The sequence below is a fragment of the Phyllobates terribilis genome, unplaced genomic scaffold (assembly GCF_046119375.1).
Source record: "Phyllobates terribilis strain yellow unplaced genomic scaffold, ASM4611937v1 Scaffold_12__6_contigs__length_324123572, whole genome shotgun sequence".
Lineage (NCBI taxonomy): Eukaryota > Metazoa > Chordata > Amphibia > Anura > Dendrobatidae > Phyllobates > Phyllobates terribilis.
The window spans coordinates 292,721,744-292,793,832 of record NW_027362772.1 but is presented as its reverse complement, the minus strand read 5'-3'; the positions used below and the strand labels follow the sequence as shown (position 1 = coordinate 292,793,832).

Here is a 72,089-nt window from a genome sequence, read left to right as displayed (position 1 = left end):
TTTTGTAAGGGCCATTGCAAGTTCCTCCGTCCTAATGTTTGGCAGCTTTTGCTTGGAAAGCATAAGCAAAGACTATGGGAGACCCACTCCCCAATAATGGGAATAATGTTTGCAATATGCTGTACTGCATGGCTCTTGTAAGGGGCCTTGCAAGTTCCTCCATCCTAATTTTTGGCAGCTTTTGCTAGGAAGGCATAAGCAAAGACTATGGGAGACCCACTCCCCAATAATGGGAATAATGTTTGTAAATTGCTGTACTGCATGGCTCTTGTAAAGGGCATTGCAAGTTCCTCCGTCCTAATTTTTGGCAGCTTTTGCTTGGAAGGTATAAGCAAAGACTATGGGAGACACACTCCCCAATAATGGGAATAATGTTTGTAATATGCTGTACTGCATGGCTCTTGTAAGGGGCATTGCACGTTCCTCCGTCCTAAATTTTGGCAGCTTTTGCTTGGAAGGCATGAGCAAAGACTATGGGAGACACACTCCCCAATAATGGGAATAATGTTTGTAATATGCTGTACTGCATGGCTCTTGTAAGGGGCATTGCAAGTTCCTCCGTCCTAATTTTTGGCAGCTTTTGCTTGGAAGGCATAAGCAAAGACTATGGGAGACACACTCCCCAATAATGGGAATAATGTTTGTAATATGCTGTACTGCATGGCTCTTGTAAAGGGCATTACAAGTTCCTCCGCCCTAATTTTTGACAGCTTTTGCTTGGAAGGCATAAGCAAAGACTATGGGAGACACATTCCCAAAAATGGAATAATGTTTTTAAATTGCTGTACTGCATGGCTCTTGTAAGGGGCATTAAAACCGTCTTATTAAGCTACTGCGACCTCCACCACTTTTCCGAGGGGCATTAAAACCATCTTGTTAAGCTACTATGACCTCCACGTCTCTTCCAAGGGGCATTCAAACCGTCTTGGTAAGCTACTGGGAAATCCACATCTTTTCTGAGGGGCATTAAAACCATCTTGTAAAGCTACTGTGACCTCCACGTCTCTTCAAAGGGGCTTTAAAAGTGTCTTCTTAAGCCACTCTGAACTCCACAGCTCTTCCAAGGGGCATTGAAATGTAGTTTTTAATTACCTCTAACCAGAACGACTCTTCCAATGGGCATTGCATTTCCTCCTAATTTTAGTCAGCTTTTGCTTTTCAATGCAAAGGTGAAAACTAAGGGTGACCCACTCCCCAATAATGGGTAGAAGGTTTTTAGTACGCTGTAATCCACGTCTGTTTCAAGGCACATTGCAGTTCCTCATCATTTTTGGAAAGCCTTCCAATAACTGCTTAGGCCAACAGTGTACAGGAGACCCAGTTGCTATAAATGGAAAAAATTGTTTAGTTAAGGCCCTCTGACCTCCATGTCATTTCCAAGGGGCATTGGAGTGCCTCAAAATTTTTGGTTAGGCATTGCACTCACTGTATGCCCTATAACTGTGTAGCCAAACTGCTCCTTTTGTTACAGAAACATATCCTACAAGACATATGTGGTTGACTGGCCAGATATTGATGTGAATGGTCCCTGTTCCTCCTGCTCTTTCTCCTTTGCCACTACCTCATCCATCATTTATCACCTGAAGCTTTGTTTTGATGAGAGTCATAGAACTAGGATAGTAGCAGGAAAACATCCAGCAATCCTCGGAGGAGGTAGGATATGCGCCAAAATGCTGACCATCTCAGGCCTAGCCGCTACTACATACATGTGCTTGCATTCCAAGAAAACAAAGCAGATGCTAACTTTTATCATCATCATCATGCTCCTCACCTTGGCACTCTCAACTCCCCTAATGGAGAAGCCAGGGCCCACCGGAGGAGTCTGGTTCTCTGGTGGGCTCGTCCAATGCTGTCCTAAAGCAGGCCGGGCTAAGAAAAGTGTGTGGGGGGAAGTTGACAGGAGAAATCGGGGCGGCTGGGGACCGAGTATGGACACAGGGCCGCCCCCTGGCGGCTGGGGACCGAGTGTGGACACCCGGCCGCCAGACGGCTGGGGACTGAGTATGGATACCACACCGCCAACGCAGCCATGACGTGGTGGCCAGATTCCGCCTCCACATGCCTAAAAGGCCCAATTTCAAGTGCAAGCAGTATGGTATTGCAGCCTGGGGGTGGGTGGGTGGCAGGCTGCATACTTGCGCTTGCATTGCAAGGAATGGGAGAGGTACAATTGAACACTGCCCTGGGACATGGACTTGAACGGGGATAGTTGCAAGTCTGCAACGACATGTGCAGGGTGGGAGGCATCTTCGCATGTATCATGAACAGGGGTTTGGCATGCACACACTACAGCGGAATAGGCTGTCCTTCCCACTAAATGCACTGGGGAGGGCACAGGTAATGTTTTGGTATGCGCGCTTAATCTTATGTATAAGGCACACAGGGACAAATAGGGAAGGCTGGGGACTGAGTATGGATACCTCGCTGCCGAAGCAGCCATGAGGTAGTAGCCAGCTTCCGCCTCCTCGAAACTAAAAGGCCCCATTTCAAGGGCAAGCTAGCAGTATGGCATTGAAGCCTGGGGGTGGGTGGGTGGCAGGCTGCACACTTACGCTTGCATTAAAAGAAAACAAAGCAGATGCTAACTTCTATCATCATCATCATGCTCCTCACCTTGGCACTCTCAACTCCCCTGATGGAGAAGCCCGGGCCCACCGGAGGAGTCTGGTTCTCTGGTGGGCTTGTCCAATGCTGCCCTAAAGCAGGCTAGGTTAAGAAAAGTGTGTGGGGGGAAGTTGACAGGAGAAATAGGGGCGGCTGGGGACCGTGTGTGGACACCCGGCCGCCAGACGGCTGGGGACTGAGTATGGATACCAGGCCGCCAACGCAGCCATGACGTGGTGGCCAGATTCCACCTCCACATGCCTAAAAGGCCCAATTTCAAGTGCAAGCAAGCATTATGGTATTGCAGCCTGGGGGTGGGTGGGTGGTTGGCTGCATATTTGCGCTTGAACTGCAAGGAATGGGGGAAGTACAATTGAACACTCCCATGGGACAAGAACTTGCACGGGGATAGTTGCAAGTCTGCATCTTCTGATGCGGCAAGGATCACTTATGATGTACACACTTTTAGGCAGTGACCTGGGTGTCAGAGATGCTTCCAGGGGTCTTCCCCATGCTGTTCCCATGTCTTTTCAGCACTGTATGCATGTGTCACACAGCACATGGCCAGATAAGGTTGTAAAATGTTAAAATGACATTTCCCGGTGAATGCATTTGTCACGGTTGAAAGCAATACAAAAGTGCAAAAACACATAAAAAATGCTACTTGTGAACATAGCCCAAGGTGTGGAGGAGTATTTTTTTCTTTGGTTATTTATTTTACCTTATACACAAATCTTTACCCTGGAAAGGAACTTCCTTAACATATTTCTCAGGAAAGCAGTTTCAGTTTAGTTTTTGAACGTTTTATTGTGAGCCCTTAAAAGTGGCTTAATACCTCTGACCACGTTGTTGACAGCAGTGACCTGGGGGTCAGAAATGCTTCCTGGGGCGATCCCCATGCTATCCCCATGTCATTTGAGCAGTGTCACTATCGTTTTGGGCACTTGTTAGACTTTCTACAGACTGCCGGGGGTGCCACCGCAAAAATGCTCGGGTCTCCCATAGACTAACATTGGGCTCGTTGCTCGGGTCGAGCACCCGAGTATTACGGCGAGCTCGGCCCGAGCTTCAAGCACCCGAGCATTTTAGTGCTCGCTCAACACTATTCTACAATAGCTCAGAAACCAGTGAATCCTTGCAGCGCACAGTGCAGAGCAGACAGTATAGTCCTCCATACAGTATTATGGGCACCACATAGTCCTCCATACACTATTGTGGGCACTACATAGTCTTATATATAATATTATGGGTACCACATACTCCTCTATACAGTATTATGGGCCCCATATAAAGCTCCTTACAGAATCATGGCCCCATATAACGCTCCACACAGAATACTGGCCCCCATTAGTAAAGAGCGAGCATGCTCGCTACTGCTCGGTGCTCGAATAAGAAGGACGACTTGCCTAGGGACAGGTGCGGAGCTCCGGCGCCGGAACTGCCAGGGTCCTGCCCAGTGTTGCCAGGGGACGGGATTAAGAGTGCATGGGGGATTTCCTGGACAGTGCTGGGGGACAGAGGAGAGGGACAGAAGAGAGGAAGTCAGGTGTCTGGGCTCGCGCGAAAGAGACAGTTGGTTGTGGAGAGGGTCTCCCAAAGTGTTGGCCTATGCAGTGAATGCAAGCACTGTCAAAATTGGGAGGCATTCCAATGCGCCTTGGAAGAGACTTAGAGGGCCTCATAAAAAATGGGGGGTATACATGAACATACTGTATAAAAATTTTTTTTTACGGGCATCATCAACACCCTTTAAAAAACTATGCCGGTGTTGCATCACAGACTACGGTCACCCTGGTGATATGGTGGTGGAGGATGAGGATGAGGAGAAGAACAAGAGCTAATAGCCAAAATCAGGAAGTGTATACCCATGTGTGGGTGTGAAGAGGTGCATGGGAATACACCTTTTAAAAAAAGACACTCGATTTGAGTTTATGTTAAGCTGCTATCATTCGGTGGTGTTGAGAAGTCTGGCCCAATCCAGCCCTTGTTCATTTTTATAAGAGTCAGCCTGTCAGCATTTTCAGTTGACAGACGGATGCGCTTTTCAGTTATAATTCCACCAGCGGCAATAAAACCCCGCTCTGATAAAACGTTCCAAGGACTGGGGTATGGACAACTGAACTCGGCGCTGGGACAAGGACGTAGACATGCTTCCTGATGCTGCTACTTGAGAGTGTGCAATGACAGGTGCAGGGCAGGAGGCATCTTTGCATGCACCATGGACAGAGATTGGCTTGCATGCACAACAGCAGAAGAAGCAGTGTTGCCACCCGCAGACACTGCTCCTTGACCCTGGGGTTTGGCCCACAAAGTCGGGTGCTTTACTGCCTTGTGTCTGGTCATGCTGGTGGTGGTCAGGCTGGTCGTTTTGCCACCCCTGCTAATGCTGGCCTGGCAGGTGGTGCAAATGGCCTTTTTGCAGTTATCGGCAGAGTCTTTAAAAAAAAAACAGACTCGGGAATACCTAACAGTTGTACTGGAAACTTCCTTCATATTGGTGTTACGGGGAACGGTTGCCTGCGGTCTTTCTGCGGCCACCACACTGCTTCTTCCTGCCTGTTGGGGTGCTCTATCGCTCTCCCTCTATGTGCTGCTGTCCTCGCTCTGTGTGTCCTCCTGCCAGGTTGGGTCAGTTACTATGTCATCCACCAGCTCATATTCCACTTCCGCACTCTGGTCCTCCTCCTGACTTTCTGGCAATTGAGTCTCATCATCGTCCACCTCTTGTGACACTTTCCCACCGTCGCCTTCGTGTGACCGTGGCTGCTCATATATTTGGGCATTGCTACATGCGATCTCCTCTTGCCCCGCTTCAAGTGGACCAGGCGAGAGGCCCGAATCTATACATGGAAAAGTGAACAGCTCTTCAGAGTGTCCAAGTGTTGGAGCAGTTGTCTCCGGGCACTCGGCATGGTGGGAGGATGGAGGTTCAGGGTGAAGAATATGCGGTCCAGACTCACAGCTACTGAGATGTGACCGTGTGGAAGACAAGGTGGTGGTAATGGTGGCTAAGTGACTGGAACTTCTCTGTGTTCAACAGTGGTGTTCTGCGGTCCCCTATTAATTGGGACTGGAAGGTCGAGTGAGAAGATGTGGGTGTTTGTTGTGGCACAATTTCAGCATGCCCACGGCCTCGGTCTCTGCATGCACCATCACCATCAAGTCCAGTTTCCCGTCCCTTGCCACATGCCTTGCCCATTTTAAATGGAGGACAATATCTTCCACGCTCACTACAAATGAATGAATTTGGAGCGAACCTATATGTGATCCGTGTGACGGACAAACCACAATTTTAAATACCTGGCCTGTAGGTAACTATTTTGAACAACAAACTGGTGCCAAATGCTTCTCTGACACACTGAAACTTATTTTTAATGGAGGCCAGAAATGGCAGCATTTTCTGAAAATGTATATGTGATCCGTGTGACGGAGAAAACACAATTTTAAATATCTGGCCTGTAGGTAACTATTTTGAACAGCAAACTGGTGTGAATAGCTTCACTGACACACTGAAACAAACTTTTAATGGAGGCCAGAAATGGCAGTATTTTCTGAAAACGTATATGTGATCCGTATGATGGAAAAAAACACAGTTTTAAATACCTGGCCTGTAGGAAACTATTTTGAGCAGCAAACTTGTGTCAATAGCTTTACTGACACACTGAAATTTTTTTTTAATAGAGGTCAGAAATGGCAGTATTTTCAGTGCAATTATATGTGATCCATGTGATGGACAAACCACAGTTTTAAATAGCTGGATTTTTAGCGCTGTAATATGGAAAGGACCTGGCTGTATTCTGCAGTGCCAACAAACAAATGGCGCAGAAAAACGATGTTCTCTGGATTGCTTTTTAAGCAAATAGTGAGGATTAAGATAAAAAAAATATTATTCCTGGCCCCTGAGACCTGGGCCTATTTCTAGAAATATCTAACAGCAGCAGCAGACAAAACTGAAATGGAGTCTCTTGTGCTATGTGCACTGCAGTCTGCTATATACCCTGCCTGCCTATATACACTGCCTGCCTGATATTTCTGCAGATGGATTAGTCCTCAGAAGGACTGTTTGTTTAGATGGATATGTATCTCTAATATAGTTTGGTACACCTACACTAACTAGAAACAAGCAAATATCTCCCTAGCTTAGCATCAACTCTCCATACACTGTCTGATTCCTAAGTGACTGTGACAAGCACGGCAGCGCCAGGTCTAATATAGACATGATGACACTGTGCGGCCAGTCAATCACTGTAATGCCACAACCAACATTGCTGTGGCATTACAGTGAGTGGCAGGCAATCCCTGCATGTTCATTGGCTCTGTAAAGTGTGCCAAACATGCAGGGAGGGGACCTGAGCACCTGCAGAGCAATCCAGGAACTAGTCGGTGAGCGCCGAGCATCTCGAGCAGTGAGATGCTCTGGCGAGTGTTAAAAGGCTCGGATGCAACACACAGCATGCAGAGAGTATGGCAGAGCTTTAATTAAAGATTGGGTTTCTCCACGCAGGGAGTGTAAATTTAAGTAACACAACAATAAAACAGTAAAATCGGACAATAAACGATTGTGGTTTAACTATAACACGGAAAGGATGAACAATACGGCGCAGTCCCAAAAGTTCAGGCTAAATAAGAGAAGGTAGATTACTGGAGGCTTGCACTTATCTGTCCTTTAGCGATAACTAAGTCCGTCTTCAGACACTGACTCCGGAGGGTGTCCGTCTTCTGGCGGCAGTGGGCGGTCTCGGGTCTCACCCACTGGGACCCCAGTCCTTTTGACCACACGACAGCGGTCACGACTCCTTTAAGAACCGTAGCAAGCTCCTCCGGTGTACAACAAACTGCATTAGGATCACAAATCTCGGGTGCGTCCTCACCCGTAGGTCACCGTCAGATATCTGGAAAACTGTGGTGATGCAGGTAACTGAACGATCACTTCTGTAGGCCCGGTACAGACCGCAAGCTGTGTCACCCATTTGTCCGTCACCGCAGACAGGTCAGCACGTCCCTATTTCACCGAGGACAGGGCAGCATGTCTCTCTCGTTGTCGGCAGGTCAGACTGTTTCTCCCCAACTGCCGGTCTGCTCTCCATAACCAACTGTCTCTTTCGCGCGAGCCCAGACACCTGTCTTCCTCTCTTCCATCCCTCTTCTCTGTCCCCCAGCACTGTCCAGGAAGTTCCCTGTGCACTCTTAATCCCATCCCCTGGCAACACTGGGCAGGACCCTGGCAGTTCTGGTGCCGGAGCTCCACACCTGTCCCTAGGCAAGTCTTCCTTCTTACACTCCCGCTCCCTTTGAGCTCGCCATTCCCCGGTTAATAGTTTTTTCACCAGGCGCTCACACTCTCTGACCTCTTGGATGATACGTTGCCAGATGAACTGATCCTGATTGTAGCGGATAGGCGGCACACCAGCCGTGGATCGTTCGGACCGGCGTAACGCAGTTGGAGCGCAGGGTACTTGAGAGTCGCTGGGGTTCCCAACTTCGCCCGGCCCAGCCTGACGGAGTTGTTGGCCCTCCTATCTCATGTGGGAAGCTGTGGGCGATGTGAGACTGTGGATCGCAGCCACTATCATCTCTTCCTCCTCATCATCGTAGACGGGCACACTGAGTGTGGGATCTCTTGTCCTTGTGCTGAGTTCTTCCTTCTTTTCCTCATCGCTAAACAAACAGGGTCGTAACATGCTTTGATGAACGATTCTAGTTGGAGCCACTTCTTCCCCCTCAGGCTGAACCTCATACACCGGTCCTTCAGGACTAACTCTCCATTTCACTCGATTCGGGGTCGACTCCCACCGTCTACTCAGCTTGCCCTGGGGTCTCTTCTCCCGTACCAACACCCGTTCTCCCGATTTAAGGGCTGTCCCCCGAAGAGGTGGTGTTTCATGGTGCCTATGTTCCTTTAACTTCTGCTGCACCAACCTCCGAAGAGTCTGCAACCGTTGCCGATGCTCCCGGACCCAAGTAGATGGGCCCATCCAGGGCCAGTCCTCCACGGGATGTAGTTCGAGCTCGGTGATCTCCCTACCCTTTTGTCTGAACAGCAGGGTGTAGGTGGTGAACCCTGTGCCACTATGTACCTGGTTATTATAGACCCACACCAGCTCGGCTACAAACTCCGGCCAGCGTACCTTCCGATCTTCTTCCAAGGTTTGAAGCATCTGGATCAAAGTTCTGTTGAAGCATTCACAGGACCCATTCCCTTGTGGATGGTAAGGGGTGGTCCTAGACTTCTCAATCTTGTATAGCCGGTGCAGCTCCTCCATCACCGTCCTTGGAAACAAGCTCCTGGATCGGAGTGAATTCTCTTCGGACAGCCATAGACCCTGATGAAGTCCCGACAGATAGCCTGGGCAGCAGATTCAGCTGTCTGATCCCTGGTCGGAGTTACCACCGCGAATTTCGTGAACTGGTCGGTCATGACCAGGCAATGTCCATACCCGAGATGCGCTGGCCCGATGGTCAGGTAGTCGATCATCAACACCTATAAGGGCGCAGCCGTCACAATGGTCTGGGGGTTTTCACCAACTCACATCTCCAGCACTTCTGGCAGACGTTCTCCACTGCAATTCTTAGCTGGGAGTGGTACACTAGTCTCTGCAGCCACTGGAAAGTATTTTCGGGTCCAAAGTGTGCTCCCCGCTCATGTGCTTTCTTGGCCAGTGTCCTGATCACACTCTCTGGAACCACTACTTGCCAAGTGGGGCCGAACTCCTGTACCAACTGGACCCGTCTGTACAACAAGCCGTCCTGCAGGCTCAGTCTCTCCCACTGCCGCAGCATCTTCAGCTCCTCTGGCATCAGGGTCCCCCTTTCTTCGCGGTTAGGGACTTGTTTCAAAGCCACCCACTGTCACAACCGCGCAATCTCTCCATCCATTTGCTGTATCTGTACCCACTCGTCCCTGGGCCGCCCCAACATGTGTCCTTCTTTCACTTGCCAGATCTGTCCTTGCGTAGCGGACAACAGGCTGCCAACCCTCCGGAGGCTGGGCACCTCTTTGGCCTCCAGTTCTTCGTCTCGGTCACGGTCGGGGTGCTCATGGGTCACCCTGGAAAGGGCATCAGCATGCGTGTTTTCAGCCCTAGGTCGGTAGGTGATCTTATACCGGTACCGAGCCATGCGAGCCACCCATCGTTGTTCCAAGGCTCCTAACTTCGCGTTCTCCAGATGAGCCAACGGGTTGTTGTGTGTCTTCACTAAAACATCTGACCCCGAAAAGTACTCTGCAAACTTTTCTGTCATTGCCCACACTAGGGCCAACAATTCCAGTTTAAAGGAGCTGTAATTGTCTGGGTTCTTCTCCGAGTTTCGGAGGGAGCGACTCGCATATGCTATCACCCGATCTCTCCCCTCCTGCTCCTGCGACAGCACGGCCCCTAGACCAAGGAAACTTCCATCGGTGTGAAGAACGAAGGGCTGAGAAAAGTCCGCGTAGGCCAGTATGGGAGCTTCCGTCAGGGCCATCTTCAAGGCCCTGAAGGCCTCCTCCTGTTCTCTTCCCCATTTCACTGTTACGATTTTTCGAGCCCGCAGGTATCCCTTGAAGGAGCTCAAGTAGCGGATTAGCGATGCGCGTGAAATTTTTCACAAATCTGCGGTAATACCCTGCGAGTCCTAGGAAGGCCTGCACGTCCTTTACAGTCTTCGGGTTGGGCCACTCTTGCACGGCGGCCACTTTCTCCCGAGTGGGCCTGACTCCATCACCGGACACCGTGTGCCCGAGGTACTCAACCTGCTTGCGGAATATATGACATTTTTGTGGCTTCACCTTCTGGCCGTGATTTCGAAGGCGACTCAAGACTTACTCCAGTCTTCGTAGATGTTCCTGGAAGGTAGACACATAGACGATGATGTCATCAAGGTAGATCAGTGTGGCCTCAAAGTTCAGATCGCCTAAACATCTCTCCATCAAGCGTTGAAAGGTCCCGGGAGCATTGGTTAGGCCAAAAGGCATCCGATTAAACTCGAAGAGTCCCATGGCCAACACGAATGCTGTCTTGGCGCGGTCGTGTTCAGCCACTGGCACTTGCCAGTATCCGCTGGCCAGATCCAGGGAGGAGAAGTATTTCGCCTTGCCTAGGGCGCATAGAGACTCCTCGATCCTGGGTAAAGGGTACGAGTCTCTTACGGTGCAAGCATTTAGCCACTTGTAGTCCACACAGATTGGAGCCGCCCACGGGCTCTGGTTTTCCCGAATCACCCCGTTCTGTATCATATGGGCCAGCATTTCCTTCACCTCCTGGTACATTTGCGGGGGTATCTGTCTATACCATTCCCGTACCGGAGCAGCATTTCCCGTAGGGATCTCATGGGTGATGGCCTTGGTACATGCAAAGTCGTCCTCATGTCGGGCAAAGACGTCTTTTTACTGTCCCAGCATCTCTTCGACCTGGTACACCTGTTCCATCGTGAGCCCTGTCAAATCAGCACGCATCTGTTCTTGGATCCTTCGACTGTCATTAGTCTGAGGTCGAGGAGACGCGATCGTACGGTGACCCCCAGGGTCCAGGGATCCCCCCTTATGGCTGACAATTGCATCGCATCTGGCGGTTCCAACTGTTCTGGCATCCCCAGGATCTGGGCTATTTTGGTCCTGGTGGGAAGAATGAGCTCACTCGGATTCAGGTTCACGCATCGTACCACCACGTTTCCCTTATGGACGGTAGCCAAGGTCCACGCTACCAATAGACCCAGAGGCACCTTGTCCATGGTGGTTGACTCGATCTGAATCTCTACCCCTTCTAGTGGGGTGCAGGCTCGGACGGGCAAAGTGAGGACTGTCTGTCCTGGTGGTAAGGCGAGGGTGTCGGTGGCGGGTATTATCACCTTTCCCAGAACTTTTCCCCCACTCGAGGTCTCTTGTGCCTGGGCAAACCTGATCAACTGCTGGAGGGACTTCCTTTGAGGGGCTCTAGAGTTCCACCGCCCTAGCGTGAGCTCTCGTGGTTCCCTAATCAGGAAATGCCCGATTTCCTTCAGCACGTTCATACCTAGGGTCACTGGTGGTCCTGGGCCGGCATCTCTGCCTGTCAGGACGACTCCTTTTCTTCCCACATCTTGTCCGCACACCCGGATGCATAACCACACTACTCCTGTGACCGGAATGGGCAGTTGGCTAGCGGCTGTGAGCTTTATCAAGGGACCCCCTTCATTTCGTGTCATCTCTGGGTACCGCTGACGGAAATAAGTTTCTCCCATGGTGGTCACTTGAGATCCCGTGTCGATCAAGCAGTGAACCCCCGTCCGCCAAGCTCGGCCCACACTGTCGGGCTCATGGATATTAAGTCTTCGGGACTTACTGCCTTCCTCTGCTCCAGGTTGCATCCCTCACACCCGGAGCCCATCCGTTTAACGGCTGCCGGGACAGAAGCCTTCCTCGACTGGAAGAGCTCCTGGCGTAATGCCCCATGCCCCCACAATTCCAATACGTTGGTCCCCTGTCTGCAGGGGGTCATCGGACCACCCAATTGGGCTCTGTTCCAACCCGGGGTCTGGGCTCGTCCTTTACTTCGCCCGGGGGTCTCGGGTCAACTGTTCCGGCTCTCACTGATTGAGCCATGCCAATATTGTACCACTCTTCTCGCATTTCTTGGATCTTCCGCACATCTCTCTGGCCAATTCTGGTTCAGCCGTGGGCGACGGGGGCACAGCACTGCCCAGGACCATCCCTGCCAGGGTCACTACCCCCATCTCCTGTTCGCTCTCGCAAGGCCTGTCTCAGCTGCGCATCTCTGAGGCCAGCTACAAATTGGCCACTAAGTACTAGGTCCGGGGGCCCCACTCCCACGTCTTCTAGGTTTGTTTTCCTATTAATGTAAGTGTACACACTCTGTAGGGCGTTGACATATTGGGTCACAGTCTCCCCCTCCCTTTGTACCTGTTGGAACAGTCGCATCCTTAACTCTGCCACATTAGTAGGGTCCACATGCATTTCTTTTAGGATCCGTACCACCTTTTCCACCGTATTTCGGTCACTGTGGTAACGAAACATTACTGACTGTCGAGCTTCTCCTTCTAAAGCCAGCAAAGCTATCTCTGCTTGCATATAGGGGGTCATTGGGTGCATCCGTAACATACTCTTAAATCATTCTACCCTAATCCACAGCATCATGTTGTCTCCGGTAAACTTTGGGAGATTATTCAACATGGCGCCCAGGGGTAGGCTAGCTGTAGGGGTTCTCGCACAGGCCTGGTCTGCCATGCCTGCAACTGCATCTGGGGACGACATCCTGCCGACTACGCCAAAAGTTAAAAGGCTCGGATGCCGCACACAGCACGCAGAGAGTATGGCAGAGCTTTAATTCAAGATTTGGTTTCTCCACGCAGGGAGAGTAAATTTAAGTAACACAACAATAAAATAGTAAAATCGGCAATAAACAATTGTAGTTTAACTATAACACGGAAAGGATGAACAATACGGCGCAGTCCCAAAAGTTCAAGCTGAATAAGAGAAGGTAGATTACTGGAGGCTTGCACTTATCTGTCCTTTAGCGATAACTATGTCCGTCTTCAGACACTCACTCCGGAGGGTGTCCGTCTTCTGGCGGCAGTGGGCGGTCTCGGGTCTCACCCACTGGGACCCCAGTCCTTTTGACCACACGACAGCGGTCACGACTCCTTTAAGAACCGTAGCAAGCTCCTCCGGTGTACAACAGACTGCATTAGGATCACAAATCTCGGGTGCGTCATCACCCGTAGGTCACCGTCAGATGTCTATAAAACTGTGGTGATGCAGGTAATTGAACGATCACTTTCTGTAGGCCCGGTACAGACTGCACGCCCCTTGTTTTGTGGCAAGCTGTGTCACCCATTCGTCCGTCACCGAAGACTGGTCAGCACGTCCCTATTTCACCGAGGACAGGGCAGCACGTCTCTCTCTCGTTGTCGGCAGGTCAGACTGTTTCTCCCCAACTGCCGGTCTGCTCTCCACAACCAACTGTCTATTTCGCGCGAGCCCAGACACCTGACTTCCTCTCTTCCGTCCCTCTCCTCTGTCCACCAGCGCTGTCCAGGAAGTCCCCCATGCACTCTTAATCCCGTCCCCTGGCAACACTGGGCAGGACCCTGGCAGTTCCGGCGCCGGAGCTCCACGCCTGTCTCTAGGCAAGTCTTCCTTCTTAAACGAGCACCGAGCAGTAGCGAGCATGCTCGCTCTTCACTAATTGGGGCCAGTATTCTGTGTGGAGTGTAATATGGGGCCATTATTCTGTATGGAGCATTTTATGGGGCCCATAATGCTGTATAGAGGACTATGTGGTACACATAATATTGTATAGAACACTATGTAGTGCCCATAATACTGTATAGAGGACTATGTGGTGCTCATAATACTGTATGGAGGACTATACTGTCCGCTTTGCACTGTGCGCTGCGAGGATTCACTGGTTTCTGAGCTATTGTAGAATTTACAATAGATATCGCTCATGTAATATAAAAAGTGAAATCTTTGGCACTGTACTATATATATATATATATATATTTCTCTGTGGTATCTGTGCATCATGAATCGTGGTATGTGTTTAAAGTGGTCCACTGAGACTCTTTCGCCCAGGGCCCACAAAAACCTGGAGCTGGCCTTGCAAGCAGATCTGACAGATGCACCATCCCTGCCCACAAGCACTTGTCCAGGTGTCCCTGGTTGGGTGAATTTTCCCAGCAACTACATTGTTGAGGGCATGTCTAATGTTGTGGAACACATGCTTGTGTAATGCGGGGACAGCACACCTGGAGAATTAGTGGCGACTGGGAACCGAGTACCGAGGGACAGCCGCCACCATCAGGTTGTGGAAAGCTTCTGTATGCACAAGCCTTAAAGGCAACGTTTCGAGCGTAAGCATTCGCTAAATGTGTGAATTTAGTAGTGTGGCCTGTGGTGAATTGGCTGCGCATTTGCAATTGCGTTCCAAGGTATGGGGTAGGGACTACTGAACGCTCCACTGGAACAAGGACTTGGACGTGCTTGCTGATGGTGCTAGTTAAGAGTGTTCAACAACAGGTGCAGGGCGGGAGGCATCTTGGCCTGCGTCATGGACAGGGGATTGGCGTGCATGCACAACAGCGGAACAAACAGTGGTGTCACCCACAGACACTGTTGCTGGAATCTGGGGTTCGGCCCACTTAGTCGGGTGCTTTCCTGCCATGTGCCTGATCATGCTGGTGGTGGTCAGGCTGGTAGGTTTTGCTACCCCTGCTGATGCTGGCCTGGCAGGTGGTGCAAATGGCCTCTTTGGGGTTATCTGCAGAGTCTTTAAAGAATAACCATACTCGGGAAGACCTAATAGTTGTACTGGCAACTTCCTTTGTGTTGGCGTTAGAAGGAACGCTTTCCCGCTTTCTGTCTGAGGCCACCACACTGCTTCTTCCTGCCTATTGTGGTGCAATGCCTACCTCCCCCTGTGTGCTGCTGTCCTCGCTCTGTATGTCCCCCTGCCTGATTGGGTCATTTACTATATCATCCACCACCTCATCTTCCACTTCCGCACCCTAGTCATCCTCCTGACTTTCTGGCAATTGTGTCTCATCATCATCATCATCATCCACCTCTTGTGACAGTTATTGGACTTTCCCACTGTCGCCTTCATGTGACCATGGCTGCTCAAATATTTGGGCATCACTACACGCGTTCTCCTCTTGACTCACTTGAAGCTGGCCGGGCGAGAGGCCCAAATCTACAAATGGAAAAGTGAACAGCTCTTCTGAGTGTTCAAGTATGGGATCAGTTGTCTCCGGGCACTCAGCATTGTGGGAGGAAGGAGGATCAGAGTGAGGAATATGCCGTCCAGACTCACGGCTACTGAGACTTGGCCATGTTAAAGACAGGGTGGTGGTAGTGGTGGCAAAGTGACTGGCAGCTTTATCTGCTGTCCAACCAACAACCTTTTGACATTGCTCTGTGTTCAATAGTGGTGTTCTGCGGTCCCCTTGCAATTGGGACAGGAAGGTCAAGTGACAAGATGTGGGTGTTTGTTGTGTCACAATTTCAGCTTGCCCACGGCCATGTCCTCGGCCTCAGCATGCACGATCACCATCACATTTACTTCCCCGTTCTTTCCACGCACTTTACCTATTTTTAATGGTGGACAATATTTTCCACGTTCACGTGAAATGGCTGACTTTGGAACGCAGTTATATGTGATATGTCTGACAGAAAACCACAATTTTAAATAGCATGCCTATAATTTAGTTATATTATTCTACACAGAGACCTAGTGTGAATAGCTTGACCGACACACTGCAATGAAATGAAAATGGAAGAAATGGCTGATTTTGGAACATTCTTATAGGTGTTATGTCTGACAGAGAACCACGGTTTTAAATAGCAGGCCTGTAATTTGCTAATACTATCGTTCACAGACAGCTAGTGTAAATAGCTTGACCGACACATTGCAACTGAATGAAAATGGAAGAAATGACTGATTTTGGAACAGTCTTATAGGTGATATATCTGACAGAGAACCAGGGTTTTAAATTGCAGGCCTGTAATTTACTAACACTATTCATCACAGACACCTAGTGTTAATAGCTTGACCGACAAACTGCAATGAAATGAAAATGGAAGAAATGGCTGATTTTGGAACACTCTTATAGGTATTATGTCTGACAGAGAACCACGGTTTGAAATAGCAGGCCTGTAATTTGCTAATACTATCGTTCACAGACAGCTAGTGTGAATAGCTTGACCGACACATTGCAACTGAATGAAAATAGATGAAATGGCTGGTTTTGGAACAGTCTTATAGGTGATATGTCTGACAGAGAACCAGGGTTTTAAATTGCAGGCCTGTAATTTACTAACACTATTCATCACAGACACCTAGTGTTAATAGCTTGACCGACAAACTGCAATGAAATGAAAATGGAAGAAATGGCTGATTTTGGAACACTCTTATAGGTGTTATGTCTGACAGAGAACCACGGTTTGAAATAGCAGGCCTGTAATTTGCTAATACTATCCTTCACAGACACCTAGTGTGAATAGCTGGACACTTTGGATATTTTTCTTATAATTAATTGTCTACCTTAGCCAATGGTGTAGTCCAAGCAGAAAGCACCAATTTTGTATGGGTGTGTGTCAATGCTCAAATTTTTCTTTCTTTTTTTTGCCAGATAAGCCTAATACCTCACTCCACAGAACTTATTTCAAGCACAGTCGATGTTAATACTAGATCTGATATTGAGCTCTGTAGTTACAGAGTCAGCAGACTGTTGGGGACTTATCAGCAAATCACTGGAATACTATTATCAAAATCCCAAAATTGAACACTTTACTGAATTAGGGATTATTCCCATAAAACTTAGCTCTTATAATACTCATAAAAAATTCTACATATATTGCACTTCTGTAATTATATCTTGATAAAGTATCTCATAGTACTTAGGATATGACCAACATATAAAAACACACTCTTCATTTAAAGAAACACACATTGGTCTCCTTATATAGAATATTAGGAATTATTTCACTTCTACATTGTCTGTCCATCTTTTATTGCCTCTGTACCTGGTTACTCTTTGTGAGACACACACCTTGCACACCACTCCTTAAGTGCCACCTAGGAGACTCATACTAAAATATGCCAATTAGAGATATCATGTATAGTTTTATATCCTTTTAAGTTACTTATTGGGCCTTACTATATTGCATTGCCAAATCCCTCAAGCTAATTGTTGGTGCAATCACAGAGAATATAGTATCACTAATGTAGATATAATTCTATAGGCCTCATCAGTTGGCCAATATGCTATGTAGCTTTGCATAGTCTGTTTCTGAGATACTGTGGCACCTAAATGCTTCCATTTTTTATAACATCATGATAACAGCATATGCTGAAATATATATACTGGAAGAAATTTCATGAACTAACTTGTTGCAATGGTAGTATCTTATTACAGAACCATGCTTGAATTCAGCAAGCACTTTAGGAGGAAAACATGAGCTGAATTAAGAGTTGTGTCCCAATACTTTTGTCCATATAATGCATCCATAGAAGGAAAACTATTACATTATTTCAATAAGATAAAAATGACTAGAATTTATTTGAAAACTATCATTTTAAACCATAGCCATTTTCTTCATTGTTATGTTTGTGAACTGCTAAACATGTGGTACCGCAATGGGTACCATAGTCATGCTTATTTTTCACAGCCTCTTCATACTATACACATGTGAGAAGTGAGCAATGTAAGGTATAAAATGTGGGTAAGAACATGTTTTATACACTGTGGTAGATATGTTGTCGACTAATTTTACATTTGGTTAGGAAAAAAATCAGTGGAAAAGTTTACAAATTAAAATAATATATATTCCATAGCTTTTTTTCTTTTGAGGTTTTTCATTAAATAATTTTGAAAGTTATTTTTTGCAATATAGAAATAAGATTATCTTTGGATTTTTTTAAAAATATATCAATGTCAACAGTTACTGTGTATGCTATTAAACAGTTGAAAGATCATCATTACCAATGGCTATAATTGATGCTCTGTAGGTACTGTTTGGAGTTTGATATACATTTAATATTTAATGAAAGTGGATTTTGAAAAATATACATTTTAAACTGTCTTCTATACAGGATTGTCCCATCCTATGGCATGAAAAGTTTGTGTCAAATATCGATCAGAAGCAGATATTTATTAACAATCTGATCTGGTATGTAGTTCTTGACAAATGATAGTTCCCACTCATTTTGATTATTTCTCATAAAGGTTTGTAATACCTACAGTAAGTGAGTGAAAACTAGTAGGACATTAAAATATGGCATGCTTCACTTTATTTCATTACTCATACAAAGCAAGTAAAGAACAGAATAACAATTAAAAGGCAACTGATCCGTAAACGTCAAGCTCCCATGATGTTCCTGGATGCTCAAGATAATTCTCAGCAGAAATATAAATCTACAGCAAGTTCCTATAAATCCTGGATAAATTCTTATCTTAAAAGAAGAAACATTGGAAGGATTCATATATAATATATTTCTTAGGATACCTGACGCACAACACATTTTCTGGTGAAGGCAGAATTATTATATTTCTATTCACTTATATATTGTACTAGAAACAAATTAAGCAAAATTAATATAATTGTCTATGAATCCTCTTAGTAAAAATTATCATAGAGGATGTCCTATTACACATGTCTTATCCTGTTTGATAGCTTTACATAAAATTTTTGATTGATATGCAGACTCAAAATGTAATTTTTTATTCCGACTTCTTGCGAGCTGCAATATATATGATACCCTTATAATCGATAAGATCACTCTCAGCTGTTCTTTTCTTAACCTTACAGCAATCAATGACAAAATCCTCATCGGCTAGAGCTTTCCTGGCAAAATCCTCATTGTATTTGAAATGATGAACCTTGTCTTTCCCAACTGTGATATATGTTGTGTCTAAACACCCAATTATTATGAAGTGCCCCCCAGGTTTCAGCATTCTTGAGAACTTCCGGATATATCCCATGTAATCATCTTGATCTTTACAGATAAAGTCTAGGAGCCAAGCACTGATGATACAATCTGCTAATGGTAAGACCATCGGATCCATCATATTATCTTTCTCAAGGTTACATTTCAAAACATGTTGAAGGGCTGATCTCACTTTTCCTTCTTTGTCTTGAAACATGTCACTGAAATAGATAAAAAAACGAAGAAAATGGTAGTTTCATAGTGAGTATAGAATATTATGACATCACTGATTAGTAGTGTTGAGCGAGCATGCTCGACACTACTCGTTACTCGCCCGAGCATCACGCTACTCGGGATGTTCGGCGAGCAGCGAGCATTTCCGGGTTACTCGGGCGGGAGCTCGGGTCTCCGCCCTGCACGTTTGGAGCCCTTTACAGAGCCAATGAACATGCAGGGATTGCCAGCCAGTCACTGTAATGCCGCAGCCATGTTATTTGTGGGCATTTTGCTAGACTTATCACCCCGGTCTCAGGGGCCAGGAAATCTTTCATCTAAATCCTGTATTTTTTTTTTCCTCAGTCAGACTGTCCAAATACTCATCTTATTAACCTTTTGGTATCCCCCCCCCCCAAAAAAAAAAAAATTGAGTATGTCTGTGACTGTTCAGACACCAATACATCTGTTTAAAAGAGTCTGGTGTAGGCCAGAAAAATATACTGTGGTTTTGCAGTTCCACTATTCAAATCTCTGTATTATCCTGTTTTTGGCATTTTTTGACCTAAAAAAGACCGTAATAGTGTCTCCCTGACTGGTCAGACACCAATATATCTGTTTAAAAGAATCTGGTGTAGGCCAGAGAAATAGAACTGTGGTTTTGCAGTTCCATGGGTCAAATCTCTGTATTATCCTGTTTTTGGCATTTTTTTGCAGTAAAAGAAATACTGTAATAGTGTCTCCATGACTGGTCAGACACCAATATATCTGTTTAAAAGAGTCTGGTGTAGGCCAGAAAAATATAACTGTGGTTTTGCAGTTCCACGGTTCAAATCTCTGTATTATCCAGCTTTTGGTATTTTTTCCGTAAAGTAAAACAGTAATAGTGTCTCACTGATTGTTCAGACACAAATATATCTGTTTGAAAGATTCTGGGGTACGCCACATAACTATAACTGTGGTTTTGCAGTTCCACGGTTCAAATCTCTGCATTATCCACTTTTGGGCCTTTTTTACATAAAAAAAACAGTTTGAGTGTGTCGCTGACTGTTCAGCCCCATATATATCTATTTAAAAAAGTCTGATATATGCCAGTAAATTAGTACTGTGGTTTTGCAGTTCCACGGTTCAAATCTCTGTATTATCCAGCTTTTGGTATTTTTTCCGTAAAGACAAACAGTAATAGTATCTCCCTGATTGTTCAGACACAAATATATATGTTTGAAAGATTCTGGTGAACGTCACATAACTACAACTGTGATTTTGCAGCTCCACGGTTCAAATCTCTGTACTATCCAGCTTTTGGTATTTTTTCCGTAAAGAAAAACAGAAATAGTGTCTCCCTGTCTGTTCAGTCACAAATATATCTGTTTAAAGATTCTGGTGTAGGCCAGAGAAATAGAACTGTGGTTTTGCTCTTCCACGGTTCTAATCTCCTTTTTATTACCCTTTTTCCATTGATAGTGCGAGTGTAAGCAATTTCACTTAATTTACAATGGGCAAGGCGCGTGGCAAGGGACGTGGAACTGGACATTCTGGTGATGGTGCGTGTAGAGGACGGAGCCGTGGCCAAGGTGAAAAAGTGCCACAACCAACAGCTACATCTTCTCGCTCCCACTTCTTGACCGAATTACTAGGGAACCACACTACAACACCAGTATTGCGAACTGATCACTGTGAACAGGTTATTAATTGGATAGCAGTTACCTGGGCACCACCACCTCTGGTCTGTCTTCCACACGGTTAAGTTTTAGTAGCCGTGAGTCTCAAACGCATACTCCTCCTCACCCTGATGCTCCTTCCTCCCACCATGCCGAGTGTCGTCAAACAGCAACTGATCCCACACTTGGACACTCTGAAGAGCTGTTCACTGGTACATTTCCAGATTTGTGCCCCAAATATTTGAATAGCCACGGCCACAGGTAGTCGATGCTGGCAATTTGTCACAAGAGGTGGACGATGACGAGACACAATAGCCAGGAAGTGAGGAGGAGGATCGTTGTGCGCAAGTGGAAGAGGAGGAGGTGGTGGATTATCAAGTAACTGACGCAATGTGGCAGGAGGAGATGCAGAGCGAGGCCAGCAGCACACAGGGGGAGGGAGGCAGAGTACCCCATAGGCAGGAAGAAGCAGTGCGGTGGCCACACACAGAAGGCGGGCAAAAGATCCCCGTAACACCAATACGAGGGACGTTGCCAGTACAACCGGTAGGTCTTCCAAAGTCTGGAATTTTTTTAGAGACTTTGCTGATAAACCCAAAAAGGCCATTTGTACCACCTGCCATGCCAGCATCAGCAGGGGTGACAAAACTACCAGCCTGACCACCACCAGCATGATCAGACACATGGCAGCAAAGCACCCGACTTTGGGGTGCAAACCACAGGGTCCACGACCAGTGTCAGCGGGTGTCACCACTGCTTCTTCCGCTGTTGTGCGTGTAATAGAACCCCCTGTTGTGCGTGCAAGGCAATCATCTGTCCATACTGCATGCAAAGATGCCCCCTCCTCTCAGTCTTCACTTGTTATGGCAGTTTCTCAAGAAACAGCATCAACATCCATGTCCACGTCCCACCGCAGCGTTCAATTTTCCATATCCCAGAGCTTTGAATGAAAGCGCAAATTCACAGCCAATGCCCCACAGGCCACAGTCCTAAATTCGCACATTTCACGACTGCTTGAGTTGGAAATGCTGCCTTTTAGGCTGGTGGAGACGGAATCCTTCCTCAACCTTATGGCGGTGGCCGTGCCTCGGTACTCGGTCCCCAGCCGACACTATTTTGCCTGGTGTGCCATCCCCGGACTACACAAGCACGTGTCCCAAAACATCTGCTATGCCCTCAACAATGTAGTTACTGGGAGAGTCCACCTGACAACGGACACGTGGACAAGTGCTTGTGGCCAGGGATGGTACATCTCCCTGACGGCACACTGGGTAAACATAGTGGAAGCTGGGACCAAGTCAGACCTTGGGATGGAACACATCCTCCCCTCACAGAGAATTGGGGGCCCTATGTGAGTCAGAGTTGCCCCCACAGTGAACAGCTCCTGAGCATCATCCTCCTCATCCTCCTCCTCATGTTCAGCCTCCATCTCAGATATCACCACATCAGTCACAAGCTGGAAACACTGCAGTACTGCCTCAGCCAAGCGGCAACAGGCTGTGCTGAAACTAATAAGCTTAGGTGATAAACCTCACATTGCTTGTGAGTTGTGGACAGCTGTGAAAGAGCAGGCAGATCTGTGGCTGAGACCGCTGAACCTACATCCAGGCATGGTCATGTGTGACAATAGCCGTAACCTGGTGTCAGCTCTGAGGCGAGGTGAGATCACACAAGTACCATGCCTGGCTCATGTGCTTAACCTCGTGTTTCAGCGGTTTCTTAAATCGTACCCCGAGTTGCCAGATCTGCTCGTCAAAGTACGCCGCCTGTCAGCTCATTATTGCAAGTCGGCTACAGCTTCCGCCGCCCTTGCTGTGTTGCAGCAGCGTTTGCAGCTTCCGGCACACCGACTGGTGTGTGATGTCCCCACACGTTGGAACTCTACCCTCCACATGTTGCAAAGTATTTGTGAGCAGAAGAAAGCAGTTGCGGAATACCAGCTGCAACAAGACCGTCGATATTCAGGTCAGACTCCACACATAAGACCTCAGGAGTGGACCTGGATGTCTGACATATGTACCATCCTGACAAACTTTGAGGAGTTCACCAAGATGGTGAGTGGCGATGACGCCATCATTAGCGTCAGCATCCCCCTTGTCTATCTTTTGCAACGCTCTCTGCAAAGAATTAAAGAGGAGGCATTGCAGCCAGAGTATGATGAGATGGATCAAAAAGCCGTAGCGGGCGATTACACACAGCCCAAACTCAGCTCATCCCAACATGCATTGGGGGACAATGAGGCAGAGGAGGAGGAGGAAGAACAGGAGCTGGTATCATGCGCTGTAGAAGGTAGTACCTGTACAACTGTCATACCGTCGGTTCAGCGTGGGTGGTCTGAGGACAGGGGGGAGGAGGAGGAGGAGGAGGAGAGCATGGTCAGTCGTCATCTAGGTGAGGACACGGAAGTCTTGCCCGTTACCAGTCTGGCACACATGGCTGACAATTCGTTACGCTGCCTTAACCGTGACCCTCGCGTTGTCAAAATGTTGGGTGACAGTCATTACTGGTTGGTGACACTTTTAGACCCCCGCTACAAGGAGAACTTTCACTCTCTTATTCCTGAGGTGGAGTGGTCTACAAAAATGGGGCAGTACAGAAGGCCCTTGCTGCAGAACTGTTAAAAAAATTCCCATCTGAACACGCTAGCGGCAGAGGTCACAGTTCGTTGTCCAACCAAGGCGTACATGCGAGAGAGACGCAACTCCAATCCAGCAGAGGCAGGGGAACACTGTCAACGTTCTGGGACAGTTTTCTCAGACCCTCCCTTCGGACAGACCCTGAGGCGCGGGGTACTCTCACAAGCAGTTGAATGTTTCAAAAGATGGTGAGGGAGAACCTTGCCGACCATACCAGCATCCTCCATGATTCCTCTGTGCCTTTTAATTTTTGGGTATCCAAGCTGGACACTTGGAATGAACTCGCTCCGTACGTCTTGGAGTTCCTGGCCTGCCCTGCCTCTAGCGTGTTATCGGAGCGTGTTTTTAGTGCCGCTGGGGGAATTATAACTGATAAGCGCACTCGCCTGTCAACTGACAATGCTGACAAGCTGACCCTTAACAAAATGAACAAGGGCTGGATTGCGCCAGACTTCTCATCACCACCAAATGAAAGCAGAGCAACATAAAGCCAAATTTCGGGAGGTGTGTTCCCATGCACCGCTTCACACCCACACATGGGTATACGCTTCCTCAATTTGGCTTTTTTTTGCTCTAATCCTTATCCTCAGCCTCCACCACCACTACACCACCAGGGTGACCGTGGTCCATGTTGCCAGCATTGCAAGTTCCTCCATCCAAATTTTTGGCAGATTTTGCTTGGAAGGCATAGGCAAAGACTATGGGAGACCCACTCCCCAATAATAGGAATAATGTTTTTAACATACTGTACTGCATGGCTCTTGTAAGGGGCATTAAAACCATCTTGTTAAGCTACTGCGACCTCCACCACTCTTCCAAGGGGCATTAAAACCGTCTTGCTAAGCTACAGTGACCTCCACGTCTCTTCCAAGGGGCATTAAAACCGTCTTGTTAAGCTACTGCGACCTCCACGTCTCTTCCTAGGGGCATTAAAACCATCTTGTTAAGCTACTGCGACCTCCACCACTCATCCAAGGGGCATTAAAACCGTCTTGCTAACTACTGTGCCCTCACGTCTCTTCCAAGGGGCATTAAAACCGTCTTGCTAAGTTAATACGACCTCCACCACTTTTCCCAGGGGCATTGATTTTGTATTTTTATTCTCCTGCGACCTCCACGTCTCTTCCAAAGGGCATTAAAACCGTCTTGTTAAGCTACTGGGACCTCCACGTCTCTTCCAAGGGGCATTAAAACCATCTTGTTAAGCTAATGCAACCTCCACCACTTTTCCTAGGGACATTGATATTGCCTTTTCATTCCACTGCGACCTCCACGTCTCTTCTAAGGGTCATTAAAACCATCTTATTAAGCTACTCCGACCTCCACGTCTCTTCCAAGGGGCATTGATATTGTCTTTTCATTCCACTGCGACCTCCACGTCTCTTCCAAGGGTCATTAAAACCGTCTTGTTAAGCTACTCCGACCTCCACGTCTCTTCCAAGGGGCATTAAAACCGTCTTGTTAAGCTACTGCGACCTCAGTATCTCTTCCAAGGGGCATTAAAACAGTCTTTTTAAGCTACAGCAACCTCCACGTCTCTACCAAGGGGCATTAAAAACATCTTGTTAAGCTACTGCGACCTCCACGTCAATTCCAAGGGGCATTAAAACCATATTGTTAAGCTACTGCGACCTCCACGTCTCTTCCAAGGGGCATTAAAACCATCTTGTTAAGCTAATGCGACCTCCACCACTTTTCCCAGAGGCATTGATATTGTCTTTTTATTCCACTGCGACCTCCACGTCTCTTCCAAGGGGCATTAAAACCGTCTTGTTAAGATAATGCGACCTCCACCACTTTTCCAAGGGGCAATAAAACCATCTTGTTAAGCTACTGCAACCTCCACGTCTCTTCCAAGGGGGCATTAAAACTGTCTTGTTAAGCTACTACGACCTCCATGTCTCTTTCAAGGGGCACTAAAACCATCATATTAAGCTACTGCGACCTCCACGTCTCTTCCAAGGGGCATTTAAACCATCTTGTTAAGCTACTGCGACCTCCACGTCTCTTCCAAGGGGCATTAAAACCGTCTTGTTAAGCTAATGCGACCTCCACCACTTTTCCCATAGGCATTGATATTGTCTTTTTATTCCACTGCGACCTCCACGTCTCTTCCATGGGGCATTAAAACCATCATGTTAAGATAATGCGACCTCCACCACTTTTCCAAGGGGCATTAAAACCATCTTGTTAAGCTACTGCGACTTCCATGTCTCTTCCAAGGGGCATTAAAACCGTCTTGTTAAGCTTCTGCAACCTCCAGGTCTCTTCCAAGGGGCATTAAAACTTTCTTGTTAAGCTACTGCAACCTCCACGTCTCTTCCAAGGGGCATTAAAACCGTCTTGTTAAGCTACTGCGAACTCCACATCTCTTCCAAGGGGCATTAAAACCGTCTTGTTAAGTTAATGCTACCTCCACCACTTTTCCTAGGGGCATTAATATTGTCTTTTCATTCCACTGTGACCTCCACATCTCTTCCAGGGATCATTAAAACCGTCTTGTTAAGCTACTCCGACATCCACGTCTCTTCCAAGGGGTATTAAAACCGTCTTGTTAAGCTACTGCGACGTCCATATCTTTTCCAAGGGGCATTAAAACCGTCTTGTTAAGCTACTGCAACCTCCACATCTCATCCTAGGGGCATTAAAACCGTCTTGTTAAGCTACTGGGACCTCCACGTCTCTACCAAGGGGCATTAGAACAGTCTTGTTAAGCTACTGCGACCTCCACGTCAATTCCAAGGGGCATTTAAACCATCTTGTTAAGCTACTGCGACCTCCACGTCTCTTCCAAATGGCATTAAAACCAATTTGTTAAGCTACTGCGACCTCCATGTCTCTTCCAAGGGGCATTAAAACCGTCTTGTTAAGCTACTGCAACCTCCACATCTCTTCCAAGGGGCATTAAAACCGTCTTGTTAACCTACTGCGACCTCCACGTCTCTTCCAAGGGGCATTAAAACCGTCTTGATAAGCTACTGCGACCTCCACATCTCTTCCAAGGGGCATTAAAACCATCTTGTTAAGCTAATGCAACCTCCACCACTTTTCCTAGGGGCATTGATATTTTCTTTTCATTCCACTGCGACCTCCACGTCTCTTCCAAGGGTCATTAAAACCGTCTTGTTAAGCTACTCCGACCTCCACGTCTCTTCCAAGGGGCATTAATATTGTCTTTTCATTCGACTGCGACCTCCACGTCTCTTCCAAGGGTCATTAAAACCGTCTTGTTAAGCTACTCCGACCTCCACGTCTCTTCCAAGGGGCATTAAAACCGTCTTGTTAAGCTACTGCGACCTCAGTATCTCTTCCAAGGGGCATTAAAACCGTCTTGTTAAGCTACGGCAACCTCCACGTCTCATCCAAGGGGCATTAAAACCTTCTTGTTAAGCTACTGCGACCTCCACGTCTCTAACAAGGGGCATTAAAAACGTCTTGTTAAGCTACTGCGACCTCCACGTCAATTCCAAGGGGAATTAAAACCATCTTGTTAAGCTACTGCGACCTCCACGTCTCTTCCAAGGGGCATTAAAACCGTCTTGTTAAGCTAATGCGACCTCCACCACTTTTCCCAGAGGCATTGATATTGTCTTTTTATTCCACTGCGACCTCCACGTCTCTTCCAAGGGGTATTAAAACCGTCTTGTTAAGATAATGCGACCTCCACCACTTTTCCAAGGGGCATTAAAATCGTCTTGTTAAGGTAATGCGATCTTCACCACTTTTCCAAGGGGCATTAAAACCATCTTGTTAAGCTACTGCGACCTCCACGTCTCTTCCAAGTGGCATTTAAACCGTTTTGTTAAGCTACTGCGACCTCCATGTCTCTTCCAAGGGGCATTTAAACCATCTTGTTAAGCTACTGCGACCTCCACGTCTCTTCCAAGTGGCATTAAAAACGTTTTGTTAAGCTACTGCGACCTCCATGCCTCTTCCAAGGGGCATTAAAACCATCTTGTTAAGCTTCTGCAACCTCCAGGTCTCTTCCAAAGGGCATTAACACTTTCTTGTTAAGCTACTGCAACCTCCACGTCTCTTCCAAGGGGCATTAAAACTGTCTTGTTAATCTACTGCGAACTCCACGTCTCTTCCAAGGGGCATTAAAAACGTCTTGTTAAGTTAATGCAACCTCCACCACTTTTCCTAGGGGCATTGATATTGTCTTTTCATTCCACTGTGACCTCCACATCTCTTCCAAGTGTCATTAAAACCGTCTTGTTAAGCTACTCCGACATCCACGCCTCTTCCAAGGGGCATTAAAACCGTCTTGTTAAGCTACTGCGACTAGAGATGAGCGTTGTTCTACTCGAACTGTTCGCCAATCTCAAATTCGAGCTGTTTTGGGCGGTGTTCGAGCCGTTCGGCGAACACGAACAATTTGAGAAAAATTCGGCTGTTCGAGGTTATGTTCGATAACTGTTCGTGCACCAAAATCATAACTGGATTTTTTCTCAGTAATGATGAAAATTAATGTTAATAAACAGTTTGAGTGTACAGCGGGGTGGGGGGAGGGGCAGGGGATGGATCTCTGCAGGAACAATGAAGATCTCCATTTTTTTTTCTCTTTCCCGCATTTACAGTGGGGAGGTGCAATCTGTCAGCCTATCAGCAGCGCACACACGGAGCGAAGTGCTTTTTTTCACACAAGCAAGGGCATGTGTCATTGGCAGTGTATGTCACATGTCCTTGCCCTATAAGACCAAGCCATTTTCCCCGTCGCCACCATTTTCTCACTGCTGCAGCTGCGTGTTAGACGGCACCGCTGTTGCTGTGTGCGCTATACCTTGTTAATTTCAAGCCAATTTTCGCACAAATATACAGATAGCTTGGGAGTAGGGAATAGTTGTGATTGCAGTCCTTTTAAGGACTAGGTTACAGCATTTCCTACGACTTTTATCAGGCAGGTCTGTGCTCTTAAATAGATAGGTTGTGGGAGTAAAAACTAATTGTAATTGGAGTCCTTTTCAGGACTAGGTTACATCAGTTCCTATCAGTTTTTGCCAGGCAGGTCTGTGCCAGTGCTGTGCAAGTTTTTTTCACAGCATTTGGCTGAATCTAGCAAAGCTAATCCTTTTTGGCCTATTGCAGAGTGTGTTAGTCAGTGGAGTAGCCTATCTGTGTTGCAAGATATACCACCTGTGTATAGAATACCAATTTTTTTACTGCACCTAGTGAAGTAAAATCTTTTGGGCATAGCATCATTTTATTAGTCCATCTATACTGACCTCCATCAGGTTGCAAACTGAATCTAATTTTTTTCTGCATCTAGCTCTGAAAAAATATTTGGCCTTCTAGCAGTGTGTGGGACTTGTTCTATTAGTCCACCTATACTGACCTCCATCAGGTTGCAAACTGAATATATTTTTTTCTGCATCTACCTCTGAAAAAATATTGGGCTTCTAGTTGTGTGTGGGTCTTGTTCTATTAATCCATCTATACAGACCTCCATCAGGTTGCAAACTGAATATAATTTTTTTCTGCATCTAGCTCTGAAAAAATATTTGGCCTTCTAGTAGTGTGTGGGACTTTCTCTGTTAGTCCATCTATACTGACCTCCATCAGGTTGCAAACTGAATATATTTTTTTCTGCATCTACCCCTGAAAAAATATTGGGCTTCTAGCTGTGTGTGGGTCTTGTTCTATTAATCCATCTATACTGACCTCCATCAGGTTGCAAACTGAATATAATTTTTTTCTGCATCTAGCTCTGAAAAAATATTTGGCCTTCTAGTAGTGTGTCGGACTTTCTCTATTAGTCCATCTATACTGACCTCCATCAGGTTGCAAATTAAAAATAATTTTTATCTGCATCTACAGTACCTCTGAAAAAATATTTGGGCTTCTAGCTGTGTGTGGGACTTGTTGTATTAGTCCATCTATACTGACCTCCATCAGGTTGCAAACTGAATATATTTTTTTCTGCATCTACCTCTGAAAAAATATTGGGCTTCTAGCTGTGTGTGGGACTTGTTGTATTAGTCCATCTATACTGACCTCCATCAGGTTGCAAACTGAATATATTTTTTTCTGCATCTACCTCTGAAAAAATATTGGGCTTCTAGCTGTGTGTGGGTCTTGTTCTATTAATCTATCTATACAGACCTCCATCAGGTTGCAAACTGAATATAATTTTTTTCTGCATCTAGCTCTGAAAAAATATTTGGCCTTCTAGCAGTGTGTGGGACTTGTTCTATTAGTCCACCTATACTGACCTCCATCAGGTTGCAAATTCAAAATAATTTTTTGTATGCATCTAGCTCTGAAAAAATATTTTACCTTCTAGCAGTGTGTGGGACTTTCTCTGTTAGTCCATCTATACTGACCTCCATCAGGTTGCAAATTAAAAATAATTTTTATCTGCATCTACAGTACCTCTGAAAAAATATTTGGGCTTCTAGCTGTGTGTGGGACTTGTTGTATTAGTCCATCTATACTGACCTCCATCAGGTTGCAAACTGAATATATTTTTTTCTGCATCTACCTCTGAAAAAATATTGGGCTTCTAGCTGTGTGTGGGTCTTGTTCTATTAATCCATCTATACAGACCTCCATCAGGTTGCAAACGGAATATATTTTTTTCTGCATCTACCTCTGAAAAAATATTGGGCTTCTAGCTGTGTGTGGGACTTGTTGTATTAGTCCATCTATACTGACCTCCATCAGGTTGCAAATTGAATATAATTTTTTTCTGCATCTAACCCAGCCAATAGTTTTGGCCTAATACCACAGTTTGGCCACTCAGCTCTGCTCGGTTACCATCCATTGTTTTTTTGTGCAAACAACTCCAGAGTTGTGAATTAGTTAACCACCAAAATGAGTGGAAAAAGGCCTGCTGCTGGTGGAAAGGGGAATAGGCGTGTTGGGAAGGGGAAAAAAGGTTGTGTCCGTGGGGTAGGTGTTAAAGCAACAGTAACATCTGCAGAAGAAAGACCATCTTCCAGCCAAACTAAAATGTCTACTTCTTTTAGCGGACAATGTGATAAGATCCCTTTCTTACGGCCACGCCAATCGCTACAAATTCCAGATGAGGCACAAAAACAGCAGGTGCTTCAACGGATATCAAGTGCTCCTTTAAGTGGGCTCTCCTCCACATCAACTTCAACATCACAAATACTCCAGTCCTCAAAGGTGTCACCCAAATCGCACTTGCTTCCTCACAGCTCCCAAATCTCCAGCTGCCCATCTGAGTATGAGGTAGAACAGATGGTTGAGTCTGCAGAGCTGTTTACTCATACTATAGCCTGGGAATCAGAGGTCGACTCCAGCGCTTCTGTGAATCCAGACGAGGAAATGATCTGCACTGATGCCCAGAATCTTTATGAGTCGGATCCAGGACCAGACGCAGAAGGTTCTGACCATAATGTAGACCCTCATTCCCAAACTGTAACTCCTGTTGGTGGAGACAATGAGGAAGACGATGATAAGACTCAAATACCTGATTGGAGCGACAACTTTAGTTTTTTGTCAGGGCAGGAACAGGTTGGCTCTGAGGACGACGGGTGTGATAACACACAGGGTGATGATGATGAGGTTGGAGATCCCACTTACTGTCAACCCACAGTCAGCCAAGAGATGAGGTCAGCAGAGGAGGTGGAGGAAGATGCTAGTGACGACGAGGTCAGGTTGCGCCTTCCTGGACAGAGACGTAGTACTGGAAGCACGTCAACAACTGCATCCTCAAACACAACTCTGCCTCTCACCACAAGTCGTGGTGGCTCTTCAGGTCGCATGGGTGCTAAGCCTTGCATAGCCTGGGCATTTTTTCAGATCGATAAAGATGACCCAACTCGTGTTATCTGTAACATTTGTCAGCAAAAGCTAAGTAGAGGCCAAAAAATACATAGTTTGAGTACTTCATGCATGAACCGGCACATGGACATGAAGCATAAGTTGCAGTGGGAAGCTCAGTGTGCTACAATGCGGCCTAGCCGGCCGGGCCAACCACCGTCTGCCATATCTTGTGCATCCGCGGCCTCTTCATCCTCTGTGACTGGGGGGGCAGCAGTCACACCTGTTTTGGGGCGCAGACCTGCCACCTCTTTACCCGCAACAGCCAGCGTGATTGGCAGGTCATCATTTTCTTTGGAGGTGGTAACACCAGCTGGTGTTGAGCGCTGTCCGACATCGATAGCACCACCTTTGGATCAAGGCAACCTAACATGTCCGCCTGCATCTTCCTCACAGACCGGCAGTTTGCCGCGGACACCCTTATCAACCCCGTCTAAGCACAACAGCCAGCCCTCGGTCACTCAGATGTGGACAAGTAAAAGACCATTTCCTCCTAGCCATGAGAAAGCTAAGAGGTTGAATTTCACCATCTGCAAGCTCTTGGCTACAGAAATGCTGCCTTTCCGCCTGGTGGACACAGAGGATTTTCGAGACCTTATGTCCGTCGCAGTGCCCCAGTACCAGATGCCCAGTCGGCACTACTTCTCAAAGAAAGGTGTGCCTGCGCTCCACCAGCATGTCGCACACAACATCACCGCTTCTTTGAGAAACTCTGTGTGTGACAGGGTGCATTTCACCACAGACACTTGGACGAGTAGGCATGGACAGGGGCGTTACATGTCGCTGACTGGGCACTGGGTAACTATGGTGACAGCAGGACAAGGGGCTGCTGTCCAAGTCTTGCCGTCCCCACGAGTTGTGCGTCAATCCTCTTTATGTCAAAGTTCCTCCACTGCTTCTGCCTCCTCAACCTCCTCTCGGTCTTCCACCTGCACCCAAAGCCTGTCTGGTCATGCCACAAGCTTTCTAACTGCGCAGAAGGGATCCTGCACACCTCCTTACTATGCTGGCATTAGGGCTCAACGTCATCAGGTGGTTTTTACTTTGAAATGTCTGGGAAATGTGAGTCACACAGCTGAGGAGTTGTGGTCAGCTCTGGAGAACCAATTTCATGAATGGCTGTCTCCACTGGACCTGAAACCAGGGAAGGCCGTGTGCGACAATGCTGCAAACCTGGGTGCGGCCCTTCGCCGGGGCAATGTCACACACGTGCCTTGTATGGCTCACGTGTTGAACCTGGTTGTCCAGCAATTTTTAGCCCACTATCCCAGACTAGATGGCCTTCTGCAGAGGGCACGGTCGCTGTGTGCTCACTTCCGCCGTTCGCATCTCGCAGTTCAGCGACTTACATCTCTACAGAAGTCGTTGGGCCTGCCACTTCACCGGCTAAAATGAGATGTGCCTACCCGGTGGAATTCAACTCTGCACATGTTGCAGCGACTGTGGCAGCACCGACAAGCCCTGGTGCAATACGTTCTGACGTATAGCCTGGGCCAACGAGATCCAGAGGTGGGGCAAATCACGCTGGAGGAGTGGTCTCAGATCAGGGACCTATGCACCCTTCTGCACAGTTTTGAAATGGTGACGAAGATGTTTAGTGCTGATGATGCCATTATCAGCATGACTATTCCGGTGATTTACATGCTGGAGCACATGTTAAACAGAATTCGGAGTCAGGTGGTGGCACAAGAGGAGGTGGAGGAAGTAGAGGAGGAGGAGTTGTATGCGGAAGGGCTAACATCTGCAAGGTCCAGACGGTCGGCAGCACCAAGGCGGCAGGCATGTGAGGGTGGGGGAGATGGTTTTACCAGGGCGCATGGTAGCAGCCAAACTAGTGAGGAAGGTGCAGGAGCCCAGGAAGAAGTGGAGGACGAACTGATGGAAGACTCATCAGATGAGGGAGACCTTGATCACATTTCTGTTGTGCGAGGTTGGGGGGAGAGGACAGAGGAAGGAAGCATGATTGTTACCTCGCCACCAACACAACAGGGACTTGGTGCTCCTGGATGCGCAACACACATGAGTGCCTTCTTGCTGCACTACCTGCAACATGACCCTCGAATTGTGAGAATTAGAAATAATCCTGACTACTGGGTTGCCACACTGTTAGATCCCCGGTACAAAAGTAAATTTGCAGAAATTATTCCTGCCATAGAAAGGGATGCACGCATGCAGGAGTATCAGCAGAGACTGTTGCAGAATCTTACATGTGCTTTTCCACAAAACACCAGTGGTGCACGTAGTGAATCTCACAGTTCCAACTTGCCAACCGTGGGACCGTCAAGTGTTCAGCACTCAAACCGTAACAGAACCACAGTATCTGCTGGTAACATCAATTTTGCGGAATCATTTCACCACTTTTTTAGCCCATCCTTTGCAAGGCCACAGGAGACAAGAAGTCTGACACATAGTCAACGCCTAGAGACGATGGTACAGGAGTATCTCCAAGTAAACATTGAAGCCACGACTGTGTCACTGGACCCTTGCTCTTTTTGGGCTTCCAATCTGGATAAATGGCCGGAGCTAGCCACTTACGCCTTGGAGATCTTGTCATGCCCCGCAGCCAGCGTTCTGTCTGAACGTGTGTTCAGCGCTGCTGGTGGTGTGCTGACAGATAAGCGCACGCGGCTCTCCACTGATAATGTAGACAGACTCACGTTCATAAAGATGAACAAATCATGGATCCGAAACGACTTTTCTACACCTGTGTCATCCTGGGGAGAGTAAAAGCTTGATGATTGGTTAAAATCACCCTACCAACCGTTTTAAGCTTTGAAATTACTAATCATGTTTATCTGTATCTTGACTGGAAAATAATTTGGGCTTTGTAGCAGTGTGCAGCACTGATCCTATTAGGCCATCTATAATAAGCTCCACCAGATTTAAAATTAAAAATAATTTTTAGCTGCATCTAGCCCGGAAAATAATTTTGGGGCTCCGAGATGCGCAAGACACATAAGTGCCTTCTTGCTGCACTACCTGCAGCATGACCCTCATATTGTCAGAATTCGAAGTAATCATGACTACTGGGTTGCCACACTCTTAGATCCCCCAAACTTTTCGATCAACCTTTTCATTTTAATAAAGACCAAAAAAATGGTCATTTTTGAAATTATAAGCATTAGCAGGTTGTTAGAAACTGAAATCAAACAGTTTTCAACTCAAAACTTTATTCTAGGTGATGTTACATTTTCACATAGGACCCCTTGTTCGAAAGGAGCTTCTGAACTCTCTCGTCCATTGAATTTGTCAGGTTTTGGATGGTTTCTGCTTCAATTGTTTTGCATGAGGACAGAATACCCTCCCAGAGCTGTTGCTTAGATGTGAACTGTCTCCCGCCATCATAGACACTCCTTTTAATGATGCTCCAAAGGTTCTGAATGGGGTAGAGGTCAGGGGAGCATGGGGGTCACACCATAAGTTTGTCCCCTTTTATGCCCATATCAGCCAGAGATGCAGATGTTTTATGTGCAGCATGAGATGGTGCATTATCATACAGAAAAATGATCTTGCTGTGAAATACACGGTTCTTCTTCTTGAACCATGGCAGGAAGTGCTGTTTGAGAAAATCCACATACATTATGGAGTTCATCTTTAGCGCCTTCAGGGATCCTAAAGGGGCCGACAATCTCTCTCCCCATGATTCCAGCCCAAAACATTACTCCACCTCCTCCTTGTTGGCGCTGTAGCCGTGTTTGCGTGGGGTGTCCATCAACCAGCCATCCTCCACTCCATCCATCTGGACCATCGAGCGCTGCACGGCACTCATCCGTGAACAAAACAGTTTTGAAATCAGTCTTCATGTAATGTTTGGCCCACTGGAGCCGTTTCTGCTTGTGTGAAGTGGATAGAGGAGGTCGACAGGATGGCGTATGCACAGCTGCAAACCTCTGAAGGACCCTGCATCTTGTTGTTCGGGGGACGTTGGAGGCACAAGCAGCTTCAAAAACTTGTCTGCTGCTATGACAAGGCTTTTTTGCCGCTGCTCTTTCAACCTGACGTAATTGCCTGTAGGAAAGAGTCCTCAATTTGCCCTTATCAGCACGCACACGTGTGTACTGTGAATCAGCTACATACTTCTTGATTGCCAAGACACTTCATCCTGATCATCGCACAATGTTGATTGTAGTCATGCCTTGACCTAAACACTCCACAATTTGTTGCTTCTCAGCAGCCGACACATCCTTTTTCTTTCCCATTTTGGCAGAAAATGTAGGCTGCTTAATAATGTGAGAGAGCCTTCTTAAGTAGTCTTGCCTTTCATTGGACACACCTGCCAAACTAATTAGCACAGGTGTCTGCAATTGCTTACAGTGATATAAAGAGCCCTGACACACATCACCATCAATGAGTTTAACTGACAAACAAACAAATTCTTCCCTTATCACTCCTAAACACTTTTTGCATAATAATTTGGAACGCAGTGTACATGTGCTTTGCCACAGAACACCAGTGGTTCACGTAGTGAATCTTACAGTTCTAACTTGCCAACCGTGGTCTGTATGGAATTGTTCAATAAAGGGCCCAAAATTAAGATAACATAGATGGGAGAGGTCTCTATGAATAGTAATTCCTAAGTATTTGATACCCTGTGAGGGCCAGGCAAAGGGAAAGTTGGACTGGATGGAATCCTATATGGATTTGGGGAGGGAGACATCGAGGGCCTCAGACTTCGCTGCATTGATTTTAAAATTTTACCATGTAACAAAGTGATCTATTTCAGCCATAACAGCAGGGATGGATATATGTGATTGAGTGATATATACTAGGACATCATCAGCAAATAGAGAGCACTTGTACTCGGTGCCTCCCACCTCAATCCACCTAATATTGGGGTTATGGCGAATTGATGAGAGCAGGTGCTCCGTCACTAGGATGTATAAGAGAGGGGACAGAGGACATCCCTGCCTTGTCCCATTGGTGATTGTGAAAGGTGATGAAAATGTTCTGACGCACCCCCTGGGCCTTGGGACACCCGGAGCCGGACCCTTTTTGGTGGATGCTGGTGGTTGTAGTCTTCGTGGCGGCGTCCCGGTTCGTGGCTCAGGGCGGTCAAACCAGTGGCGGAACTATTTATGTGGTTTTGATGTTTAAATGTCCGACTACGCCACCCGTGGATTCCGGTCAGAGTGAACCGCCGCTACAGGGCAGACCGCTGAGGCTGGTGTTGTGGGTGCAGCAGAGCGTAGCATAACTCCCCACGGGAGGAGTATAGCCTCAGGGCAGTGTATGCGGAGGATGGGGGTGATGGTGCAGGGCAGCAGCAGTAACGACACGGAGTCAGTGATGCAGTCCAGGGCCTTTACTCACAGTTCTTATTATCCAGACCACGTCTGCAGGCAACGGCTGCCCACGTCGTACTGTGCTCACCAGGTGAGGGGCTCAGACAACTCCCAGATAACTTTGGAGCACTTCACAGGACCCCCTTTGTGTGTCCTTTGTCTGGCCTTTCTTACCAACACTTCTGTCCGGCTGCCTCGGGCCTCCTCTTGGTAAACTTGGCGCCAGTTTCCCTGACCCTATGTGGTGCCTTCCTAGCGGGTGTAGCGAGGGGCTGCGCCACATAAAATGTCAGAGCCTCCGGTTTCTAGCTGAGGGTCGTTTCCTGCCTCCACTAGTTCGGGGACCGGTCTCCTCTTTGACCTGACCCCTCCACGCAGGTGGATTCGGGCGTGCGGTGGCGACTCGCCCGTCCGCACCCCTGGGATCCCTTCATTCCTCGTTCCTGGAGCCTTCTCCGCTCCTCTTCCTTCCTTCTCCCTCTTCCAGGCCTGGGCCTCTGTTACTAGGCCCGCCTCCGGAGCAGAGCTCATGCAGAGCCCCTGCTCCCTGCCACTTCTGCTCAGACTTCTCTGCACTGAACTAAGATGGTGCCCACCTTTTATACTCCCTTCTCAATGCACCCAGGAACTGCTTCCTCCCTGCTCCTGCACTACAGGGTTCCCCTTCCTCAGTGTTCCCTCCCCCCACTCCAGCCAGGGACAGGGACTGTCATGCCCATCTCAGGGGCATATTGGTCGCCCTGCCCCACGGCAATGTGGTGTAATGCATGCAGGTGTCGGGTCCTGATCTACACTCCATCCTTACCTGAGAGTGAGATATCACACCTCTGGGTGAGGTGCAATACGTCTGTAGCAACCGAGCCCTCAGGGTGCTACAGTTCCATTTATCTTCAGCCTAGGTGACGTATTGCGATACAGGGCCGTGATTTTGGCTATAAAAGGGTCCCCTAGACCCCTACCCCAAGCTTTTTAAGAGAATCATATATGGCGTGCCAGGAGACTCTATGGAATGCTTTCTCAGCATCCAACGAGAGTATCTAATTACAAATTTTTAACTGCATCTAGCCCAGGAAATACTTTGTGCCTAGTAGCAGTGTCTGCTAGTCAGCGGATTATCCCGGCTGTTAAGCAAGCTACACCACCTGTAGTTTAGACACTTAATTTTTTCAAAGGAAATGCTTCGGGACCATGGGATACTTAGTGAAGAACATCAGGAGGCACCCCAAGGCATAGGGGCTGGGACTGGCAGTAGGATGCCTTGCGGTGGACAGCCGAGCTCGATCCTTATAAAAGCTTTTTAACTGCAGCAGCTTTAGTGGACGCTACTGGAGCTGAAATTACCGCGGCTGCTGGCATGAGACTTGCCCTCCAATAGATACTTGTAAATGGATTTAAAGTGCATTCATTCAAATTAGAGAGACAATTTAAATTAAAAAGCTTAGAGCTGCCTCCACCACAGGGGGGCTCGCTCGACCCACCAGCGGACAGGCACCAGTATTGGGAGAGGGGGGCTGGCAGTCAGGGTTCACCGCGGCTCTGGCACAATCCCGGCGACACGGAGGTGGCACGGGCAGGAGCGGACTGGCCGTGTCGGCTTCTCACTTTTTGGATTTTAGAAGGGCATGACATGCCTATATCTGTGTCTCCCCCTCCTTTTACTCCTCCACCTCTTTTATTTTTGCATGACTATATGTACTTGTCACTTTTCCATGTGTTAGTTATGTCTTCTGAGCAGTTTGTCAGCTTTTGGACACCTTTGAAGGTGTTTTCTATGTGTTTCTATGTGTTTTTGTTTGCCTGCCATTGGTTTTAATGGTGTTCGAAGGTGTTCGACGAACAGTTCGACGAACAGTTCGGCGAACACACGGGTGTTCGACGAACCGAACCGAACTCGAACACTACGGGGGTGGCTCAACACTAACTGCGACCTCCATATCTCTTCCAAGGGGCATTAAAACCATTTTGTTAAGCTACTGCAACCTCCACATCTCATCCAAGAGGCATTAAAACCATCTTGTTAAGCTACTGCGACCTCCACGTCTCTACCAAGGGGCATTAAAACAGTCTTGTTAAGCTACTGCGACCTCCACGTCAATTCCAAGGGGCATTTAAACCATCTTGTTAAGCTACTGCGACCTCCACGTCTCTTCCAAGTGGCATTAAAACAGTTTTGTTAAGCTACTGTGACCTCCATGTCTCTTCCAAGGGGCATTAAAACTGTCTTGTTAAGCTACTGCTACCTCAACGTCTCTTCCAAGGGGCATTAAAACCGTCTTGTTAACCTACTGCGACCTCCACGTCTCTTCAAAGGGGCATTAAAACTGTCTTGCTAAGCTACTGCGAACTCCACGTCTCTTCCAAGGGGCATTAAAACTGTCTTGTTAAGCTAATGCGACCTCCACCACTTTTCCTAGGGGCATTGATATTGTCTTTTCATTCCACTGCGACCTCCACGTCTCTTCCAAGGGTCATTAAAACCGTCTTGTTAAGCTACTCCGACCTCCACGTCTCTTCCAAGGGGCATTAAAACCGTCTTTTTAAGCTACTGCGACCTCCATATCTCTTCCAAGGGGCATTAAAACTGTCTTCTTAAGCTACTGCAACCTCCACGTCTCATCCAAGGAGCATTAAAAGCGTCTTGTTAAGCTACTGCGACCTCCACGTCTCTACCAAGGGGCATTAAAATCGTCGTGTTAAGCTACTGCGACCTCCACGTCAATTCCAAGGGGCATTAAAACCATCTTGTTAAGCTACTGCGACCTCCACCACTTTTCCCAGAGGCATTGATATTGTCGTTTTATTTCACTGCGACCTTCACGTCTTTTCCAAGGGGCATAAAAATCGTCTTCTTAAGATAATGCGACCTCCACCACTTTTCCAAGGGGTATTAAATCCGTCTTGTTAAGGTAATGCGTTCTCCACCACTTTTCCAAGGGGCATTAAAACCGTCTTGTTAAGCTACTGCAACCTCCCCGTCTCTTCCAAGGGGGCATTAAAACCGTCTTGTTAAGCTACTGCGACCTCCACGTCTCTTCCAAGGGGCATTAAAACCGTCTTGTTAAGCTACAGCAACCTCCACGTCTCTTCCAAGGGGCATTAAAACCGTCTTGTTAAGCTACTGCGACCTCTACCACTTTTCCAAAGGGCATTAAAACCGTCTTGTTAAGCTTCTGCGACCTCCACCACTCCTCCAAGGGGCAATAAAACCATCTTGTTAAGCTACTGCAACCTTCACTGCTCTTCCAAGGGGCATTAAAACCATCTTTTTAAGCTAATGCGACCTCCACCACTGTTCCCAGGTGCATTGATATTGTCTTTTTATTCCACTGCGAACTCCACCATTCTTCGAATGGGCATTGCATTTCCTCCTAATTTTAGTCAGCTTTTGCTTTTCAATGCATAGGCGAACACTAAGGGAGACCCACTCCCCAATAATGGGTAGAAGGTTTTTAGTATGCTGTAATCCACGTCTGTTTCAAGGGGCATTGCAGTTCCTCATCATTTTTGGAAAGCCTTCTATTCAGTGCTTAGACCAACAATTCACAGGAGACCCAGTTGCTATAATGGAAAAAACGGTTTGGTTAATGCCCTCTGACCTCCATGTCACTACCAAGGGGCATTGGAGTGCCTCGAAATTTTTGGTAGGCATTGCACTCACTGCTTGCCCTATAACTGTGTAGCCGAGCCTCTCCTTTTGATACAGAAACATATCCTACTAGACATGTGTGGATGACTGGCCTGATATTGATGTGAATGGTCCCTGTTCCTCCTGCTCTTTCTCCTTTGCCACCACCTCATCCATCGTTCATCACCTGAAGCTTTGTTTTAACGGGAGTCATAGAACTGGGATAATAGCAGGAAAACATACAGCAATCCTCAGAGGAGGTAGGATATGCGCCAAAACGCTGACCACCTCAGGCCTAGCCACTACTACATACATGCGCTTGCATTCCAAGAAAACAAAGCAAATGCTAACTTCTATCATCATCGTCATGCTCCTCACCTTGGCACTCTCAACTCCCCTGATGGAGAAGCCAGGGCCCACCGGAGGAGTCAGGTTCTCTGGTGGGCTCGTCCAATGCTGCCCTAAAGCAGGCCGGGCTAAGAAAAGTGTGTGGGGGGATGTTCCAAGGAGAAATAGGGGCGGCTGGGGACCGAGTATGGACACTCGGCTGCCCCCTGGCAGCTGGGGACAGAGCGTGGACACCAGGCCATCAGGCGGCTGAGGACTGAGTATGGATACCTCGCTGATGAAGAAGCCATGAGGTAGTGGCCAGCTTCGGCCTCCTCCAAACTAAAAGGCCCCATTTCAAGTGCAAGCAAGCTAGCAGTATGATATTGCAGCCTGGGGGTGGGTGGGTGGCAGGCTGCATACTTGCGCTTGCATTGCAAGGAATGGGGGAGGTACAATTGAACACTGCCCTGGGACAATGACTTGCACAGGGATACTTGCAAGTCTGCATCTTCTGATGCGTAAAGGATCACTTCTGATGGGCACACTTTTAGGCAGTGACCTGGGTGTCAGAGATGCTTCCAGGGGTCTTCTCCATGCAGTGCCCATGTCTTTTCAGCACTGTATGGATGTGTCACATAGCACATGGCCAGATAAGATTGTAAAATGTTAAAATGACATTTCCCGCTGAATGCATTTGTCACGGTTGAAAGCAATACAAAAGTGCAAAAACGCATAAAAATGCTATTTGTGAACATAGCCACAGGTGTGGAGGAGTATTTTTGTTTTTGGTTATTTATTTTACCTTGTACACAAGTCTTTACACTGGAAAGGAAGTTCCTTAACATATTTCACAGGAAAACCATTTCAGTTTCGTTTTTGAACGTTTTATTGTGAGCCCGTTAAAGTGGCTTAATACCTCTGACCACGTTGTTGACAGCAGTGACCTGGGGGTCAGAAATGCTTCCTGGGGCGATGCCCATGCTGTCCCATGTCTTTTGAGCACTGTCACTACCGTTTTGGGCTGGGGGTGCCGCTGCAAAAATGCTCGGGTCTCCCATAGACTAACATTGGGCTCGTTGCTCGGGTCGAGCACCCGAGTATCACGGCGAGCTCGGCCCGAGCTTCGAGCACCCGAGTATTTTAGTGCTCGCTCAACACTACTGATTAGCTTTGAACTATTTGCTTTCAGTGCAGAGATATATTAGATACAAAGACTAAAGTTTAATGGATCATGAAAATTCAAATTCGCTTACTTTGACAAGTTTTCAAACAAAAAATGTAATCTGCAGCAAAAAAACTTGCCAAAAAGTCAATACTGAAAAGGCTTTATTTGCAAAATATATGTGTATAACACTCTGAGTTCTCCTAGCTATGTATTGAATCTGATTTAAGCTTTCTAAAGCAAACACAAATGTAACCTTACTCTATATGAAATCGGATGGTAATTTGTGGTAAACAGAGGCCTATTTAATAACACTCTATAGTTTCAGACTGTCTAGGTTACTTTAACTATATAAAAAATCCAAAAATTATCCCTTTTGGGGGAAATAACTGCCTTATTGGTGTGTATACTCTTTTGAATGTGAAGAAGTTATAGATTCTCACGTAAGAGTGAAAATACTACCTTTTTGGGGGATCCATAAGTTGTTTTTTAGGACAAAATGATAAATAATGACACAGACATTTGGCTAAGCCATTCAAAATTATCCATTTGTAGGGGAGCAGGAACAGGCTAAATGTTTTCAAAGTGAAGAAGCAATACCTTTTCATCAAGCCTTTGTAGAAATTAGCCCTATTTTGGGAGTTGTTTAATGTTTTTGTACCCTCAAGACACTACATTTTACATCAGCAGTACTGGAAAACACAGTGGGAAGGTAGCCAGGAGACATAAGGATGGCATGGCTGTGCAATGGCAGTGTCAGCAGCAGAAGCCACATAGTAGAAAATTATGAAAGAACAGGCAAAGAGATGTCTGGCAGTATAGTATTCTTCTCACGCCCCTGGAACAAGCAAGCAGCGGAACGGAGTCCTTTGGGTGTGGCGAGGACAGAACTGTTCCTAGGATTTTCCTGACTTACTTTAGCTTTAGGTATTGAATCTTTTTATAGATAAAAGGGTACATAGATTACATTAGGCTTTCCTGATAAGCATTGAATATATTAGAGATACCTTTGGATATCATCTTTTGGGTGGATATGCCCGCGTACAGCTAGAGGTATTTAAATACTACGGCTCTACTATACAAGTCTTATGTATGTGTCCTCAATTTTTGAGGTCCTGGATGTGATTTGACCTATCTGTTTTCATTACCCATTATTGTCTATACAATATCCTCCTGGACTTTGCCAAATCAATGCTGTGTCCCTACCCCTTATTTTTGGAGGTCTTTATAGCCTGTCTTTTTATAAATTTGATTTTTATAATTGTTATTTAAAGTTATATATTTTTATTATTACCTAGTAGGAATCTCTTCTTATCTGGTGGCTATACTGTGGGGAAAAAAATATTTAGTCAGCCACCAATTGTGCAAGTTCTCCCACTTAAAAAGATGAGAGAGGCCTGTAATTGACATCTTAGGGAGACCTCAACTATGAGAGACAAAATGAGAAAACAAATCCTGAAAATCACATAGTCTGATTTGGATCTGTATGCCATAACAGATTATGTTGTGTATACTGTAAGGAAGTGTCTGACCCTTATTGTGGACTATACCACAATCATTTCCGCATACAGCTTGCCTTGCTTGCCAGCATAACCAAGGGCTCTATTGGTTCATTTTCATCTTCCCACTGTGAGAATTGGTTGTCATGGAGAGCATCTTCATCATTATGTTCACTGACATCATTTGACTGACAGCTTTATCACTTGTCCATATCCATCTGCTGTTGCTCTTCCTCGTCCTCGAAATACTGCAGCATGTAACATGAACGTTGAGTGTTCCCAACAGACACAGGGCAGTGATGAACAGGTTCAATTTGCTGTTCTTCCTCCATCCCATCTTGCATTTTCCTGAGGGGCATGAGGGTGATGACATCTCTGATTCCACATATGTTCCTCCTGACAAATTTTGTTGCCTTTTCAGAGGGCTCCAGTAGTTGACACGTGTCACTCATCAGATGCCAAAATCTCAAAGTAACCCATGCTCCAGTTTGACTCCTGCATGATTTAGATATTCACTACTTTATGTGGCTCGCACAAATGCTGTGACATATACAGTGCAAATTCCAGAATGTTGCAAAATTGCAAACCAGGTAGTGTCTGGCAGAACATTTTTTTTTTTTCAAAGCCAAGATGGCATGCTTTGTCACATCAGATTATCTAAAATGAGCTTTCACTTTCCTAGCCAAGGCCACCACCTTGGCAGATTTATTTATGAAAAATAACAATTATTTTTTCACATTTAAAATTAGGACATGGGCTCATTTTAATTGTGCAACATTTGTTTTTTCATGGTTGTTATAAGACCATAAAACAGCCAGAAGGTTGTGTATATTGTTAGTCATGACAATTCCAAGTTGCACTTCATTATGAGCAAGCCAGCAGCAAGTTGCCAGTTTATGCACAGCAGCAATTCGTCCACCATATGGCTTTTCTTCACCAGGGTTTCAAGATGTAAAATCACTGTGCAGTGTTAGACAGCAATGGATTGTGTACCACTCCAAAAAATGAGTGTTTAAAGATTCCTGGATGCCTCAGTAGAGGTAAGAGGGACAGTGTGACAGGACATTTTATTGTCAGTGTAAATTTGGTGGATGTGGACCCATTGTGCCACGGGCTGGGCATACCATGGAGGGGAGTGAATAAGTGTCTACTAGGTATTCTCTAGAGCCTCAGATGGTGAGGATACCCCTCTAAGGTTTTCACTGGGACTTCAGCAGCTGAACGGAGGCTCAGAGACTCAGGTACGTGGTACAGGTGGGCCAAGTAAAAGCATAATTAGATGGTCCGTGGTCGGTGCAGGCAGCAAAGTTTCAGAGTTAATAGCCGAGGTCAGGAATGGAGAGATTAGAATAAAGTAGAAGGCAAGCCGGGTCGATAACAGGTGAGATAAAACAGGAATAAGTCAATACAGTAACTAGAGAACTGAGAACCTAAGTTTAGGTGAGGAATGGAGGGTGGATTCGCCTGACAGTCGGGTTGATGTGAATTTAAATTTTTTATATCTTTTAAGTCCTTCCTAGCTCTTTAGAATCCACCAAAATAAAGCTGCTAAGTCATGCAAAGTGAGTTACTAAAAATTCAGATAATACTGAATCAACGTATTTTTGAAAATTCTAAATTAATTACTAGTGATGAGCGAGCACTAAAATGCTCAGGTGTTCGAAGCTCAGGTCGAGCACATTGGAATACTCGGGTGCTCGACCCGAGCAGTGAGCCCAATGTAAGTCTATGGGAAACTCAAGCATTTTTCTGGCCGTCCCCCCCGGCGGTCTGCAGAAGGTCAAAAATTGCCCAAATCGATGGGAACAGTGCTCAATTAAACGTCAGGCAGGCAGAATATATAGGCAGGCAGGGTATATAGGAGGGTGCATGAAAAACATAGCAGGGCACTTGGAACACACTAGTGCCCTCCGATTTTCATGCACCCTTCGCTTTAAAAAAGCCGGCGGGCAATTCAGCAGCTGCATACACCGGTACCCGACAATTTAGAACAGAAAGAATAGAGCATCACACATAGATTAGATAGATAAAAACATGTCAGTCACATATATAATAAGTATATTCTCCCGCGCTGTCAGTGACGTGCATGAGGTGAGCTGAGTTCATTGGACATGAACTCGGCTCATCTGGATGCTGTCACAGCCAGACACTGAGGAGCTTCACTGAGGAGCTTCTCAGTGTCTGCCGCATGGCAAGCTGGATGGCAGCGTTCAGCTGTGCTCCATCATGTCATGTCAATGTAGCAGAGCTGAAGCTGTCCTGGGAACCATGGGAAGGTAAGGATGCGGTTGATTTATTATTTTACTTTGAATGCAGAAGACATTGGCTTCAGCTGGAATGGGCGATACGGTAAGTAGGGTTTAATTTAGAACATTAAAGAATTGTGTCTTTATTTCAATTAAAGGACTTTATTCTGGGTGTTTGTGTTTTTTTGTAACTTTGACTATGGGGTTAGTAATGGGGGTGTCTTATAGACGCCTCTCCAATACTAACCTGTGCTTGATGTCAGCTGGCATTATAAGCTGACATCAACCCCAACCCTATTACCCCACTGCCACCGCTACAGGGCAGTGGGAAGAGCGAGGCTAAGTGCTAGAATTGGCACATCCTATGGATGCGCCATTTCTGGGGCAGCTGACGGCTGGTGTTTCTAGCCTGGGAGGGGGCCAATATTAATGGCACCCTTCCTGGGCTATTAATATCAGCCCCCAGCTGTCTGCCTAGCCTTTGTTAGCTATAAGGGGAACCCCACGTAAATTTTTTTTTTAATAAATCCCTTTATTTTAACACTAAATGACAAGTAAAGTAACCAACACTGTCACTGCACTTATTATATATGTGACTGACATGTTTCTATCTATCTAATGTGTGATGCTCTATTCTTTCTGTTCTAAATTGTCGGGTACCGATGTTGAATTGCCGGCCGGCTTTTTTAAAGAGACGGGTGCATGAAAACACTATTATTTTTTTTTTATATATATATATAAATCCTTTATTTTAACACTAAATTACAAGTACAGTAACCAACACTGTCACTGTACTTATTATATATGTGACTGACATGTTTCTATCTATCTAAACTATGTGTGATGCTCTATTCTTTCTGTTCTAAATTGTCGGGTTCCGGTGTATGCCGCTGATGAATTGCCGGCTTTTCATGTTTCACTGTGTGCATTGTTCCAATCGATTTAGGCAACCACTGTAATGCCACAACCACCATTGTGGCAGACAATCCCTGCATGATTGGTGCTCTAAATAGGACGGGGACCCGAGCTCCCGACTGAGCATCTCGAAAGTACTTGGCGAGCTCCGAGCATCTCGAGTACTGGGATGCTCAGGCGAGTACCGAGCAGTGGCGAGCATGCTCGCTCATCACTATTAATTACATTTGTTTAGACTCCATTCACTCATCCCTAGTAAAAAGAAAATAAACTGCATTAGAATTTCTTAAATTTGCCTCTATATCTGTTATACATAAGCAACTATGACTACAACTGTAGATACATCACCTGCTTCCTATGTCAATATGAAGTTTTGTGACATGGCCCCAATCAAATGCTCCAGTATGTGAGTCCGCCCATTTTTTCAGCTCCATGATGCATCTGTCTCTGACCTTCAGCACTATGATGTGCTTGAAAAACTCACTGGCTGCAAACAAATGATGAATCATGGGACCAGGGCTGAGGTCCACCAAGATATCACCATTAATATGACCTGCAGAAAAAAATCTCAATTTTAAGACATGCAGATACAAGTAAAGAAAAGTCACAAAAATGATTCTCAATCTCCTAAAACATTTTCTCCAATATAAATTACATTTCTTAACACAAGATAGAAGGACTACAATTTAAAGGGAGTCTTTCAGGATAAAAGGAGTGTCAAGCTATGCTCAGTACCCTAGGAGAAATAGCTCTAATAAAATAATGTACATTTGTTTTAATCTCTTACTGCAATACCCCATAATTCTCCTTGTCCTTCGCTAATGAAGAGCTTGGTGGAATTGAAGTGATCGCGGGCAAGGCCGCGCATTGGTATCTATGATCTGGCCCAGCAAGATCCCCACACACAGACTCTATCTTGATAACCATATCTTTACTCGTATACATTTTTAACACAGCAAAGAAAAACAATAAATGACAACCGTAAATATGCACAGTAATAACGTGTACTGATAAGCTGACCCTCACTGTCCCTACTCACACGTTACCAGTCCTTTACTCCAGAAGGATGTGTCCCCCGTCGCAGGCCTGTCTGTCTTTGCAGGAGGGCGTCCCAGACGGAAAAAAAAACAGGAACAGCAGAATTGGCGGAAAGAAAAGAAGGGATACTTCGGCCTCTCGCCAGAGGTCCCGCTTACAGTCTCTCTGATCCGGATAGAAGCTCTGGTGGGTGCCCTTATGTAGTCCACACTCCAGTAGCAGGGAGTGTAATAGCTGTATCCTTCAGCAGTGCAGAAGCTGGGGAAGGCTCCGAGGATATGGTGTTAGATAGAAGAAATCACGTTGAGAGTCTCTCCTGCACCACACACGAGGGCCTGCACACCGTCCTGGCTGTTTTCACAGACCACAGCAGACTCTTTGCGCGCTCTTTCCTGCTTCCCACTTTGGTCACGGGACTCTCTAGGGCGGGACACAGGAGGCTCAGTCTTTTTATCTGTCATCACACCCTGCGCAGGTGCAACTTCTGGCCACAAGGTGGCAACATCATCCTGTGTAATCACTTCTGTAACAGGCTCTATATCAATTATCACAGAACAGCCAGAGCCGGCTAACTCACTACACAATCATGGTGGGTCAAAGTGGTTCAGTGCACTTTCCAACCTACTTATTGTTCATGTATCTCATTCTCCACCCCTTCCTTCTAAATTGACAGCATTAGCTCATGTAAAGTGAACATGAAAAGCAAGTATATTCTCACCACTACTACTTAATTTTGCAACTGGAAAAACATACATTTTCTCACAGTATCACAAGCTCTTGCTCTCTCCTGAGAACTTATGCAGTATTTAGGAGTAAATGTGTTAAAATTACTGGACTTTACATGGAGGTTAAAGGTCAAGTTTCTAATAGAAACACTCTTTTTGGTGTGATTGACCAGCAGTCATACACTTTGTAGGTATATATTTGGTCGAGTCAATCACTAAGTGCCTTCTTGCAAGGATCTCAAACAAATGCAAACTGGAAAAACTGTCTGTGTTACGAATCGTGGTTCTGTGCTCCCACCTGGTAATGGAGCTGGTCCGGTACAGCACTACTCCAGATGCATGCGTTGCCATTGTCCTGACACGGGAGGCGGAATTAACACATGTGCAGAGAAATTATCCCAATCTTGTGAGGCGTTGAGTTATGTTGTCGTGGGATGTGTGAGGAAACAGGACTCTGTGTCTCTCTCTGATTTCTCTGCTCGGGGAAGATGGGAAGCTGTCTTTCGTAGTTGCCAAGCAGGATGCCGTTTTGTTTGGCAATAAGCAATGGTGGGATTTTGTCCAGCCTGCTGTTGAAGATAACAGGAAGTGGCTGCCTGGGGATGATTTGAAGGTAGTCAGTACCTGATCTTTAGGCAGGCTATATGATCCTGCTCCCTGCTCAGTCCATTGCTGTTTATTGCAGTTTCCCATATGCTTGGTGGTTTGTGGTGTTAGCATTAGGTTTTGCTATTACAGCAGGGTTTTCTCATTTTCTCTTTTGGTTATGTTTTCTGGGGTTCCTGCAGGGGTACTTACCTGGTCCTAGACTGGGCACTAGCCGCATCACCAGAGGCCAGCTGTCCAGCGACAGTGGGCCTCTGAATGGCTCTGCTAAAGTCCCCCTTTCATTTAATTGGAGCTGGTGAACAGTATTCTCAGCCCTCAATGGACACTCTATATAGTCACTCTCCATTCTAGCCTGTCAGCCACCTTGGAATAGGGTATTTGCAAATGGGTTTGCTAACAGAAATCCAGGACAGCAAAACCTTTGAATGGGTATTCCCAACTCAACCATTCATGGACCACGGAGAAAAAAATGGTAATCAGATCATCTTCCAAGGAGGACAATGCAGTGTGAAAACAACTCGTGTTCACATAGGAACCGTGGTAGACCTTGTTTGGTCAGGGTGTAGTGCACAGAGTGTAGGAATACATTAGGTTGGCATGCAGGTCAAAATTGGAAGAAGGGTCCAGCACCAATGAGAAAAAGTTAAAACATAACTTTTACTTTGGAGCTAAAAACATTTTGAAAAAAAGCAAAAAGGATAAAAAAAGTTAAGGATCCAAAAGCTTACGCATTTCAGGTTAGCAACCCTTATACATAGCTGTTGTAGGAAGATATGAGGTCAAGGTTTAAATAGTACTAATATTTAAGCATTCACCTTTTATCTTACTACAACACCTATGAATAAGGGTTACTAACCTGAAACTCGTAAGATTATGGATAGTGATGAGCGAGTATGTTCGGTTAACCCTTTCGGCGAGTATGCTCTGGCGAGTACCGAGTATCTTCAGCGTACTCGGAGATATGCTTGAATCACTCACGTGTGCATGATTTGTGACTGTTTGACATCTTTAATACATGTGAGGAATGCTTGTTTCTTAAGCATTCCTCACATGTATTAAAGCTGTCAAAGAGTCGCAAATCATGCACATGGGAGTGATTCAAACATGTCACCAAATACGCTGAAGATACTCGTTACTTGCCCGAGTGTACTCGCCGAAAGGGTTAACCGAACATACTCGCTCATCACTAATTGGATCCTTAGTCTTTTTTATCGCTTTTTATAACCATGTTTTTAATTGTGACTCACCCCCTGGGCCATGTTGTGCTGCGTTGCGCATGCGGGGATACCCGGAGCCGGATCCGATGGGGGTAGTAGTCTTCGTGTGGCGGTGACCCGGTCCGCGCCCAGGGTGGTCAAACTAAGTGGCAGTTATTGGTATGATGGTATTAGTGTCCGACTACGCCACCCGTTGATTTGCGGTCGCAAGGCCACCACTGCAAAACAGTCCGCTGAGGCCGATGGTATATATGTGCAGCTATGGTGGTATAACCCCCAACGGGAGAGGTATAGCCTCAGGGCAGCTAGTGCGGGTGAAGGGAGTGATAGTAAGAGCATCCCGGTACCTATGGTGCTGGTGGTGTGATGGAACACAGAGACTGATTGCAGTTTTCAATGCTTTACTCACAGTTGTTATTAACGTCAGTCCTGCAGGTGATGACGACCCGAGCCATGCTGCGTCCACCAGGTACGGGGCTCGACCAACCCCCAGGCGGTTCCAGAGTGTGACCTTGAACTCCTTTCCCCGTTCCTTTCTCTGGCCGTCCCCACTAGGGACCCACCCATGTCCAGCTTCCTCGGGCCTTCTGGTGGCGAAACCTTTCTCCGGTCTCCCTGACCCTATGTGGCGTGCCTTCGTAGTGGGTGTAGTGAGTGGTCGCACCAAGACGTGGCCACGACCTCCGGTTCCTGGCTGAGGATAAGTGGCCTCCACCAGTTTGGGATCCGGTACCCTGATCTGCCAACCCTTCACCCGCTGACTCCTAGCGTGTTCGGGTTCCTTCTTGCTTCATGTCTCTGGGCCTTTCCTTATGTTGCATTCTTTCCTTGCTTCTTGTTCCTTTCTTCTTCACTCTTGCTCCCTCCAGGGGCAGCACCCAGACAGGGCTGCTGCTCCCTGTCACTCCTCTTCTCACTCTTCTTCTGTCTGACTGAGCTCACCCCTAAGATGGTGCCCACCTTTTATACTCCCTCTGACACCCGAGCCCAGGTGACTAGCAACCAATGGGCTCCTTCCTATGCCCAGAAACCCACTCCCATCTGCCCCTACACCACTGGGATATTCCTCCCCCCCCTCCCCACTCCAGCCAGGAACAGAAGCTGTCGTACCTGCACATCTTTCTAGTGGGAGTACCGTCGGTCTGTTCCTCGGAAATGGGATGTGTGTGGTGCATGCAGCTAACTGAGTTCTAGTCCACACTCCATCCTTACCCGGGGGTGGAATACCACACCTCTGGTTCGAGGTGCAATAACCCTGTAGCAGCCGAGCCCTCGGGGTGCTACACTCCCCCCCCGGTAAACCACAGCACGTCCTCGGGCTGAAACAGAGCAAAACAATTACTAACTTACAAAAATTTTAAAGTGCACTCATATATAAGACGTTAACCAAAAACTCATCCCTTTATGGGAGGTACTCTTTTCTTCTTTCTCTTAACGTTACTGATATCAACGCTCTTGCTAATGCCACGGGAACTCTTTTGTAGAAAACACGATATACAAAACTTCAGCATCGTTACTTTTAGCAGCATTATAAAACTTTCACATTTAGACATTTTTCATATAAAACATTTTCAACATTCTTGACTTCTTGGGATCTGGCCGCTGTGCAACTCACGACCTGATAAAGTGCAACAGTCACTGTATCTTGAGATTGGGAAGGGTTCTTACAAAACCAATAGGGGGCGCTTTAGGAAGCGCAACTAAGTACAGGGTCGGCCGCTCTCTGTCCTCAGCCAGGTAGAGGGAAAGGATGACCGCTCTCAGTCCTCGGTCAGGTTAGGGATTAGGGCAAAACAGGCAACAATTCTCTTTCTGTCCCAACGGGGACCACACTCTTTGTGGAAACAGTCCCACAACAGTCCCTATACCCGATCGGGTAACTATTTACATCTCCTCTTTTACCGTTTACGATTTACGGTGTCCTCCACACGCTCCTTTCTCTTCCTCAGGTTCAGACCCGTCCGGGCCCTCTTTCTTCTCCTCCTGGTACGATAACTCCTCCTCCTCCTTGACCCGGTGGACATGAAGGGCGTACCATCCCTTCACTCCCTTATGCCTGGTATAGGTGACGGTATCTCCAGGCACCAGGTCCCGTCCACTGTGCCCCTCCGGTAGGTGGGACTCTACATCGCTTCTGTTTACAAACACCTGGCTCATGGTCTTCGGGTCTTAGATGATGCCCCAGCCACATGCCATGAGAAACTTAACAACAGTCCCGGTGACTCGGGGACCGTGAGCTGTATGGGGGGTCCTGGCGGGCCCCGGCTGGGGTGCAGCGCCCGTGGGCACTCGGCCTTTTAACCTGGCCGGTGACTTTCTGATCGTGCCCGATGTTGGGGAGCACGGTCCAGGGCGAGGCTCCGCTGCAGAGCTTGCTGCTGGACGGCTGACTGCTGGTGATGGAGGCACGGCGGGTGGCGCGGCACCCAGCGCTTCGGGTTCCGCGGCGGGAGGTAGGGGCAGGTCCGCGGCCTCAGGGCCCGGAGTAACGGCGTCCCCCTTACTTGTCGTTGCGGCCTCCCCCGCGGCGTCGTCCTCGGCCTCCGATCCGCTTCTGCTGCCTCTCGGGATAAACGCGGTGCTGGATGGTGGCTGCGGCAGTGAAGCTCTCCTCCGTATCCGACATCCTCCTCCCCCCCTAGTGGACCGTGGCCTACCTTGCGATGATCCTCTTCCGTAGGCCGCGGCTCCGCAGTGGATCGTCAGGGTCGAGGACCTTCCGTCGCGCTCCTGTGACGTCGGCGTCGCTGGGCTCCCTCCAGGACCCGACGCAACGTCCGGACGTGAGGCGGGGCTTCAATTCTCGCAGGCTTTCGGAGTCCACGCACGCCCCTCTTCTTCCCGCGCGGCGCCCTCAGGATGGCGTCCAATGGCGGGAAAACTCCACGGATGGCGGGAAGAAGGCAGAAGATGGCGTCGGATGGCGGGAATCGGCTCCAGATGGCGGGAAACGACTCCGGACGGCGGGAAACTTCACCACAGGTAAGTATAAAAGTCTATTTTTTCAGGCACGCAGTACCCGGTGGTTGCGGGCACGTAATCATGCCGACTACGCCAAAATTGACTCACCCCCTGGGCCATGTTGTGCTGCGTTGCGCATGCGGGGATACCTGGAGCCAGATCCGATGGGGGTAGTAGTCTTCGTGTGGCGGTGACCCGGTCCGCGCCCAGGGTGGTCAAACTAAGTGGCAGTTATTGGTATGATGGTATTAGTGTCCGACTACGCCACCCGTTGATTTGCGGTCGCAAGGCCGCCACTGCAAAACAGTCCGCTGAGGCCGATGGTATATATGTGCAGCTATGGTGGTATAACCCCCAACGGGAGAGGTATAGCCTCAGGGCAGCTAGTGCGGGTGAAGGGAGTGATAGTAAGAGCGTCCCGGTACCTATGGTGCTGGTGGTGCGATGGAACACAGAGACTGATTGCAGTTTTCAATGCTTTACTCACAGTTGTTATTAACGTCAGTCCTGCAGGTGATGACGACCCGAGCCATGCTGCGTCCACCAGGTACGGGGCTCGACCAACCCCCAGGCGGTTCCAGAGTGTGACCTTGAACTCCTTTCCCCGTTCCTTTCTCTGGCCGTCCCCACTAGGGACCCACCCATGTCCAGCTTCCTCGGGCCTTCTGGTGGCGAAACCTTTCTCCGGTCTCCCTGACCCTATGTGGCGTGCCTTCGTAGTGGGTGTAGTGAGTGGTCGCACCAAGACGTGGCCACGACCTCCGGTTCCTGGCTGAGGATAAGTAGCCTCCACCAGTTTGGGATCCGGTACCCTGATCTGCCAACCCTTCACCCGCTGACTCCTAGCGTGTTCGGGTTCCTTCTTGCTTCATGTCTCTGGGCCTTTCCTTATGTTTCATTCTTTCCTTGCTTCTTGTTCCTTTCTTCTTCACTCTTACTCCCTCCAGGGGCAGCACCCAGACAGGGCTGCTGCTCCCTGTCACTCCTCTTCTCACTCTTCTTCTGTCTGACTGAGCTCACCCCTAAGATGGTGCCCACCTTTTATACTCCCTCTGACACCCGAGCCCAGGTGACTAGCAACCAATGGGCTCCTTCCTATGCCCAGAAACCCACTCCCATCTGCCCCTACACCACTGGGATATTCCCCCCCCCCCCCTCCCCACTCCAGCCAGGAACAGAAGCTGTCGTACCTGCACATCTTTCTAGTGGGAGTACCGTCGGTCTGTTCCTCGGAAATGGGGTGTGTGTGGTGCATGCAGCTAACTGAGTTCTAGTCCACACTCCATCCTTACCCGGGGGTGGAATACCACACCTCTGGTTCGAGGTGCAATACCCCTGTAGCAGCCGAGCCCTCGGGGTGCTACAATTGCACAGTAAAAGTTATGTTTTAACCTTTTCTCATTGTTTCTGGAGCTCAGTCTTCATTGACGATTCTTCCATTAATGGAACACACAAACTGTTGGGGCTACAGAATTAGACAAGAAAGCTTCCAAACAAATAAATGAGAGTTACAAGAATGGCAAAGCACAGTGAGCTACAGTATGCTCTTTCCATAAATCCAGAATTATGGAAAACAGCAAAGCTCACCATTTGATACGCTGTTAGAATTGCCATAAACACAAACTGTTGAGTCACAAGTTGGCATAGAAAAGCAGATTTAAAATAATTTTACTCACAAGTGACATTTAAGACTAACCCTTTAATATACTCAACATGTTTTCCAGGGTTTTGGTCATGGCAATTACAGTGGGGAATACAATGACTCTACTAAAGCCAAAAAACAGATATTTTTTACCATATTGCATAACCAAAACTTTTTTCTCTTTCCACTGATTTATAATAATGGGGACAGGGGAACATGCTTATACCTTTTGATCACCCAAACCACCAAAAACAAATGTGCCAAATTTGTATCTGGTTATTTATGATATTGTGGTACCTTGATAGCCAGAAATTTTGATGTATATATTTTTATGCCCAAAAATGACAAACATATTATCAGAGTGATACCTTTTTTGGCTAACCAGAAAAAAAAATATATATATGCAAGCTTTCAAAGCACACAGGCTCCTTCTGGTGCTGCTCTCCAACCCATATTCCACAGAGACCACTGAATGAAAAGAATATTCCCAGAACTACCACTTCTCTCCTCCTAACAGCCCCCTAACTTAAGGAATTTACTTGTCAGAAAGGTCCTCTCATTGCCATCAGTGACGAGCACATACCCATGTAACAATAAAAAATGCAAAACTTGTACCCACATATTACCATCAAATACAGTCCGCATACCAAACACAAATCAGGACTGTAAAATCATGGATTTTTTATGTACATCTTCCAATGTGGTTTATACAATATAATGTACAAGATGCCCGGAAGGAGTTTATATTGGAGAAACTATGCAAAAACTACAGACCAGAATAAATCTACACAGACACACAATCGGGAATGAACTGGACCCGAGTGTGGGAAAACATTTTCTGGAACGGGACACTGTATGAAAGATTTAAAAGTCTTAATACTAAAAGGTCATTTTAAGGACTACAGAGAGAGAAAAATTTGGGAATTCAAACTAATAAGAATGTTTCATTCCTTGACAACAGGACTCAATCTAACATCTGGATTTATGACTCACTACATGGATTCAATTCACACCTCCACTAGATGGACTCCAGATAATTAAACATTCCCACTGACACTACATGTGCAACAAAAAAAAACTAATTTGATTTCCTTGGCTTATCTTTAAGAGACATCACCCTCCACCTCATGAACAAATATCCTGCTGTAATATATCTTAAATGTTGTGCCTTCTTAATTTGTAATCCTGCCTGAAGAAGGAGCCTGTCTGCTCTGAAAGCTTGAATTTATCTATTTTTATCATTAGACAATAAAGGTATCACTCCGAGAATACTTTTGTCATTTTTGGTAATAAAAGTGTTTATATCTAGTTATTTACAATTTTAACTAATGGAAATATAGAAACACCTCAATACATACCTTCTGTGAAAGTTTTTATAAGATTTTGAATGGGAAATGTTAGGAAATCCTCTCCAAAGACCATGTCAGCTTTATCTGAAAAATAACTCTCCAAATATTTTCTGGAATCAAAACCATCTTTATGATAGAGCTTATAGGTGCAGGAATCCATCGTTTAATCTTGTATCTCAGATGGGCTGACACTCTAAACCTGTGCTCAAGTCCTTTTATAATCAGCAGGATTCAATTTACAAAGAATGTTAGTAAGAATTAATTAATTATCAGGTCATGAGCTATCATCTTCATTTAGGGTGTCATATGATCATATCATAACATGGTGAATAATTGATCTTTAAATAACAAAACAAAAAGCATTAACTTGTCTGTTTGTCATCCAGCAACGGCTTATCGAAAAGGGTACATGCCTATCCAAAAGAAAATATTGAAGAATTGATTCTGAGTTGCATGACTTTGCCACTGCCCAATGGAAAAAAATACATTTTAGTATAATTTAAATATACAATAAGAAATTGATGGTGTTACAGTACTTTTTTTGGGTTTTGGATGATTGAATTAGCAAATGGGCTCCTTAAATACAGCAAATCTCTCTACTCAGCCATTATTATTCTCATTTAAATCACATTCATGTGTGGTAGTAACTAGTGTTGAGCGAGCACTAAAATGCTCGGGTGCTCTAAGCTTGGGCCGAGCTCACCGTGATACTCGGGTGCTCGACCCGAGCAATGAGCCCAATGTTAGTCTATGGGAGACCCGAGCATTTTTGCAGCGGCACCCCCGACAGTCTTTTAAAAGCCTAACAAGTGCCCAAAACGATAGTCACAGTGCTCAAATGACATGGGCACAGCATAGGCATCGCCCCAGGAAGCATTTCTGACCACCAGGTCATTGCTGTCAACAACGTGGTCAGAGGTATTAAGCCACTTTTAAGGGCTCACAATAAAATGTTCAAAAACTAAACTGAATCTGCTTTCCTGTAAAATATGTTAATGAACTTCCTTTCCAGGGTAAAAACTTGTGTATAAGGTAAAATAAATAACCAAAAAAAAAAATACTCCTCCACACCTTGGACTATGTTCACAAGTAGCATTTTTTATGCGTTTTTGCACTTTTGTATTGCTTTCAACCATGACAAATGCATTTACTGGGAAATGTCATTTTAACATTTTACAATCTGATCTGGCCATGTGCTGTGTGACACATGCGTACAGTGCTGAAAAGACATGGGGACAGCATGGGGAAGACCCCTGGAAGCATCTCTGACACCCAGGTCACTGCCTAAAAGTGTGCCCATCAGAAGTGATCCTTGCCGCATCAGAAGATGCAGACTTGCAACTATCCCCGTGCAAGTCCTTGTCCCAGGGCAGTGTTAGATTGTACCTCCCCCATTCCTTGCAATGCAAGCGCAAATATGCAGCCAACCAACCACCCACCCACCTGCAGGCTGCAATACCATGCTGCTAGCTTTCACTTGAAATGGGACCTTTTAGTTTGGAGGAGGCCGAAGCTGGCCACTGCCTCATGGCTACTTCGGCAGCGAGGTATCCATACTCAGTCCCCAGGCGCCCGGCGGCCGGGTGTCCACGCTCGGTCCCCAGCCGTCAGGGGGAGGCCGGGTGTCCATACTCAGTCCCCAGCTGCCCCGCGGCTGGGTGTCCACACATGGTCCCCAACCGCCTGGGGGCGGCCGGGTGTCCATAAACGGTTCCCAGCTGCCCCTATTTCTCCTGTTTCCTTCCCACACACTTTTCTTAGCCTGGCCAGCTTTAGGGCAGCATTGGACGAGCCCACCAGAGAACCAAACTCCTCAGGTGGGCCCTGGCTTCTCCATCAGGGGAGTTGAGAGTGCCAAGGTGAGGAGCATGATGATGATAGAAGTTAGCATCTGCTTTGTTTCCTTGGAATGCAAGCACATGTATGTAGTAGCGGCTAGGCCTGAGGTGGTGAGCGTTTTGGCGCATATCCTACCTCCTCTGAGGATTGCTGGATGTTTTCCTGCTACTATCCCAGTTCTATGACTCCCGTTAAAACAAAGCTTCAGGTGACAAATGATGGATTAGGTGGTGGCAAAGGAGAAAGAGCAGGAGGAACAGGGACCATTCACATCAATATCAGGCCAGTCAACCACACATGTCTTGTAGGATATGTTTCTGTACCAAAAGGAGCGGTTCGGCTACACAGTTATAGGGCATGCAGTGAGTGCAATGCCTACCAAAAATTTAGAGGCACTCCAATGCCCCTTGGAAGTGACAAGGGGGTCAGAGTGCCTTAACTAAACCATTTTTTCCATTTATAGCAACTGGGTATCCTGTGCATTGTTGGCCTAAGCAGTGAATGGAAGGCTTTCCAAAAATTATGAGGAACTGCAATGCCCCTTGAAACAGACGTGAATTACAGTGTACTAAAAATCTTCTACCCATTATGGGGGAGTGGGTCTCTCTTAGTGTTTGCCTATGCATTGAAAAGCAAAAGCTGACTAAAATTAGGAGGAAATGCAATGCCCGTTGGAAGAGTCGTGGAGGTCGCAGTAGCCTAACAAGACGGTTTTAATGCCCCTTGGAAGAGACGTGGAGGTCGCAGTTAGAGATGAGCCGTGTTCGACTAGAACTGCTCGCCAATCTCAAATTCGAGCTGTCTTGGGCGGTGTTCGAGTCGTTCGACGAACGCGAACGATTTGCAAAAAATTCGGCTGTTCGAGGTTATGTTTGATAACTGTTCCTGCACCAAAAGTGTGTCCTGCATGTCTGGCGCAATTTAGAGCACCAATCATGCAGGGATTGTCTGCCACTCACTGTAATGCCACAACCATGGTGGTTGTGGCATTACAGTGATTGCCCAAATCGATGGGAACAGTGCTCACAGTGAAACATGAAAAGCCGGCAATTCAGCAGCGGCATACACCGGTACGCGACAATTTAGAACTGAAAGAATAGAGTATCACACATAGATTAGATAGATAGAAACATGTCAGTCACAAATATAAGAAGTACAGTGACAGTGTTGGTTACTGTACTTGTCATTTAGTGTAAGGGATTTATTAAAAAAAATATTAGTGTTTTCATGCACCGTCTCTTTAAAAAAGCCGGCCGGCAATTCAGCATCGGTACCCGACAATTTATAACAGAAAGAATAGAGCATTACACATAGATTAGACAGATAGAAACATGTCAGTCACATTTATAAGAAGTACAGTGATAGTGTTGATTACTGTACTTGTCATTTAGTGTTAAATTAAAGGATTTATTAAAAAAAAAATTGGCGTGGGGTTCCCCGTAATTTTAGACTCTAGCGGAGGTTAAGCAGACGGCTGGGGCAGATGTTTGAAGCCTGGGAAGGGGGTAATACCCACGGAGCTTCCCAGGCTACTAATATCAGCCCCCAGCTGTATACCTAGCCTTTACTAGCTATTAAAATGGGGGACCCCCCAAAAAATGACGTGGGGTCCCCCCTATTTTAACAGCTAGCAAAGGCTAGGCAGACAGCTGGGGGCTGATATTAATAGCCCAGGAAGGGTGCCATGAATATTGGCCCCCTCCCAAGCTAGAAACACCAGCCGTCAGCCGCCCCAGAAATGGCGCATCCACAGGATGCGCCAATTCTGACACTTAGCCTCGCTCTTCCCACTGCCCTGTAGCGGTGGCAGTGGGGTAATAGGGTTGGGGTTGATGTCAGCTTATAATGCCAGCTGACATCAAGCACAGGTTAGTAATGGAGAGGCGTCTATAAGACACCCCCATTACTAACCCCATAGTCAAAGTTACAAAAAAACACAAACAGCCAAAATAAAGTCCTTTAATTGAAATAAAGACACAATTCTTTATTGTTCTAAATTAAACCATACTTACCATCACGCCCATTCCAGCTGAAGCCAACGATCTCCTGCAATAAAAGTAAAATAATAAAGCAACATCTTACTTACCTTTCCATGGTTCCCACGACAGCTTCAGCTCTGCTACATTCAAATGACAGGCTGGACCGCAGCAGAACGCTGCCATCCAGCTTGCCATGTCGCAGACACTGAGAAGCGCAGGCATGCTTGCGCTCCTCAGTGTTTGGCTGTGACGGCATCCAGATGAGCCGAGTTCATGTACAACGAACTCAGCTCACCTCATGCACGTCACTGACAGCGTGGGAAAATTCTCCTGCGCATGCGGTGAGTGCAGGGGAATTTTCCCACGCTGTCAGTGACGTGCATGAGGTGAGCTCATGTCCAATAAACTCAGCTCACCTCATGCACGTCACTGACAGCGTGGGAAAATTCTCAGCGCTCAGCGCTTGAGCAGGAGAATTCTCCCACGCTGGGATGGCAATGAGATGACAGGCTGGATCACAGGTGAGCGCTGCCATCCAGCATGCCATCATTCATAGACACTGCAGAGCCCAGGAATGCTAACGTGTTCAGATGGGAATTTTTTTAACTGTTCTGCAGCAAGGGCCTTCTGTACTGCCCCATTTTTGTAGACCACTCCACCTCAGGAATAAGAGAGTGAAAGTTCTACTTGTAGCGGGGGTCTAAAAGTGTCACAAACCAGTAATGACTGTCACCCAATATTTTGACAAAGCGAGGGTCACGGTTAAGACAGCGTAACATAAAGTCAGCCATGAGTGCCAGACTGGTAACGGACAAGACTTCCGTGTCCTTACCAAGATTACGACTGACCATGCTCTCCACCTCCTCCTCCTCCTCCCCCCTGTCCTCTGGCCACCCACGCTTTACCGACGGTATGACAGTTATACAGGTACTACTGTCTACAGCGCATGATACAAGCTCCTGTTCTTCCTCCGCCTCCTCCTCTCCCTCATTGTCACCCAAAGCACTTTGGGATGAGATGAGGCTGGGCTGTGTGTAATTGACTGCTATGGCTTCTTGATCCATCTCATCATACTGTGGCTGCAATGCCTCCTCTTTAATTCTCTGCAGAGAGCGTTGCAAAAGACAGACAAGTGGAATGCTGACGCTAATGATGGAGTCATCGCCACTCACCATCTTGGTGAACTCCTCAAAGTTTGTCAAGATGGTACATATGTCACACATCCAGGTCCACTCCTGAGGTATTATGTGTGGAGTCTGACCTGAATATCGACAGCCTTGTTGCAGCTGGTACTCCACAACTGCTCTCTTCTGCTCACAAATCCTTTGCAACATGTGGAGGGTAGAGTTCCAACGTGTGGGGACATCACACACCAGTCGGTGTGATGAAAGCAAAAAACGGTGCTGCAATACAGCAAGGGCAGCGGAAGCTGTAGCCGACTTGTGAAAATGAGCTGACAGGCGGCGTACTTTGACGAGCAGATCTGGCAACTCAGGGTACGATTTAAGAAACTGCTGAACCACGAGGTTAAGCACATGAGCCAGGCATGGTACCTGTGTGATCTCACCTCGCCTCAGAGCCGCCACCAGGTTGCGGCCATTGTCACACATGACCATGCCTGGATGTAGGTTCTGCGGTCTCCGCCACAGATCCGCCTGCTCTTTCACAGCTGTCCACAACTCACAAGCAGTGTGAGGTTTCTCACCTAAGCTTATGAGTTTCAATACAGCCTGTTGCCGCTTGGCGGAGGCAGTACTGCAGTGCTTCCAGCTTGTAACTGATGTGGTGATATCTGAGATGGGGGCTGAACATGAGGAGAAGGAGGAGGATGATGCGCAGGAGCTGTACACTGTGGGGGCAACTCTGACTGACATAGGGCCCGCAATCCTCGGTGTGGGGAGGATGTGTTCCGTCCCAAGGTCCGACTGGGTCCCGGCTTCCACTATGTTTACCCAGTGTGCCGTCAGGGAGATGTACCATCCCTGGCCACAAGCACTTGTCCACGTGTCCGTTGTCAGGTGGACTCTCCCAGTAACTACATTGTTGAGGGCATAGCAGATGTTTTGGGACACGTGCTTGTGTAGTGTGGGGATGGCACACCGGGCAAAATAGTGTCGGCTGGGGACCGAGTACCGAGGCACGGCCACCGCCATAAGGTTGAGGAAGGATTCCGTCTCCACCAGCCTAAAACGCAGCATTTCCAACTCAAGCAGTTGTGAAATTTGCGAATTTAGGACTGTGGCCTGTGGGGCGTTGGCTGCGAATTTGCGCTTTCATTCAAAGCTCTGGGATATGAAAAATTGAACGCTGCGGTGGGACGTGGACGTGGACGTTGATGCTGTTTCTTGAGAAACTGCCATAACAAGTGAAGACTGAGAGGAGGGGCCATCTTTGCATGCAGTATGGACAGGGGATTGCCTTGCACACACAACAGGAGGTTCTATTGCACGCACAACAGCAGAAGAAGCTGTGGTGACATCCGCTGACACTGGTCGTGGACCCTGGGGATCGCCCCACAAAGTCGGGTGCTTTGCTGCCATGTGCCTGATCATGCTGGTGGTGGTCAGGCTGGTAGTTTTGTCACCCCTGCTGATGCTGGCATGGCCGGTGGTACAAATGACCTTTTTGGGGTTATCAACAGAGTCTTTAAAAAAATTCCAGACTCTGGAAGACCTACAGGTTCTACTGGCAATGTCCCTCATGTTGGTGTTACGGGGAACTGTTGCCTGCCTTCTGTGTGCGGCCACCACACTGCTTCTTCCTGCCTGTTGGGGTACTCTGCCTCCCTCCCCCTGTGTGCTGCTGCCCTTGCTCTGCATGTCCTCCTGCCACGTTGGGTCAGTTACTAGGTCATCCACCTCCTCCTCTTCCACTTGCGCACCACGATCCTCCTCCTCACTTCCTGGCAATTGTGTCTCGCCATCGTCCACCTCTTGTGACAAATTGCAGGCGTCGACTTCTTGTGGCCGTGGCTGTTCAAATATTTGGGCATCGCTACATGGGATCTCCTCTTCCACCACTTCAAGCGGAGCAGGCAAGGGCAAAAATCTGGAAATGGACCAGTGAACAGCTCTTCATAGTGTCCAAGTGTGGGATCAGTTGCTGTCTGATGACACTCGGCATGGTGGGAGGAAGGAGCATCAGGGTGAGGAGGAGTATGCAGTCAAAACTCACTGCTACTAAGATTTGACCGTGTGGAAGACAGACCGGAGGTGGTGGTGCCCAGGTAACTGGAAGTATTATCTGCTATCCAATTAATAACCTGTTCACAGTGATCAGTTTGCAATACTGGTGTTGTTCTGTGCTTCCCTAGTAATTGGTCAAGAAGTGGGAGCGAGAAGATGTGGCTGTTGGTTGTGGCACATTTTCACCTTGGCCACTGCCCCATCCTCTGCACGCACCATCACCAGAACGTCCACTTCCACGTCCCTTGCCAAGCGCCCTGCCCATTGTAAAGGAAGGAAAATAGCTTACACTCGCACTATCAATGGAAAAATGGGAATAAAAAGTAGATTTGAACCGTGGAAGAGGGAAACCACAGTTCTATTTCTCTGGCCTACACTCGACTCTTTTAAACAATCTGAACAATCAGGGAGAAATTATTACTGTTTTTCTTTACTGAAAAATTACCAAAAGCTGAATAATAATTTTTTACCGTGGTTGGCAAAACCACAGTTATTGTTTACTGGGGTATACCAGACAATTTTAAATAGATATATTTGCGGCTGAACAATGAGCGACACACTGAAACTGTTTTTTTTTAGGTAAAAATGGCCCAAAAGTGGATAATACAGAGGTTTGAGCCGTGGAACTGCAAAACCACACTACTATTTTTCTGGCCTTCACCAGACTATTTTCAACAGATATATCTGTGTCTGAACAATCAGGAGACACTATTACTGTTTTTCTTTATGGCAAAAAATGCCAAAAGCAGGATAATAGAGATTTTTTACTGTGGAACGGCAAAAACCACAGTTATAATTTACTGTTGTATACCAGTCTCTTTTAAACAGATATATTTGTGTCTGAACAATCAGGAGACACTATTACTGTTTTTCTTTACGGAAAAAATACCAAAAGCTGGATAATAGAGATTTTTTACCGTGGGACGGCAAAACCACAGTTATAATTCACTGGTGTATACCAGACTCTTTTAAACAGATATATTGGTGTCTGAACAATAAGGAGACACTATTACTGTTTTTCTTTAAGGAAATTATACCAAAAGCTGGATAATAAAGATTTTTTACCGTGGAACGGCAAAACCACAGTTATAATTTACTGGTGTATACCAGACTCTTTTAAACAGATATATTGGTGTCTGAACAATCAGGAGACACTATTACAGTTTTTCTTTACGGCTAAAAATGCCAAAAGCAGGATAATACAGAGATTTTTTACCATGTAACAGCAAAACCACAGTTTTAATTTAATGGTGAATACCAGAATTTTTTAAATATATATATTTGCGGCTGAACAGTGAGCGACACACTCAAACTGTTTTTTTTTAGGTACAAATGGCCCAAAAGTTGATAATAAAGAGATTTGAATCGTGGAAATACAAAACCACACTTCTGTTTCTCTGTCCTACATCAGACTATTTTAAACAGACATATTTGTGTCTGAACTGTCACAGACACACTTTTTCTTTGGGGGGGAGGGGGGACACCAAAAGGTTAATAAGATGGGTATTTGTACAGTTTGAAGGAGGAAAAAAGAAAGAGGATTTAGATGAAAAAAAAAGGATTTTTCCTGGCCCCCCAGGACCTGGAGCTAAGTCCAGAAATTTCAGCAACAGGCGCACACAGGACTGTAATGCAGCATTTGCAGGTATAACCACTGCATCTCCTATACAGCCTGCCTGCCTGCCTTACATTTGCGATGGATATTAGTTCTGAGAAGGACTGTTTGTTTCATTTGGCAGCCTTTACAGACCCTACACTAACTATTTCGCAGTATAAATCTCTCCCTAGCTCAGCAGCGCTTTCCCTACACTAGCTGATCAGGAGCGACTGTGTCCAAGATGGCGGCGCCCGGTTTTAAATACTCGATTTGACGCTGTGCGGCCAGCCAATCAATGTAATGCCCACAATCAACATGGCTGCTGCATTACAGTGACTGGCTGGCAATCCCTGCATGTTCATTGGCTCTGTAAAGAGCGCCAAACATGCAGGGCGGAGACCCGAGCTCCCGCCCAAGTAACCCGGAAAGGCTCGGTGCTCGCCGCACATCCCGAGTAGCGTGATGCTCGGGCGAGTACCGAGCAGTGTCGAGCATGTTCGCTCAACACTAGTAGTAACATATGTGGCACAGCTATGGGTATCTTGCTTATGCCTAATTTTCTTATTCTCTTGATGCATATGTGATAACTGAGTAATGTAAAGTATGAGATATAGGAAATAATAAGTCTTTTTCTAGACTAAAGATTTCGCAGTGGCTACCTTTTTTATTTGATTACAAAGAGGACAATCTGTTAAAACTGTTACAAAAGTGTTAAAATAAAGTGAATGCTTATGAAATTAATCCTGAGCTTTCTTCTAATTTTGTTTCTTATTAATACCTTTTTGCTAGATTTGTTTTTTTCTACAATATAGATATGGTATGTTATCACTAGACATTTTTCAAAGGAGATTGATGAAAAGAGTCATTTTATTTAATAGTGTACAGGTTGTTGCCAGCAATATATTTTGAAGTTATATGAAGGTACTGATTTGAGTTTGATACACATTTTTAGTTTTACTGAAAGGGATTTGCTAATGATTGACAGTTTAGACCATCAGTTATAACTGATTGACATGTTTACTTTGTAATATATTATGTGTAAAAGCCCAATCAATATGGGTTGTCAGCCAAGCTTCAGTAATCTTGGGAACTTCTTAAGCTATCTCATGCAATCATCTTGCTCTTTTCTGGTAATATCTAAAAGTCAAGCACTTATAATATAATCAACCTTAGGATCTATCATATTTTCCTTCTGAAGGTCATATTTCTCAACATGTTGAAGAGCTGTTAAGCCTTTAATAGGATGGCACTCAGTGGCTACTTTTCGACTACTGATTTCCAATAAGAGTTGGATCATTTAAAATTTGAATTTTGCTAGCTTTGTTGAACATTCCCAAATAATTGGTGAATTTATTTACCATGAAAATCACTACTGAAATTCTTTAATTGACCAGAAAGTATGTGTATAACATACAGAGGTCTTATAGGACTTTATTCAAATACAGTAAAGTTCAAGTGACCTCATCTGACAATGGGGTACACGGATGGTAACCAATAATAACGAACGACCTATTTAACAACACACTGCAGTATCAGACATTTTAAAGTACTTTAAAAATGTTCCAAAAGTTATCCCTTTGGGGATAGATGTGGGATAGTACTGTGTCTGAATGCATCACATTGTGGTGGCAGGCATCTTCTCAATGAAAGCTTCGCGGTGTTATGCTCAAGCGCGGACTGACTGGCGTGAGCATGGTTAGTGGTCCAACTGGGCCACGAACCGAGGAGTGCCTGGAGGGGCGTGACTATGGGCCTCGCCAGATCCGACTATGAACACACGGCGGCACAATCGACTCCGTGGTCTGAGGAGGGATGTGGGAGGTGACCCAGGTGCTACTCCAGGTCAAACCCTGGTCACAGCTGTTGATCCCCACCGGGGAATTCAGGAACGGGCAGGTACAGCTGGTATGCAGACAGGTGGGTACTGGCAGGCACGGCTGGTATGCAGACAAGCATGTACTGGCAGGCACGGCTGGTATGCAGACAGGCAGGTACTGGCAGGCATGGCAGGTATGCAGACAGGCAGATACTGGCAGGTAGGAATGCAGGCTGGATAGGGACCAGTACAGACTGGGATACAGGAACAGAGCTGCGGGTGCGGTGGACAAACAGAGCAGAACCGCAGGCGCGGAGAACAAGCGGGGCAGAGCAGAGAGAGACCGCAGGTGCGGAGGACAAGCAGAGTAGAGAAAAAAACGCCGGTGGGGAGGACAAGCAGAGCAAAAATCGCAGGTGTGGTGGACAAGCAGAGCAGAGCGAAACCGCAGGTGCGGTGGGCAAGCAGAGCAGAGCAAAACAGCAGGTGCGGTGGACAAGCAGAGCAAAACCACAGGTGCGGTGGACAAGCAGGGCAGAGCGAAAAAGCAGGTGTGGTGGACAAGCGAGGCAGAACAGAGCAGACCAAAACCGCAGAGCAGAAGGTGCAGGCAGACAGGACAGGGCACTGTTCACATGGAACAGACTGGGAAACACAGGAAGATAGTTAGAACACAGGAGGTAGATACGGAGGTAGGGAAACGGGACAAGCAGAACCAGATACACACAAGGTACTTACTATGAAGTAGCGAGTGGACGCAAAACTCACAAACAGAAGTACAGTGACAACGAGTTGGAGTTAGGTGCAGGTTCAGACATTGCAGGAAAAGGGCAGGTACTCACATAGAGACAAACAGGTAACGGGCTAGGACACAGTTCAGACAGGAACTGAACCCGGAACAAGATACCGGAACGAGCATGGGAACTCAGCCCCCAGGGTGGCGGAAACAGACTAGAAGTCACAGATACAGGTACGGGCCTGGGTATACAGCCCCCAGGGTGGTGAAACAGACTAGAAGTCACAGATACAAGTAACTGGCCTGGGTATACAGCCCCCAGGGTGGCGCAAACAGAAAAGATACAGGACAGGACCTGGCAACTCAGTTGCACAGAACACAGTGAAAGAAAGTGTTGATCAGGCACCTCTTACTGGGTGGAGGGGGTTTAAGTATCCAGTGACTGACAGCAATAGGCTGGGGAGGCATTAGGACTGCACACACTGTAAGTTTAAGAATCAGGCACTAACAGCACTGCCGCCCTAAGCAATCAGACAAGAGACATATATACAGCACATACTGGAGCAAAGTGTGCAACCTGGACTGATAGGTAAGTTGGCGGTCTTGCATGGTGGGAGATGGTAAGCGCACAGCGAGTCAGCGACTAGTTGATCTGGTGAAGAAGAAGAAGACACTGCTGACTGTCCTGAAGATATATGGACTGGACACCCCTTGTACCTCAGCAGTCCCCCAGGAAACAACATGCAGGATCTCCAGACCTGAGCAGGCACTACATCTCTCGGCTCTGGACAACCTGTGGGTAAACCGGACAGCACCTGGAATGTGAACTTCTTCATGTGTAATGCTCCAATCTGGAGCCTAATTTGTACAGACATATTTTGACTGTTTCTGAGTAGGGCTCGTCCTTCTGCTGACAATGCCCAAACCGGATTCTGGAGTTGTCAGATGGGAATCAGACACCGACTCTTCAAGGCTTTAAGCCCGAAACTTCCGGTTAATCCGAGGCCTTCACTTGCCACGGAGACAGTCATGGTCATCTGTGGAGAGGAAACACTAACGCCAAGGGCAGCCTTTCCTACAGGCCTAATGTCTTGGGATTCTCCAACCTTCACTGGACAAGACAGTCAGGGTGTCCCAAACAACTGCAGCGGGACCGCAATCCGATTTTGTGACTGAGTTCCGGCCTCTGCTTTGCCTGACGAACATGGTCAACCTTCATGGACTCTGTGCGGATAGCTGCCTCTATAGGCTGGGGAACAGGAGGTCTTTGGGAGGACAGTACCTGGCGTGACGGTTTACCTCTACGCCTTGAACGTCTGGACTGCCTCTTGAGGTTGGGAAGAGAAGCATTTTGTGGAGCATTGTCATACTGTGTGGATTATGTGTGGACAGCAGCCTCTTCTGGCTGGGGAACTGGTGGGCTACCTACACGCATCACCCATCTGGACTGCTCCAGGATATTGGAAAGGGAAGCTTTAGCAGAAGCTTCAGGGTTAGGGTCATTGAAGACCATTAGAAAGGCCACCAGGAAGGCCTGCAGGTCAGAGACGATAGGATCCCATGCTTCCCATAGGGGGGTGATCCAATTCAAGGCATCACCCGCTAGGTAGGACATCAGAAATGCTACTTTAACCCGATCAGTGGGAAAATAGTGAACAAAGAATTTGAAATGCAGCATGCATTACTCCACAAATGCACGGCTTTATTTTGGATCGACATAGTACCGTGGTGGATCCGCAGGAATGAGTGCTAATAGTTCCATTTGGGCTGGTGCGTAAATCGCCTGGACTTCAGCTTGAGAAAAATGTTTTCCTTGGTGCACATATTCGCCAGAAAAGGATTTAAATGTCTATGAGAGCGAAGGACCGTGGGGCTCAACGGGGACCATAGCCTGAGCAAACTGTTATGCACACGCCCGGACTGACTGGCGTGAGCGTGGTTAGTGGTCCCACTAGGCCACGAACCGAGGAGAGCCTGGAGGGGCATGACTAGGGGCCTCGCCAGATCCAACCACGAACACACAGCGGCTCAATCGACTCCATGGTCTGAGGAGGGATGTGGGAGGTGGCCCAGGTGCTACTCCAGGTCAGACCTCGGTCACAGCTGTTGACCCACACTGGGGAATGCAGGAACAGGCAGGCACAGCTGGTATGCAGAGAGGCGGGTACTGGCAGGCATGGCTGGTATGCAGACAGGTGGGTACTGGCAGCCTTGGCTGGTATGCAGACAGGCAGGTACTGGCTGGCACGGCTGGTATGCAGACAGGCAGATACTGGCAGGTGGGAAAGAAGGCTGGATAGGGACCAGTACAGACTGGGATACAGGAACAGAGCCGCGGGTGCAGTGGACAAACAGAGAAGAAGCGCAGGCGCGGAGGACAAGCGGGGCAGAGCAGAGCGAAACCGCAGGTGCAGAGGACAAGCAGAGCAGAGTAAAACCACGGGTGCGGTAGACAAGCAGAACAGAGCGAAACCGCAGGTGCGGTGGACAAGCAGAGCAGAGCGAAACCGCAGGTGTGGTGGACAAGCAGAGCAGAGCAAAACCGCAGGTGCGGTGGACAAGCAGAGCAAAACCGCAGGAGCGGTGGACAAGCGAGGCAGAACAAAGCAGAGCAAAACCGCAGAGCAGAAGGTGCAGGCAGACAGGATAGGGCACTGTTCACATGGAACAGACTGGGAAACACAGGAAGATAGTTAGTACACAGGAGGTAGATACGGAGGCAGGGAAACGGGACAAGCAGAACCAGATACACACAAGGCACTTACTATGAAGTAGCGAGTGGACACAAAATTAACAAACAGAAGTACAAAGACAATGAGTTGGAGTTAGGTGCAGGTTCAGACACTGCAGGAAAAGGGCAGGTATGGACATAGAGACAAACAGGTAACGGGCTAGGTCACAGTTCAGACAGGAACTGAACCTGGAACAAGATACAGGAACGAGTCTGGGAACTCAGCCCCCAGGGTGGCGGAAACAGACTAGAAGTCACAGATACAGGTACGGGACTGGGTATACAGCCCCCAGGGTGGCGGAACAGACTAGAAGTTACAGATACAGATAACTGGCCTGGGTATACAGCCCCCAGGATGGCGGAAACAGACAAGATACAGGACAGGACCTGGCAAATCAGTTGCATAGAACACAGTAATAGAAAGTGTTGCTCAGGTACTTCCTACTGGGTTGAGGGGGTTTAAGTATCCAGTGACTCGCAGCAATAGGCTGGGGAGGCATTAGGACTGCACACACTGTGAGTTTAAGAATCAGGCAGTAAGAGCGCCACCGCCCTAAGCAATCAGACAAGAGAGATGCACACAACACATACTGGAGCAAAGTGTGCAGCCTGGACTGATAGGTAAGTTGGCGGTCTTGCATGGTGGGACATGGTAAGCCATGCCAGCACGCCGCCAGGGATGTTACACGCGGCACAGATAGCAAATCTTATTCTGTTAACAAGTCAATCTGAATTCTCCTATGGAAAAAGAATACTCTATTTTGCTTTTATAGTGAAGGGCTAAAAGCAGTGCTATCCAAAAGTCATCCCTTTCTTGGTAAAAACAATACACCTGTCATCCCACAAGCATTATAGCGTACATCTTGCCATGTTAGCTAGCACAACTGAAGGCCCCTACCGTTTCAGTTTCACCACCCTTCTGAGATGGTTGGTAGTCATCGCCAGCGTCATCATCCTCCTTCTCTTCATTCACCTTTAAAACCGGCAGCATGCAAGATAGTCCTCCAGGGTCCCTAACAGACACAGGGCAGTGATGAATATATGCAATTTTATGTTCTTCATCCCCTGTTGCATTTTGGTGAGAGTTTAATCCAGGGTAAATATGAGAGGGATCACATCATGAATTCAACAGTTGTCCCAACTGACAAATTGTGTTGCTTCTTTGATGGATTTCAGTGGGAAATACGTATCCCTCATCAGCTGCTACTGGAAGTAACCCATGCTGCAGTTTGACTGCTACATGATATTGTCCTTCACCACTTTATGCTGCACACACAAATGCTACAATATGTTTTTCATTGAATTCTAACTTGTTGATTTTATTATGTGCATTGCATTTGCCAATTTATGATATTGTTAGGATAACAGAGACATAACAGGACAAGAGCTATGATCGGGCTGGTAATACAGGGCTGTTCAGGAATCAGCATACAAATAAACAAGGGGGAGGAGTTATCTTTTATGTAAAATCTTCCCTAAAACACATCCTCGGTGATAATGTAGTAGTGGGGAAGGACGTAGCCTTCCTTTGGCACTGATAGAGTTAAAAGAGAATGGTCCCATAGTTAGATCTCTCTGAGCTGCCGTTAGGTGCAGTTAAGGAATTAGCTGTGATGATCAAGGCAGTAGAGTAGAGGGGAAACTTAATGCCATGATCAAGCATAAAGTGTGTATAAAGCTTGTCCCTGATATATTTCCTTGTGGGGCTGTGGTTCTTTTAATCAGCCACAAGATGCCACTGTCGGGCGCAGCTGTTAGTGAGAGCCTGCAACCAGAATGACAGTGAGAAATTAATTGCCGCAGGGGGCGGGGCATCCTAGGTAACGTCTGGATAATTTTCCAGAAAGTGTCAGTTTGAGTCCTGTCAGAGTTGTGATAGGAAGCCTTACGGGCAGACAGCCAGGGAAATTGGCTGCCAGGGTAGACAGGGGCTCCCTACCCTCAGACAGTGGATAAGCAGTGTAAATGTCTCCTCACGCATGAGTCCATTAGCCAGTCAAAGAAACTCAACTCAGGTATTGACTCAACTCAGGCACTTCTAGTCTGTTGGTAGCAGAGGAAGATAGGACTCCAGGTTAAGCCGTGAGGGAGATATAGGAACCGGACACACTGTTGTTGGTGAGGAAACTTCTCTTGGATAGAGAATAGTGTTAGAGAGATGCTTCATCTAAAGAGGGCACCAGGGCTGAGATGTTTCTAGCACCTGTATGGGAGATGAAAACCTGTTGGGCCCTATCCAATGTACCTGACTGTAAAAACTGTATATACTCCTCTCCCCCAAGTAAAATCCCATTTATGGTT

At 46.9% G+C, this 72,089-nt stretch overlaps 1 protein-coding gene across 1 annotated transcript; it reads right to left on the bottom strand.

Moving 5' to 3' along the window:
• Nucleotides 1–18,354: 18,354 nt before the first annotated feature.
• LOC141172724 (indolethylamine N-methyltransferase-like) lies at nucleotides 18,355–56,125 on the bottom strand. Its single transcript, XM_073657191.1, has 3 exons — nucleotides 55,915–56,125; nucleotides 46,713–46,917; nucleotides 18,355–19,228 (listed from the first exon to the last, which is right to left on the bottom strand). Exons 1-3 carry the CDS (start codon nucleotides 56,063–56,065, stop codon nucleotides 18,802–18,804), a joined length of 783 nt encoding a protein of 260 aa, XP_073513292.1. The 5' UTR covers nucleotides 56,066–56,125; the 3' UTR covers nucleotides 18,355–18,801.
• Nucleotides 56,126–72,089: the final 15,964 nt, after the last annotated feature.

Bases quoted from the DNA above. Each gene is read 5' to 3' on its own strand.
- LOC141172724 (XM_073657191.1), bottom strand. From the start codon at position 56,065: ATGGATTCCTGCACCTATAAGCTCTATCATAAAGATGGTTTTGATTCC. The intron at 46,918-55,914 runs GTATGTATTGAG...TTTTTTCTGCAG, and splicing joins TATAAAAACTTTCACAGAAG to GTCATATTAATGGTGATATC. The intron at 19,229-46,712 runs GTGATGTATCTA...TATCTATTTCAG, and splicing joins CATATTGACATAGGAAGCAG to TGACATGTTTCAAGACAAAG.